This window comes from Dama dama, chromosome X (genome assembly GCF_033118175.1).
Source record: "Dama dama isolate Ldn47 chromosome X, ASM3311817v1, whole genome shotgun sequence".
Lineage (NCBI taxonomy): Eukaryota > Metazoa > Chordata > Mammalia > Artiodactyla > Cervidae > Dama > Dama dama.
The window spans coordinates 148,789,999-148,862,087 of NC_083714.1; the positions used below are offsets into that span (position 1 = coordinate 148,789,999).

At 45.6% G+C, this 72,089-nt stretch overlaps 1 pseudogene; it reads left to right on the forward strand.

Moving 5' to 3' along the window:
• Positions 1-31,790: 31,790 nt before the first annotated feature.
• LOC133052940 (melanoma-associated antigen B2-like) lies at positions 31,791-33,268 on the forward strand (annotated as a pseudogene).
• Positions 33,269-72,089: the final 38,821 nt, after the last annotated feature.

A 72,089-nucleotide genomic window follows, 5' to 3' on the forward strand; every position in this document is an offset into this window, starting at 1 on the left:
TGGCCTGCAGGCCGCAGCTAGGAAGCTGACAAATTTGTCGAACATAAGTTTAGTAAGGCAAGAGCCCACTGAGAGCCCGTCAGCCTTCCTAGACAGGCTAATGGAAGCCTTTAGGCAATATACACCAATAGACTCCCAGGCTGAGGAATCACACGCTGCAGTTCTACTAGCGTTTGTGAATCAGGCAGCCCCAGATATTAAGAGAAAATTACAAAAGATAGAGCGGTTTAGTGAACAGGAAATACAAGACTTACTGAAAGCAGCTGAAAAGGTATTTAATAATAGGGAGACCTTAGATGAAAGGGAGGAACGACTTTGTCGGGAGGAAAGGGAACTAGCTGAGAAGATCAGGAAAGAAGATAGGGAACATAGGGTGAAGGAAAACCGGAAGAACCAGAGAGAGCTAGCCAAGATTCTTTTTGCGGGGATGAAGGCTGGAACAGAATTGAGGGAGCCTCGAGGCCCCCAGATGGGAGAAAAAAAAAAAAAGAGAGACCAAAAAGGCAGGCCCTAGAGAAAGAACAGTGCCCTTACTGCAAAGAACAGGGGCACTGGAAAAATGAGTGCCCTAAGAGGGACCCGAAGAGAGGAACAACCCAGAGAGAGAGAATTTCCCGTGGAACTCGAGTTCTATATGCGGGGGAAGACAGTGACTAGGGGAGTCAAAACTCGGCACCCCTCCCCGAGTCCTGGGTAACCATACATGTGGAGGGGAAACCCGTTGGCTTCATGGTGGACACTGGCACCCAACACTCTGTTTTAAATCAAAAACTGGGACCAATGTCTAAGAAAAACAGATTGGTGCAGGGAGCCACGGGGACAGAAAGATATTGTTGGACCACGGAACGGAAAGTAAATCTGGGGACCCCATCAGGTGTCCCATTCGTTTTTGGTGATACCAGAATGCATAGCCCCTCTACTTGGACGGGACTTGTTGACTAAAGTTAATGCTAAGATCCATTTTGACCCTGGGGCAATGTCAGTCACGGATGGACTTGGAGAGCCGATACATGTCTTGTCTCTAGCTTTAAGAGATGAATACAGACTTTTTGTGCCTAAGTCCTCAGAGGTTATAGCACCAGATATACAACGGTGGGTCCACAAATACCCATTGGCAAGGGCAGAAACAGCAGGAATGGGACTGGCTAAACAGAGACATCTAGTCGTCATTGAACTAAAAGCCGAGGCGACTCCTGCGAGGGTGAGGCAATACCCTATGAGCCAGGAGGCTCGGCAGGGGATCACTCCCCACATTCGACGGCTCGTGGATGCCGGAATTCTCAAGCGGTGCCAATCCCCTTGGAACACCCCTTTACTACCAGTGAAGAAGCCAAGGATTATGGATTACAGACCTGTCCAGGACCTATGAGAAGTCAACAAGCTGGTGAGTGACATACACCCTACTGTCCCCAACCCGTACACCCTCCTGAGCAGTCTACTGCCTGAGTACACTTGGTACACTGTGTTAGACTTGAAAGATGCTTTTTTCAGCCTACCCCTGGTCGCCCAGAACCAGGAGATATTTGCCTTTGAGTGGACTGAGGGGGAAGGCCAACCGGTGGTACAACTAACTTGGACCCACCTCCCACAATTGTTCAAAAACTCCCCTACCTTGTTTAATGATGCTTTGAGTGAGGACCTCTATGAATATCAGACTCGCCACCCAGAGGTCATCCTGCTGCAATATGTGGATGACCTTATGTTGGCTGGAACCACAGAGGAGGCATGCAGCCATGCCACCGGTGACCTCTTACAGACATTAGGCACCTTGGGATATCGTGCTAGCTCAAAGTGGTGCAAATATCCTGGCAAGAGGTCACCTATTTGGGGTATAAGATCAGGCAGGGGCAAAGGTGGCTAACTCAGGCCATGAAGGAAACAATATTGCAGATACCAGAGCCCAAGACCCCGTGCCAGGTGAGAGTTTTTGGGAACTGTTGGATATTGTAGACTGTGGATCATGGGGTTTGCTGAGAAGGCCCGGCCCTTGTATGAAGGAAGTAAAGAGACCCCAAACTGGACTTGGACTGAGCCAATGAAACAGGCTTTCCAGATGCTCAGACAGGGCCTACTAGAAGCCCCAGCCCTTACCCTGCCTCACCCAAATAAGCCATTCCAGCTGTTTGTAGATGAAAAGCAAGGAATAGGAAAGGGGGTCTTGACGCAACAATGGGGGCCATGGAAGCAGCTGGTGGCAAATCTTTCAAAGCGATTGTACCCGGTAGCCGCTGGGTGGCCCCCGTGCCTCCACATCATTGCAGCCACTACCCTCCTCGTCCGTGATGCCGACAAGTTGATATATGGACAGCAACTCTGGGTTTACACCACCCCCCCCCCCCGCAAGCAATCAAAGGAGTTTTAAAGCAGCCGCTGGGTAAGTGGATCTCCAATGCCCGTTTGACAAATTACCAGGCCCTGCTGCTTGATGCCCCACGGGTGGGTTTTCAGACCCCTTGCTTCCTGAATCCAGCCACGCTTCTACCTAACCCAGAGAAGGACCGCCCTCTCCATAATTGCAGTGAGATACTGGCTGAGGCCCTGGCGGCTTGAAAAGACTTAACTGATGTGCCGCTAAACAACAGTGTGCTAGTATGGTTCACTGATGAGAGCAGCTATGTAAAAGATGGACAAAGGAAGGCAGGAGCTGCTCTAGATGATGATTCAGGACAGACAATATGGGCTGAGACACTTCTCCCAAACACGTCTGCACAAAAAGCAGAGTTGATTGCCCTAATACAGGCACTGGAGCAAGCAAAAGGGAAGAGAGTCACCATTTTTATGGACAGTTGATATGCCTTTAGCACTGCCCATATTCAAGGTCTGATATACCAGGAAAGGGGATTTAGAACAGCGGAGGGAAAAGAAGTCAAAAATTTGCCCGAGATCCTCAGGCTCCTGAAAGCTGTTCAACTGCCCCAGGCAGTAACAATTGTACATGTTCCTGGTCACCAGAAAGGAGAGGACCCTAGGGCATGGGACAATCGGGCTGCTGATGTGGACGCTCGAGAAGTGGCCAGCTGGGACTATGCCTCCCCCATATTAGCAGTGGGATTTCCACCTCCTGGTACGGGAACTCTGCCACCAGTCCCTGACTATTCCCTCCCTGACCTCGTTTGGATCAACGAGGATACCACCCTCCAGAAGGATGACAAAGATGGATGGTACTGAGATCAAAACAACAACCTGATATTGCCTGCCATCCTGGGTCGTCACCTATGTGAACACCTGCACACAACTACACACTTGGGGGAGAAAAAGACCTTGACACTTCTCCAGATGGCCTGCCTGAGGTTCCCTCGACAAAATGCAACTGTATGAGAGATAATCCAGGCTTGCAAAGCGTGCCAGCTGATGAGGACAGGGAAAAGGCAGCACACTGGAATGAGATACCGAGGGGAAGAGCCAGGGCAACACTGGGAGATAGATTTCACTGAGGTGAAACCAGGCAAGTACAGGTATCGATATCTGTTTGTTCAGATGGATACCTTCTCGGGGTGGGTAGAAGTCTTCCCCACTAAGGGAGAGACAGCAACAGTGGTTGCTAAAAAGATCTTAGAGGAGATAGTGCCTAGGTACGGGCTGCCAGTGATTATGGGCTCTGATAATGGACCTGCCTTTGTGAGCCAGATTTTACAAGGGCTGGCCCAAGCTCTGGGGACAAAATGGAAGTTACATTCTGAATATAATCCCCAAAGCTCAGGACAGGTTGAAAGAATGAATCAGACGCTAAAAAAAAACTTTGACAAAGTTGGCAATAGAGACTGGCGTGGACTGGGTGACCCTCCTTCCCTTCCGGCTCTTTTGAGCGCGTAACACCGCTTATAAGCTGAATCTTACCCCTTTTGAGATTCTGTATGGAAGACCCCCTCCTGTGTGTCCTATATTCGAGAAAAAATGCCTACTACCCCCTACCTTGGGACAATTCCAGCAAACACTGATGGCATTAAGTAAGGTGCATAGCCATGTATGAAAATTAATTCAAGAGATACACGAGGGTCCAAGCAAGGGGACCATCCCCTCACATAATATTGGCCCGGGTGATTGGGTTTGGGTAAAACGACACCAATCTAAAGCATTAGAACCTAGATGAAATGGCCCTTATGTTGTTCTCCTTGCCACTCCTACTGCTGTTAAGGTCAACGGGATTGGGCTCTGGGTTCACTGCAATCACGTGCGGCAAGCCACCCCTGAAGAACAAGAGAAGGCACAAGCAGAATGGGAGGCAAGACGTCACCCGTCAAATCCTTTGAAACAGAAACTTGTACGACGGGAGCCCTCTTAACTCTCCTGCTGATAACAGTTTTCATCAGCCCAGGAGCAACCAACCACAACCCCCATCAGCGAGCTAACATGACTTGGGTGATCTACAATCCTGAGACTGGAGAAGTGCTTAAATTGAGCTCCAAAGTGTACCCCAAAGGAACATGGTGGCCAGTACTGACCTTTGATTTGTGTGTGCTGCCGGCTAACTTTAATGGGTTTGGTCCCCACCAACTGACCAAGTTTTTTTGCCCACGGCTCTTTCAGTCTGTTCACTGAAAGCGAAAAGGCCCACAGTACTACGAACAGGTGCCAGTTTATGTTTGCCAGGGGTAAGGAAGGGATCAGAACCAAACTGAAAAATGTGGGGGAATTGACTCTTTTTATTGCGCCGCTTGGGGTTGTGAAACAACGGGAACAGTCCATTGGCTCACTAACTCCGACAAGGTCCTCATTCAGGTAAAATCACCCCCGAATTCCCAGAAATATCCAACTAATGGAGTATCATCCAAACCCGGGCAATGTTTCCCATTACAGATCAAATTCACAGACAAAGGAAAGAAATTTACCCGGTGGGATGTTGGCCGAGGTTGGGGCCTCCGTCTTTACAAGACTGGCTATGTCACAGGATTCCGGTTTGAGCTTAAATTAAAACTGGGACCACTCTATTTGGCACCCAAAGTAACCTTAGGACCAAACCAGGGAACAAGCCCGAAGCCTCCCTCCCAGAACCAAAGTGAGGCTAACAGATCAACTCCACGCACCATGGGACCCCCCAGGGTTGACATGTCCCCACTAACAGACCCCCTTATGAAAATGATCTCCTCAGCTTATCTCACCCTAAATGCCTCTCGTCCAGACTTAACAAATGGTTGCTGGCTTTGCTATAATATTAGGCCTCCGTATTATGAGTCGGTTGCCTTTTCTTCAAGATTCAATGTGACCTCTGATGTCTCGGCCTGCAGATGGCAGCAACAACCTGGGTCAGGCCGGTTAACAGTAGGCTCCATTACAGGCATAGGCACCTGTATAGGAACTATCCCTAAGACTTATCAACACCAAAGTGATAATAATTCAGTCCCTAGGACTAGCCTCCCCAATTCTACTCACCAGTGGGTACTTCCGCCAGAAAACGGGTGGTGGGCTTGCTCCGTCGGAATAAAACCGTGTGTCCATAATGCAGCACTTAATGCCTCCCGAGATTTCTGCGTCCTAGTCCACCTGATACCCTGTCTAAACTATTACTCAAAGGAAGAGCTGCAACCAAGATTAGACCCATTGGGTCCATATAGGGTAAAACGAGGACCAGTCACTGCCCTGACTTTAGCAGTCCTATTGGGTGCTATAGGAACGGGAAGTGGGATCACAGCCTTAACATTGCAAGATGAACAGTATAATCAACTAAGGGCTGCAATAGATGAAGATATTGAGCAACTCAAGAAGTCCATTTCACACCTCCAAGAATCCTTGAGCTCCTTGGCTGAAGTAGTGTTACAGAATAGGAGAGGTTTAGATTTGTTGTTTCTGCAACAAGGAGGATTATGTTCAGCATTGGGAGAAGAATGCTGTTTCTATATCGACCATTCAGGGGTGGTACAAAAATCTCTCCGGAAAGTAAGAGAGGGACTAGCCCAGCAGAAGAGAGAATGGTAAGCCCAACAAGGCTGGTTTGAATCTTGGTTTCAGCGCTCCCCCTGGTTGATCACTTTGATTTCCACCCTCCTGGGTCCACTCATAATATTAATATTGTTACTGACCTTTGGTCCATGCATTTTAAACCCTCTGGTCTAATTTATTAGAGAGCGCCTAAATACCATCCAAATTATGGTATTGAGACAATATCAGTCAATTTCACAGGGTGAAGAGAAAGATTCCTCTACAAAAAGTACAAAGACAGGGGGAAAATGTAAGTCTGTAACGCCATGACAGGCAGCCTAGATTAGGAGTAGGCCTGGTTTCCCGGGGTAACATAATTATCAGACCTCCTGGAGCTAGCCAATCAACATATGCCTAGCAAGAAAAAGGGAACCTATCAGGGGAAATGTGAAAACCCCAGGTTGGGCCAACAAAAATTTCCTTGCGCCTGTGTAACCAATCTGCTTGTGCCAACTACCCGTTGTGTAACCAACCCGCTTGCGCCAACAACCTGCTGCTTTTTTTGACCTAATACATACCCAAGAGAACTGGGGCTCAGGACCTTTCTGTCCTCACACCCTTGGTGACGGGGGGAGGCCCTGGCTGGAGTCAGTAATAAATTCCTCTATTGCAAGTTGCATTGAATCAAGGAGTCTTCTTTTCCGACTGGGGACTCAGATTGCAGGCAGAACAGAATCCATTCTAATGAGGTGGATGAAACTGGAGCCTATTATACAGAATGAATTAAGTCAGAAAGAAAAACACCAATACACTATACTAAGACATATATATTGAATTGAGGAAGATGGAGATGATAACACTATATGGGAGACAGCAAAAGAAACACAGATTTACAGAACAGCCTTTTGGACTCTGTGGGAGATGGCGAGGGTGGGATGATCTGAGAGAATAACATTGAGACATGTATATTATCATATGTGAAAGGGATAGCCAGTCCATGTTCGATGCATAAGACACGGTGCTCATTCCTTCTGCTAATTCTGGGGCTCTTCATTTCTTCCTTCTCTAATTTCTTTAGGTGTAGAGTTAGGTTATTTATTTGGCTTTTTTCTTGTTTCCTGATGTAAGCCTGTAATGCTATGAACCTTCCCCTTAGGACTGCTTTTACACTGTCCCGTAGGTTTTGGGTTATTGTGTTTTCATTTTCATTCATTTCTATACATATTTTGATTTCTTTTTTGATTTCTTCTATGACTTGTTGGTTATTCAGAAGCGTGTTATTTAGCCTCCATATGTTTGAATTTTTAACAATTTTTTCCCCTGTAATTGAGATCTAATCTTACTGCACTGTGGTTAGAAAAGATGACTGGAATGATTTCAATTTTTTTGAATTTTCCAAGACCAGATTTATGGCCCAGGATGTGATCTATTCTGGAGAAGGTTCCGTGTGCACTTGAGAAAAAGGTGAAGTTGATTGTTTTGGGGTGAAATGTCTTATAGATATCAATTAGGCCTAGCTGGTCTATTGTGTCACTTAAGGTCTGTGTTTCCTTGTTAATTTTCTGTTTAGTTGATCTGTCCATAGTTGTGAGTGGGGTATTAAAGTCTCCCACTATTATTGTGTTACTATTAATTTCCTCTTTCATACTCGTTAGCGTTTGCCGTACATACTGCAGTGCTCCTATGTTGGGTGCATATATATTTATTATTGTTATATCTTCTTCTTGGATTGATCCTTTGATCATTATGTAGTGTCCTTCTTTGTGACTTTTCACATCCTTTATTTGAAAGTCTATTTTATCTGATTATGAGTATTGCGACTCCTGCTTTCTTTTGGTCTCCGTTTGCACGAAATATTTTTTTCCAGCCCTTCACTTTAAGTCTGTATGTGTCTCTTGTTTTGAGGTGGGTGTCTTGTAGACAGCATATATAGGGGTCTTGCTTTTGTATCCATTCAGCCAAATTTGGTCTTTTGGTTGGGGCATTCAACCCTTTTACATTTAAGGTAATTACTGATAGTTGTTGTCCCGTTGCCATTTACTTTGTTGTTTTGGGTTCACGTTTATACAACCCTTCTGTGTTTCCTGTCTAGAGAAGATCCTTTAGCATTTGTTAAAGAGCTGGTTTGGTCGAGCTGAATTCTCTCAGCTTTTGCTTGTCTGTAAAGCTTTTGAATTCTCCTTCATATCTGAATGAGATCCTTGCTAGGTACAGTAATCTAGGTTGTAGGTTATTCTCTTTCATTACTTTCAGTATGTCCTGCCATTCTCTTATGGCCTGGAGGGTTTCTATTGATAGATCACCTGTTATCCTTATGGGAATCCCTTTGTGTGTTACTTGTTGTTTCTAACATCACTCATTTTCAGAGAAATGCAAATCAAAACCACAATGAGGTACCATTATACACCAGTCAGGATGGCTGCTATCCAAAAGTCTACAAGCAATAAATGCTGGAGAGGGTGTGGAGAAAAGGGAACCCTCTTACACTGTTGGTGGGGATGAAAACTAGTACAGCCGCTATGGAAAACAGTGTGGAGATTTCTTAAAAAACTGGAAATAGAACTTCCATATGACCCATCAATCCCACACCTGGGCGTACACACCAAGGAAACCAGATCTGAAAGAGACACGTGCACCCCAATGTTCATCACAGCACTGTCTATAATAGCCAGGACATGGAAGCAACCTAGATGCCCATCAGCAGATGAATGGATAAGGAAGCTGTGGTATATATACACCATGGAATATTACTCAGCCATTAAAAAAAAAATTCATTTCAGTCAGTTCTAATGAGATGGATGAAACTGCAGCCCATTATACAGAGTGAAGTAAGCCAGAAAGATAAAGACCATTACAGCATACTAACACATATATATGGAATTTAAATAGATGGTAATGGTAACCCTATATGCAAAACAGAAAAAGAGACACAGAAGTACAGAACAGACTTTTGAACTCTGTGGGAGAAAGTGAGGGTGGATGTTTTGAAAGAACAGCATGTATATTATCTGTGGTGAAACAGATCACCAGCCCAGGTGGGATGCAGGAGACAAGTACTCGGGCCTGGTGCACTGGGAAGACCCAGAGGAATCTGGTGGAGAGGGAGGTGAGAGGGGGGATCAGGATGGGGAATACGTGTAAATCTATGGCTGATTTATATCATTGTATGACAAAACTCACTGAAAAAAAGATTAAAAAAAAAAAAAAAAGACACAGTGCTCAGGGCTGGTGCACTGGGCTGACCCAGAGAGATGGGATGGGGAGGGAGGTGGGAGGGGGGATCAGGATGGGGAACACATGTACACCCATGTCTGATTCATGTCAATGTATGGCAAAAACCACCACAATGTTGTTAAGTAATTACCCACCAATTAAAATAAATAAAATACTTTCCTTTGCTTAATCAGTATTAGCTTTTTGACCTCTTTAAATGCCATTCTTTTCCTTCCTTTCTTCCCTCCTTCCTCCCCCCTCTTTCTTTCCATTTCTTTCTTATTAAAAAACTGTTAAAGCTTGCTTTCCATTTATAGTTATGACAAAATCCTGGCTCTATTCCACATGTTGCACAATGCATCCCTGAGCTCATCTTCCACCCAACTAACACTGGGTGCCTCCCATACCTCGACCTCTGTATTGCCCCGCCCTCTTCCCCTCCCTGCTGGTAAAAAGTAGATGCTTCTCTATATTTGTGCTCCTCCATTTTTATCATATTCTCTAATTGCAGTAGGTTTAGATTCTATAACTGCTATTATATAGTATTTGTCTACCTCTATCTGAGTTATTTTACTCAATATTCTACCTTCAATGTTGCTTCAAACGTCAATATTCCATTCTTTTGATGGGGCAGCTCTTTGTTTGCCTTTTGAACAAATGGCACGCCCCCCCCCCCACACACACACACGACACAACTCCCGAGCTAAGTGTCCATCTCTGCACTCACACAGAGAAACTCCAAGTCCTCTTCCTCTTCTCCCATGGAAAGTGTGTCCTTGAAGCTCAGTCTGGAACCAGTTCTTCCCCCTACTTTCTGGCAACCTGGACCTTTTGGCCCCATCTCCAACTCCACAGAAGCTATCTCCCTCCCTGCTCATACACTTATCCCTTCCCTGCCTTCTCTGCCCAGCACTATCAGAGAACTCAGAGACAAACATAATTTCACATCAGCTTGATTGTATTTTATTTTCGTTATTAATGTATGCAGTTGCGATCATATTCAGCATCTGCCCTATATGCCAGTACTCAGCGGCGAGACTCCCGAGCATTTCTGAGGTGTCTAGTCATGCCCCGAAGTCACTGACTGTCCACCAGTCCAGCTGGAATGGCAGGGGTCTCCATGGTCTCTGGGACCTCTTCTGGCTCCTTCTGATTCAGCTGTTCATTTGCCTTGAAATTCTGGCTATAGAGCTTAGAACATCTGATTTTGTTAAGCTTTTTTTTGGTGGGAATTTTCTGAGAAGATTTCTTGGGCAGCTTTGCGAGAATGGGATTATGCACGCTAAAGATTACCCTGGCCACCTGGAGAAAAGAAGACAGGGAGCAAAGAATGGCACTGGTTTAGGGAAGTGTGTGAAGACAGGTGGGAACGATGGCTTCAGGAGAAGGGGTGTGGGCAGAGAAGGGTTATGTGCAGGAAAGGACACGGGAGGGTGTCTTCTTGGGTGGGGTCGATGGGCAAAAGGAGTTTGGCTGGGTTCAGTTCACCTTTACAGTTTTTTCTGGACCTCAGTTGATAGGAGGTCTTCATCTTCTCCTGGGTAACAGGAGGTGCGTGTTTCATAACTACTCTGGAGCCTCATGGCTTCCCAGTAACCTCAGCCATTTGGAGGACTCACAGTGGTCTGCTCAGAGCCCCTGAGCACCCCTATATATACCCGTCCCCATGGAGCCTCACCCTCATGATTTATGAGTTCAGCAAGTCTCTTCCCCAGCCAATGGTGGGCTTGGGTGAGTTTTGACATCACAAAGCCCCATCCTGACATGCCTAGCGGAGGATGGGGAGAAATTCAGATGATTTGCTGTGAGAAATGAGGCATTAGTAATGCCCTAAAGAGGCCTCCAAACTCATCTGCCACCCTCAACTCTATGTCAACTCTGATGGGTCACAGAGCAGGCAGAGTGCATCACCTCCCAACCTTGCCCCACAGCCACACTCTTCGGGCATTCATTCTGTTCTCTCTCAGCTTTCACCATTATTTAGCTTTACATATCTTGCCTAAACTCCCTCCATGACTACTAGGTTGTGTTTAACTGTCTGTGGAAGTGAGAATAATTGCTCTTTCGTCCTGCAAAGTGGTCTTAATGCACCTTGAAGCCTATTGAATTCTGGGCAAGCGGACAGAAACCTTTCCATCCTGCCCCCCTTCTCTCAGTGTTCCCAGAGCTTGCCTTCGTGTTCTGGTCTCCAGTCGGAAATCCCTGTCTTCAGGCTGTGAGAATGCAGTGAATACACTTGCCCTTGCTCCACACGGAGCTGTCTCCTTTCAAGTCTAGGACTCAGGGTCACCTCACTAGGGGTACTACCCAGACTTGTGTTTGAACAGGGTGATGGGGATGGGGTAGAGAAATGCATGTTTCAGGTTGTGCTTAGGGATCCCATGCAGGAAATGCCCAACTGAGGCTGATTCATATTCCCAGCAAGGGGTGGAACTTGCACAGAACTGTGTGAGCCTTGTGTGTAAAGGTCTTCTCAACACGTGCCCTCACAAATCTCTTTTCTCATCTTGTTTTCTTGCTGGAAGCTCCCTTGGAGCTTACCTCACAGCCAAAACCAAGATCGAATTCATTTCCATGAGCAGCTGCCACAAGCTTCCAGCTTCTTGGATCAAACACTCAGTCATCCTGTCCTGTGCATCTAGTTCCCATGGTCTCTCATTGAGCTGGTTGGCTCTGGAGCAAAGTGGAATGGATAGTGTGCTCCACCTCAGTCCTCGTTTGTCCAATTGACTCGTAGGGTCAACCAGCCTGAGGTGCACCCCTGGGGACAGTTTGTTGTCTTAGTGGGTCTTCCTCGGTATCCTGGGAAGTGTTCACATCCTGTTGTCCATTTGTTGCTTACTCACCCAGGATCCATCACACTGCTGAACATTTTAAGTGGTAGAAAAAGCATGTCATAAACAAACCCAAAAGATGACTCTTAGAATTGTTAGAAGATTTTAAAACCTGATAGAAAAATGTGCAAGAGGCACGAGCCAACACTTTATAAGAAAGATGTATCACTGGCCTTTAAATTTATGAAGACATGTTTAAACACATTGGCAGCCAATTCACAAGAAGAGTATGGAACTAACCCCGAACCACGTTAAGAACATGTTAAATCTCACGAAGTTAAGAGAAATCATACTAAAATTGCGTTGAGAACTGAAACACAGGCAGAAGTGGTATAGATTGTAGTAATTGCAGACAGAGACAATAAGATATTTGGAATAACTGTGTTTTGTGTGTTCTAAAAGTAAGGAGAAACATGGAAATCCTAAAATAGACCCAATTTGATTTTACACATATGAAATATCTGTCAGATCAGAAATATCTGATAGTGTCAGATGAAGTCCACTTTAAGGGTGTCCTGATGACTCAGACAGTAAAAAGCAAACCCACCTGCAACATGGAAGACCAGGATTCAATCCCTGCGTTGGGAAGATTCCCTGGAGTGGGGAATGGCAGCCTGCACCAGTATCCTTGCCTGGAGAATCCCCATGGACAGAGGAGCCTGCATTCCATGGGGTCAAAAATAGTTGGACACAGCTGAGCAACGAAGCACACCTCAGCACAACACATTGAATATTTGTGAAAGAAAGACAGGTAGGGAGGAAAGAGGGAAAAAGGGAAACAAGGAAATGAAAGGAAGGAAAGAAAATTATCTGTTGCTGGTGAGAACAGAGCAACCAGAGATGTCCCCCACCAGGACAGCACCCCACATGTCCATCTGAGGACTCTCAGACGGTTAGAAACAACCATCTCCAACTTTGGTCCCACTCCTTCAACCAAACTCATGTGCATGGTTTACCACTAACAGGCTAATAGTCATCTGGTTTCTCCTCATTCAAATCCTGATTCACCCAGAAGTGAAAAAGACATGTGTGCCCCAATGTTCATCACAGCACTGTTTACAATAGCCAGGGCATGCTAGGCGCTTTTTGGTTATTGCTATTCATGTGTGTGTGTATATATATATAGATAGATAGATAGATAGATAGATAGATAGATAGATAGATAGATAGATAGATAGATAGATAGATGTATATTAGTTGTAGATGTGGGCCTCCCACGTGGTGCAGTCATTAACCAGAAAGATTGTACCCCAGCATGGGCAGAAAGAAAGTGAGGAAATTGATGTTTAAACATGTGTGCTCCTCAGTTGCTCTTTGAAAATTAGCTCTGCCTGAATCTAAGACAGCTTCCTCTTTCACTTTCTTCAGTGTCATGCAATCACTATCTCAGCCTCCTCCTCACTAGGTAAGTATCTCTACTTGGAGAGTGAGACAGAGCCTGAACTTCCATAGGACTCTCTTTGAGGACAAGCTTTGCCCCATCACAAGGCGGCACAGAAATTTTGGGAGCCTCTGACGAAATGGGCTCCAGTCTTGGAACTTGTGGGACAATTCCTTGGAAGCTGTGTAGCACGTGTGCCTTTCAAGATACAGTTCAATAACCACACGTAATGGAAAACTTTTCAGGGTTCTTTAAGTGAACCCTCAGATCCAAGCTGGTCACCTTGAGACTGTCCATTCTTCTCAGTGGTTTCTCCAGGGAATTCATACAGCCAATTCCTCCCAGAAACATCCTACGAGATGGAATTGGGTCCTAAAATAAGGGACCGTGCCTCTAGTTTGCCCATTTTCTTCCTAGAAAGGAACAAAGCACTCTGAGCCACAGAAAGACAAGCCCTGAAGGCCTTCCTACAGCTCCGATGAATGCAGGGGTTTTCCAGGGGAAGCCAACATTTCTGCCTCATCCAGAGACCTCAAGTTCCTGATAAGAGTGCTGGTTGATGTCGACTGCAGTCCGTGAAGGCTAGGAAGAGGCAGCAAGCATTGGTTAAATGCAGGTGGTCCAGGCTCTGTTTGCTGGCCAAAATGTAAACTAATTTTGAAAGAGTCCTACAGTAGAAGAAATTAATCATTCAACTGCAGAGCTCAGGTTGGGCTGATGAGTGTCCAGGAAAAGCCAAGACAGCTGACCCAGTAGTGATAAATTCCATGCAGCCACCAAAATGCCAAATTTAAAGCAATATCCTGTAAAGACACAGGTGAAGGAAACAAAGCCTCTGATAATCACCTTTCTTAAATACCAATTAATCCAACGTTGTCAATGCTTATATAACATTCCAGTCTTGGTACAAAATCTGTGACCTGTGATTATCATTTTCTGCACAATTTGAGATTCATTAACCAAATTGAGGATGGTTTCCCACAAGCTTGAAGAATGTACAAAGGGAAATGGGAGGACTGAAACATAAAGCACTGACCAGTTTAAACCAGTTTTTCCTCCTTAAAACAGGTTATTGATTAATCAAACCTTGAGTTATTTTTAGAGGAAGCACTATACAAGTGCAAAAAAGGAGCCCGTTTCCAGGATGAGCCCTGAACCAAGAGGGTTCAGTCTGTGCAACTCTCAGAGTAGGAATGTTGCCATGGGAGAACTGTATGAAGTCCTTCAATAGGGACAATTTGGCTTCTAGCAGCATGAATAGCTCACATGAACTAATTCTATACTAGCCAATTAGCTTCCAAGTTTGCAGTTCCACTAAACCCTTTAATTTTACCCCAAACTCTGGATTGAGGAGACAGATATGAGAGTCCGACTTCCTGTCTTCTTGCTACTCCGCCTTGCATTAAAGTTTTTCTCTCAAAAGCCCATTCCATAGTCTTCGCTTCCGTGTGCATCAGGCAGTGAGCCGTTGCTGGGGAACACTCGTGACTGATAGGCCTGGAATTCAGTTCTTCTTTGAATTACTCTAGATCCTATTCTGTTATACTCCTCTTGTCCTAAAGCAGAGCTGTGTTCCTTACCACTTAAATGTATCTTGGGATAAAAGTAAGGCCTCTGGATATATTCCAATGCACTTCTTTTTTTTTTTTTTTTTTCCAATGCAGTTCTTTAGGCACAAAGCCTTGAAGGCTACCTCAGGAAATGACAGGAAAAAGGAAGAGAAACAGATGACAGGGACAGTCAGATCGTTTCTCTGTGCAGTGTCAGATGACCTCAATCAGAATACCACAAAACCATCTTGGGTGGCTATTTCCTTTAGAATTGTACTCATATCTCAGACATGGTGAGTTGGGTTCTAGATCACTGCAATAAGGCGAAAACTGCCATAAGGAAAATCATTAGGAATTTGGGGGATTCCCAGTGTTTATAAAAGTTGTTAATCCTATTATAGGCGTACTAGAAGATGTCTTAAAAATGCACATATCTTAATTTACAAATGTAATATTGTTACAATAGTAACAAATACAACTGATCAGAGCACCATAAAAAATAATATAAGGAAAGAGTTTAAAATATTTAAAGAATTAACAATATGTGGAAAAGGGACCCTACGTGAATACATGATGCTGGGAAAATGGTGCCATAGACATGTTCAATGCATGGTTACCATAAACTTTCAGTTTGTAATGAAACACAGTATTTGTGAGCCATGATTACATGCAGTAAAATGTTTTAAAAGTATGCCTGTAAATCATTAAAACAAGTCATGAAAAGAGACTGACCCTGGCTTTCAAAAGGATGGGTCAGCATTTTTTTCTGGGAGCACACCCCATCCTGCCCCCTAACTTCTGTGTTATTTTCCCCATCTCAGGTCCAGTCTGGGACATGAAACTGTAAGGTTTGCATTAGGGACACTGCTCAAGAGTTTGCAGGGATGTGGTTTTCCCCAGAAATCTTTTAATCCAAGAGATAGACAAAATTTGGGCCCCCATAAGTGAGGACTGGAGAGACAACCACCCTAAAATACAGGTCATTCAGAGACCTGCCCAAAATTGCCCTCAGGCCTAGAATGCCCAGACAGGACATTCCCTCTTAGAAGCCTTGTAGTTCGCTGTGAGGTCAAAATCTGAGTCTAAGAAGAATGGCCTCGGTTCAGAGGAGGGAAAATCTCAGGTTGGAAGGTCAGGTCCTAGGACTGGCCAGGATCATGGTGAGACCCCTGAGTGAAGAAAGAAGTATCACTAGACCCACAAATGAGGAGGCTTTGCAGACCCCTGCCCCTATTCTTAACCCCAGAGGTTCCAGGCAGAGTTATAGGGATGAGAAGCCTCTTCATTTCTGTCTGGTCTCAGCGAGGGAAGGACTTTTTCTATCAGGATAGAAACCCCAGTTCTTAGGAGGGTGGCGTCTTGGCCATCACCACCGGGAAGATGAGGCCCATCAGTGCTAATGAGAGGGTCTCTGCCACCAAGGAGGAAGGCTCACAGAGTGGCGCTGCTCCTGTCAGGGAGAGATGTTCAGAGCAGTGCCCTGACTCCCCACTAGGGACTTGGAGAGGTGAGGGCTTGGTTTGGCGGCTGGAGGACTCAAGTCCATAGGGTAAAGGGTACCGGGCTCTGACAGACATGTTCAGGCATGTTCAGGACCCTAAAGGATGACCCAGGGACCGCTGAACACTGAACAACGGGGTCTCCACAGAGCCCTGGTCATGTCATCATCCCTAAGAGATCCTGCACAGGGCAGCCATAGCCGGAAGTGTCTCGGCAAAACTTCCAAGCTGGTGGTGAAGAGCTTGGACTGATGTTCAGTGCATTCGTGTGGCTAGTAGTGGATTCCCAGGACTGAGCTGAAGGCAAGGTGAGGACCTGAATGTAGTCTCAAGGGACCATTCCCCCGTCCTGAAACAAAGAGTATGCCCAAAGTCTCATCTCTGTGATCGGCAGGGGACGGTTCCTACAATTCTCTTAGGCTGATTTCTTCCGTATACCTTGATCTAAGGCATTCTGCAAGATAAGCGATTACTTGATTCTGTAAATGAAGGAAACCTACGCCCTAAGTCCAGTCCCGGGAGAGCGCTGAGTGCTAACGAGGCATGGGGCAGTGAAGATGGTGACACAAAGCGGCACCCATGTGCTCAATTCCTGAACTTCTCCCCTGCCAAACTGTAAGAAGTGAAACTTTGTTTGGAGGCTTGTGACACAGTCCAGTAAAGGGAGGACTGTCAGGCTCTGATAGATATGAAGATGGGGACTGTGAATGAGGACTGTAGAACACTCCATCAGGCTTCTCCCCACACCCACTCCCAGCCCACCCACCCCAGGGGACCCACCCCCACCCCAGTCCACCCAGTCCCACCCCCGCCCACCCAGCCCCACCCCCACCCCTTCTGTGAGCTATCGGAGATCCTGGGTATCACAGCTTTGAAAGATGAGGAAGAGAGGGCCCAAGCCAGTGATGTCCCAGTGTTCCTCCACCAATTCTTCCCAGGCCTAATGAAGCTTAGGCAAGTTCCTTATTTATTTGGCTATTCTTGGTCTTGTCTTTGGCATCCAAGGTCCTTGAATTTCCATGCAGCCTGAGAGTTCTTTAGTTACAGCATGAGGAATGTTATAGTTGTGGCATATAGGATCTTTTACCTGTGGTGTGGGGAGTGGGGTCTAATTCCCTGATCAGGGATGGGACCCAGGCCCACTGCATTTGGAGCACAGATTCTCAGCCACATAGCTACTGGGCCAGTAGGCAAGTCTCTTCTGCTGCTGCTGCTGCTAAGTCACTTCAGTCATGTCCGACTCTGTGCGACCCCATAGATGTCAGCCCATCTGGCTCCGCCCTCCCTGGGATTCTCCAGGAAAGAACGCTGGAGTGGGATGCAATTTCCTTATCCAAGGCAAAACAAATCTAGGAGTTGTTTAAATGAAAGAGCAGCTTGGAAGGAAGGAAGCATTAGTCTCAGAACCAAATTCTAGACTATGTGAATTTCATTCAGCTAAAAAAAAAAAAAAAACAACAACAAAAAAAAAAAACTACCACCACACTCAAAATATGATTTAGTAGTGGAAATGAAAGATTCTTTCTAAACAGCATTTTGGACTGATTTGGTGTTTGATGTCCAAGAATGCCAAAGACTCTCTGACATCTCCTGGATTTAAAACTTCTTCAGGGTAGGTGGTATCCTCTGGGAACAAAATAATCATAATCATAGTAAAAACAGATATTGTGTAAAGTCTCAGTGTGGTCCAGGCACTGTCCCAGGTGCTTTAGCTACATGCCACTAGCCCCTACAAAAGCCACTTCACCTGAGGCTCCCAGAGTTTGGGGATGGACCCAAGTCCACACAACTGATAAGAGACAGAGCTGGGACAGGAGCGCTGGTCTGAAATTGTCCAGAGCACATATGCTTCCATTTGCCCCGGCCTGAGGTGCTCATGAGGCAGTTAATTCACTGTCTTCTAGCACTCCAAAATATATCTTGAGTGATAGAAAGAAGAACACTGTGACCAAAACACTGGGTTGGGATACATAGCCAAGGCAATACAAACACCAAAATAATTAAGAGGTATGAATAAAGGAGAGAAGGAGATGATGCTCAGCAGCCACATGATCATCTTCATGTGCAAATTCAGACACCCTCAAGTGATCGAGGGCTTACAAGACTATGTGGCACTATCCTTCTATGTAGAAAGTAAACATTTTATTTTTCAATGAAAAATAGTTATTTTTTGGCTGCACTGCATTTAGTTGTGACACTCGGAATCTTTGATGACACATGCAGGCTCTTTAGCTGCAGCATGTGATGCTTTTTGTTGTGACACGTGAACTTTTAGTTCTGGCATGTGTAATCCAGTTACCTGACCAGGGATCAAACCCAGGCCCTGTGTATTGGGAGTGCAGAGTCTTAACCACTGGACCAACAGGGAGATGCTGAGACTAAATACTTCAGAACTACCCTAAATCTACTGGCTCAGAACGTAAAGAATCCATCTGCAATATGGGAGTCCTGGGTTCGATTCCTGAATTCAGTAAATCCCCTGGAGGAGGCTATGGCCAGACACTGCAGTATTCTTGCCTGGAGAATTCCCATGGACAGAAGAGCCTGGTGGGCTACAGTCCATGGGGTCACAAAGAGTCAGACACAACTGAGTGACTAAGCAGACCCCCTAAATCTGGCTGAAGAGAAAGAATATATCAGCTCTTTTTCTCTGACAGCATAACATATGTCCTGAGTTCCTAGATTTCTGCTCTGATTTCCTAATGTTACATCACTTTTGGGCCCGGGTCCCCTTTTCTCCAAGATTTTCTAGAGGGTATCTGCTCAATGTGTGTAGGAATATGCATTTCCCAGGAAGCCTTTAATCAAGGGACAGAAGCTGATATGGGAACCTCCATGAAGGAGGGCTGAGGAGACAATCACCCCTGAATACAGGGGTCACCCAAAGACTAAGAAGAGGAATCTTAGATCAGTAGAGGGAGCAGTCCCTGGCTGTGGTAGATGTAGTGAGGATGCTGAGCAGGAGGAATCTGGAAGGACTCAAGTTGCATCTGCACTGTCTGTTCTCAGAGGTCCTGATGGACTAGGATCACAAGAGGATGACCCTGACTTCCAACGTGGAATTCTCAGGAGACTAGGACCTTGATGTAAGACAAGAAGCTTCATAAAGTAGAGAGTGGAGTTACAGGATTTATCATGTGTCAATATGAGGACCTGAAAGTGGACTCATGGTAGCATACACCATAAAAGGAGGCCCTGGAAAATATCTGATGCTGGGCTCCCTGGGAAGCTCTGGGGACAGATGTCAGGTTGATTTCAGTCTGGCAAGTCTCAGTGAGGTGAGATCTCTGTCTAATAGGATCAGCCTCCGTTTCACAGAGGAATGGACCTGAGCCCAAGCAGGACCTCAGATGAAAATGCTGACTGTTAGAGGGGACCCCTGGAGAGGGAGCCAGACAGAATTCTGTAAATTCTTCGCCCTGAGAGATGAGAAGAGCTACTTCTAAGTGGTTCCCTCATTCCACCTGTGTGATCTTGGGGAGGGCAGGGCCTCCTCTAGCAGAATTAGGCCCCAGATCTGCAGAGGGGGACATCTTGACCATAACCGGACTTAAAGTGAGGACCATCAGTGCTAGTGAGAGGGTCTCCCTCAACGAGGGAGGCTCACAGAGTGGCGCCCCTCCTGACAAGCTGAGATGCTCAGAGCAGGGCCCTGACTCCTCCCACTAGGGACTCAGGGAGACGAGGGCTTTGTTTGGGTGCTGGAGGACTTGGATTCATAGCTGGAGACGTCCCCGACTCTAACACACTGCACAGGGAGGATCCGGGGACAAATGAATTTTCAGCTACTGGGGTTCCCGTAGTGCCTTGCCCCTGCCGTCATCCCCAGGAGACCCCACGTAGGACCGTACGCAGCTCCCGTCCACTTCCGCTTCAAAGGCGAGGAGATTGACCGGGAGTCGAGGCGTCTCTTTGGTGGTGTTTCAGTGTCCAGGACTTTTCCGGAACCAAGGTGAGGACCAGAATGTAACTGAAGGTACTTTGGGAACCCACTGTTAAGAAAAGTGACCCAGCCCGCATCCGAACCCTGTGATCTGGCTCTTTTGAGTCCCTCACAGCTATTGGTTCAATGCGGTCTAGCGTGTCTCAGGTGAAGGCGTTGGCCTGTGGGGGTAGGCCCGGATTCTACCCTCGAAGGAACTCTCGGTCCTAGATAACGGCCCTGAGGGCCAGTTATCAGACTTCAAAACCGCATGGGGGCCACACTGAGCGGTCCCCCTGCACTCAGCTCTAGGAGGCCCCACGTGGAGCTGGCGGACAGTGGTGCTCCCTATCGTTTGCTGGAGGTGGGATCAGGGAGGTGAGAAGCTTACTCTAAAGGAATAAACGTAATTCAACAAAGAGACCTGGTCCCCAACACATTCATGGTTGTGACGCTGAGTGAGGATGGGGGCTCCTCCTATAAAAAATTGAGTCGCATTCAGGCATTTTGACATGACACTTCCCAGATCATCTCAGGGAAGTGAGAGACCATGTCAAAGTGGGGAGCATCAGGTTGGGAAGGGAGAGTTTCGGGTTCCCTGGTGGGATGATGAGAACCTCGGGGGCTGTGGGGATGTTCCACACCACATCATTCAGACCAAATCCTCCCTGTCATCATCCCTTTGAGACCTCAAGAATACATGGTGGTTCCCACTGCAGCCTAAAGGGGAAGCAAGTCCACTCTGAGCACTCTGCCCTGGTCTGAGGGGCGTGGTCAGCACACTGAGAAATCTTAGATCCTGTCATAAATCAAATGTAGGCCTTGCTTGCTTCTATGCCCTAGCTATTGTAAAGAGTGCTGCAACGAACTTTGGAGTAGAAGTGTTTTTTAAGTTACTGTTTCCTCAGGGGACATGCCCAATATGGGATTGTTGGCTCATGTGGTAATTTATTTTTTAATTTTTTTCATTTATTTTTATTAGTTGGAGGCTAATTACTTTACAATAATGTAGTGGTTTTTGCCATACATTGAAATGAATCAGCCATGGATTTACATGTGTTCCACATCCAGATCCCCCCTCCCACCTCCCTCCCCATCCCATCCCTCTGGGTCATCCCAGTGCACCAGCCCCAAGCACTAGTCTCATGCATCCAACCTAGGCTGGTGATCTGTTTCACCACAGATAATATACATGTTTTGATGATGTTCTCTCGAAACATCCCACCCTCGCCTTCTCCCACAGAGTCCAATATTCTGTTCTGTACATCTGTGTCTCTTTTTCTGTTTTGCATTTGGGTTATCGTTACCATCTTTCTAAATTCCATATATATGCATTAGTATACTGTAATGGTCTTTATCTTTCTGGCTTACTTCACTCTGTATAATGGGCTCCAGGTTCATCCATCTCATTAGAACTGACTCAAATGAATTCTTTTTAATGGCTGAGTAATAGTCCATGGTGTATATGCACCAGAGCTTCCTTATCCATTCATCTGCTGATGGGCATCTAGGTTGCTTCCATGTCCTGGCTATTATAAACAGTGCTGCGATGAACATTGGGGTGCACGTGTCTCTTTCAGATCTGGTATCCTCGGTGTGTATGCCCAGGAGTGGGATTGCTGGGTCATATGGAAGTTCTATTTCCAGTTTTTTAAGAAATCTCCATGCTGTTCTTCATAGTGGCTGTACTAGTTTGCATTCCCACCAACAGTGTAAGAGGGTTCCCTTTTCTCCACACCCGCTCCAGCATTTATTGCTAGTAGACTTTTGAATAGCAGCCATCCTGACTGGCGTGTAATGGTACCTCATTGTGGTTTTGATTTGCATTTCTCTGATAATGAGTCATGTTGAGCATCTATTCATGTGCTTCTTATCCATCTGTGTTTTCTTTGGAGAAATGTCTGTGTAGATCTTTGGCCCATTTTTTGATTGGGTCATTTATATTTCTGGAATTGAGTTTCAGGAGTTGCTTGTATATTTTTGAAATTAATCCTTTATCTGTTGCTTCGTTTGCTATTATTTTCTCCCAATCTGAGGGCTGTCTTTTCACAATGCTTTTAGTTTCCTTTGTTGTGCAATAGCTTTTAAGTTTCATTAGGTCCCATTTGTTTATTTTTGCTTTTATTTCCAATATTCTGGTTGGTGGGTCATAGAGGATCCTTCTGTGATTTATGTCAGAAAATGTTTTGCCTATGTTCTCCTCTAGGAATTTTATAGTTTCTGGTCTTACATATAGATCTTTAATCCATTTTGATTTTTTTTGTTTGTATGGTGTTAGAAAGTGTTCTAGTTTTCTTCTTTGCCGTGAAGGTGTAGTGGTTAGTACTCTGCGTTATGTGCCACAGCTTTCTTATCCATGTCTGCTGATGGGCATCTAGGTTGCTTCCATGTGCTGGCTATTATAAACAGTGCTGCAATGAACATTGGCGTGCACGTGTCTCTTTCAGATCTGGTTTCCTCGGTGTGTATGCCCAGGAGTGGGATTGATGGGTCATATGGCAGTTCTACTTCCAGTTTTTAAGGAATCTCCACACTGTACTAGTGGCTGTAGTAGTTTGCATTCCCACCAACAGTGTAAGAGGGCTCCCTTTTCTCCACACCCTCTCTAGCATTTATTGCTAGTAGACTTTTGGATAGCAGCCATTCTGACTGGCGTGTAATGGTATCTCATGGAGGTTTTGATTTGCATTTCGCTGATAATGAGTGACGTTGAGCATCTCTTCATGTGTTTGTTAGCCATCTGTATGTCTTCTTTGGAGAAATGTCTGTTTAGATCTTTGGCCCATTTTTTGATTGGGTCATTTGTTTTTCTGGAATTGAGCTGCAGGAGTTGCTTGCATATTTTTGAGATTAATCCTTTGTTGCTTCGTTTGCTATTATTTTCTCCCATTCTGAACGCTGTCTTTTCACTTTGCTTATAGTTTCCTTTGTTGTGCAAAAGCTTTTAAGTTTCATTAGGTCCCATTTGTTTATTTTTGCTTTTTTTCCCAATATTCTGGGAGGTGGTTCATAAAGGATTTTGCAGTGACTTATGTCAGAGAGTGTTTTGCCTATGTTCTCCTCTAGGAGTTTTATAGTTTCTGGTCTTACATTTAGATCTTTATCCAGTTTGAGTTTATTTTTGTGGATGGTGTTAGAAGGTGTATTAGCTTCATTCTTTTACAAGTGGTTGACCAGTTTTCCCAGCACCACTTATTAAAGGGGTTGTCTTTTTTCCATTGTATGTTCTTGCCTTCTTTGTCAAAGATAAGGTGTCCATAGGTCCGTGGATTTATCTCTGGGCTTTCTATTTTGTTCCATTGATCTATATTTCTGTCTTTGTGCCAGTACCATACTTTCTTGATGACTGTGGCTTTGTAGTAGAACCTGAAGTCAGGCAGGTTGATTCCTCCAGTTCCATTCTTCTTTCTCAAGATTGCTTTGGCTATTCGAGGTTTTTTGTATTTCCATACAAATTGTGAAATTATTTGTTCTAGTTCTGTGAAGAATACCATTGGTAGCTTGATAGGGATTGCATTGAATCTATAGTTTGCTTTGGGTTCAGTTCAGTTCAGTTCAGTCGCTCAGTCGTGTCCGACTCTTTGTGACCCCATGAATCACAGCACGCCAGGACTCCCTGTCCATCACCAACTCCCACAGTCTACTCAAACTCATGCCCATCGAGTCAGTGATGCCATCCAGCCATCTCATCCTCTGTCATCCCCTTCTCCTCCTGCCCCCAATCCCTCCCAGCATCAGGGTCTTTTCCAATGAGTCAACTCTTCGCATGAGGTTGCCAAAGTATTGGGAGTTTCAGCTTCAGCATCAGTCCTTCCAATGAACACCCAGGACTGATCTCCTTTAGGATGGACTGGTTGGATCTCCTTGCAGTCCAAGGGACTCTCGATAGTCTTCTCCAACACCACAGTTCAAAAGCATCAATTTTTTGGTGCTCAGCTTTCTTCACAGTCCAACTCTCACATCCGTACATGACCACTGGAAAAACCATAACCTTGACCAGTCGGACTTTGTTGGAAAAGTAATGTAGTATACTCATTTTCACAATATTGATTCTTCCAATCCTTGAACATGGTATATTTCTCCATCTCTTTGTGTCCTCTTTGATTGTTTTCATCAGTGTTTTATAGTTTTCTATGTATAGGTCTTCAGTTTCTTTAGGTAGATATATTCCTAAATATTTTATTCTTTTTTTGCAATGGTGAATGGTATTGTTTCCTTAATTTCTCTTTCTGTTTTCTCATTGTTAGTGTATAGGAATGCAAGGGATTTCTGTGTGTTAATTTTATATCCTGCAACTTTACTATATGCATTGATTAGCTCTAGTTATTTTCTGGTAGAGTCTCTAGGGTTTGCTATGTAGAGGATCATGTCATCTGCAAACAGTGATAGTTTCACTTCTTTTCCTGTCTGGATTCCATTAATTTATTTTTCTTCTCTGATTGCTGTGGCCAAAAGTTCCAAAACTATGCTGAATAGTAGTGGTGAGAGTGGGCACTCTTGTCTTGTTCCTGATTTCAGGGGAAATGCTTTCAATTTTTCACCATGGAGGATAATGTTGCCTGTGGATTTGTCATATACAGCTTTTATTATGTTGAGGTATGTTCCTTCTATTCTTGCTTTCTGGAGAGTTTTAATCATAAATGGATGTTGAATTTGTCAAAGGCTTTTTCTACATCTATTGAGATAATCATATGGTTTTTATCTTTGAATTTGTTAATGTGGTGTATTACATTGATTGATTTGTGGATATTAAAGAATCCTGGCATTCCTGGGATAAAGCCCACTTGGTCATGATGTATGATCTTTTTAATATGTTGTTGGATTCTGTTTGCTAGAGTTTTGTTAAGGATTTTTGCACCTATGTTCATCAGTGGTATTGGCCTGTAGTTTTCTTTTTGTGTGGCATGTTTGGTTTTGGAATTAGGGTGATGGTGGCCTCATAGAATGAGCTTGGAAGTTTACCTTCTTCTGAGATTTTCTGGAAGTGTTGGAGTGAGATAGGTGTTAGCTCTTCTCTAAATTTTTTGTAGAATTCAGCTGTGAAGCCATCTGGTCCTGGGCTTTTGTTTGCTGGAAGATTTCTGATTACAGTTTTGATTCCATGCTTGTGATGGGTCTGTTAAGATCTTCTATTTCTTCCTGGTTTAGTTTTGATAAGTTATACTTTTCTAAGAATATGTCCATTTCTTCCATGTTGTCAATTTATTGGCATAGAGCTGCTAGTCGTAGTCTCTTATGATCCTTTGTATTTCAGTGTTGTCTGTTGTGATCTCTCCATTTTCATTTCTAATTTTGTTGATTTGGTTCTTCTCCCTTTGCTTCTTAATGGGTCTTGATAATGGCTTGTCAATTTTGTTTATCTTTTCAAAAAACCAGCTTTTAGAGTTGTTGATTTTTGCTATGGTCTCTTTAGTTTCTTTGCATTTATTTCTGCCCTGATTTTTAAGATTTCTATCCTACTAACCCTGGGGTTCTTCATTTCTTCCTTCTCTAGTTGCTTTAGGTGTAGACATAGGTTGTTTATTTAACTTTTTTCTTATTTCTTGAGGTAAGCCTGAATTGCTGTGAACCTTCCCCATATCACTCCTTTTACAGTGTCCCATAGGTTTTGGATTGTTGTGTTTTCATTTTCATTCATTTCTATGCATATTCTGATTTGCTTTTTTATTTCTTCTAAGATTTGTTGGTTATTCAAAAGCGTGTTATTTAGCCTCCATATATCTGAATTTTTAATGTTTTTTTTTTTTTTTTTCCTGTAATTGAGATCTAATCTTACTGCACGTTGGTCAGAAATGATGACTGGAATGGTTTCAATTTTTCTGAATTTACCAAGGCTAGATTTATGGCCCTTCTGGAGAAGGTTCCGTGTGCACTTGAGAAAAAGGTGAAGTTGATTGTTTTAGGGTGAAATTTCCTATAGATATCAATTAGGTCTAGCTGGTCCATTGTGTCATTTAAAGTTTGTGTTTCCTTGTTAATTTTCTGTTTAGTTGATCTATCCATAGATGTGAGTGGGTACTAAAGTCTCCCACTATTATTGTGTTATTGTTAATTTCCCCTTTCATACTCGTTCGTATTTGCCTGACATATTGCAGTGCTCCCATGTTGGGTGCATATATATTTATACTTGTAATATCTTCTTCTTGGATTGATCCTTTGATCATTATGTAGTGTCCTTCTTTGTCTCTTTTTACATCCTTTATTTGAAAGTCTATTTTATCTTATATGAGTATTGCGACTCCTGCTTTCTTTTGGTCTCCATTTGCGTGAAATATTTTTTTTCAGCCCTTCACTTTCAGTCTTCATGTGTCCCTTGTTTTGAGGTGGGTGTCTTGTAGACAGCATATATAGGGGTCTTGCTTTTGTATCCATTCAGCCAGTCTTTGTCTTTTGGTTGGGGCATTCAACCCATTTACATTTAAGGTAATTATTGATAGGTATGGTCCTGTTGCCATTTACTTTGCTGTTTTGGGTTCGTGTTTATACAAGCTTTCTGTGTTTCCTGTCTAGAGAAGATCCTTTAGCATTTGCTGAAGAGCTGGTTTGGTGGTGCTGAATTATCTCAGCTTTTGCTTGTCTCTAAAGCTTTTGCATTCTCCTTCATATCTGAATGAGATCCTTGCTGGGTACAGTAATCTGGGTTATAGATTACTCTCCTTCATTACTTTAAGTATGTCCAGCCTTTCCCCTCAGGTCTGAAGAGTTTCTATTGATACATCAGCTGTTATCCTTATGGGAATCACTTAGTGTATCATTTGTTATTTTTCCCTTGCTGCTTTTAATATTTTTTCTTTGTGTTTGATCTTTGTTAATTTGATTACTGTGTCTTGGGGTGTTTCGCCTTGGGTTTATCCTGTTTCAGACTCTGGGTTTCTTAGACTTGGGTGACTATTTCCTTCCCCATTTTAGGGAAGTTTTCAGCTATTATCTCCTCGAGTATTTTCTCATGGCCTTTCTTTTTGTCATCTTCTTCTGGGACTACTATAATTTGAATGTTGGGGCATTTCACATTGTCCCAGAGGTCCCTGAGGTTGTCCTCATTTCTTTTGATTCTTTTTTTTTTCTTTTTTCCTCTCTGCTTCACTTATTTCCACCATTTTATCTTCTGCCTCACTTACCCTATCTTCTGCCTCCGTTATTCTACTGATGGTTCCCTCCCGAGTAAGTTTTTGATATCATTTATTGCATTATTCACTTTTAATTGACTCTTTTTTATTTCTTCTAGGTCCGTGTGAAACATTTCTTGCATCTTCTCAATCCTTGTCTCCAGGCTATTTATCTGTAACTCCATTCTGTTTTCAAGATTTTGGATCATTTTTATTATCATTATTCTAAATTCTTTTTCATGTAGATTCCCTATCTCCTCCTCTTATTTGGCTTGGTGGGCATTTTTCATTTTCCTTTATCTGCTGGGTATTTCTCTGCCTTTTCAACTTGTTTAGATTGCTGTATTTGGTGTGGTCTTTCCGTATTCTGGTGGTCTGTGGTTCTTTTTTATTGTGGAGTTTTCTCCCAGTGGGTGTGGTTGGACGATTGGCTTGTCAAGGTTTCCTGTTTAGGGAAGCTTGTGTCGGTGTTCTGGTATGTGGAGCTGGATTTCTTCTCTCTGAAGTGCCATGGAGTGTCCAATAGAGAGTTTTGAGATGGGTCTAAGGGTTTGGTGTGACTTTGGGCAGCCTGTATGTCAACGCTCAGGGCTATGTTCCTGTGTTGCTGGAGAATTTGTGTGGTATGTCTTGCTCTGGAACTTATTGGCTCTTGGGTGGTGGTTTGTTTCAGTGTAGGTCTGGAGACTTTTGGATGATCTCTTATTACTTAATATTCCCTGTAGTCAGGAGTTCTCTCATGTTCTCAGGTTTTGGGTTTAAGTCTCCGGTCTCTGGATTTCAGTCTTATTTTTCAAGTAGCCACAAGACTTCTCCAACTATACAGCACTGATAATAAAACTTCTATGTTAATGGTGAAAAGACTCTCCACCGTGAGGGACACCCAGAGAGGTTCACAGAGTTACAATAAGAAGAGGAGAAGGAGGAAGGAGATAGAGATGAGCAGGAGGAGAAAAAGGGGGACTCAAGAGGAGAGAGACAGATCTACACAGTACTATGTTCCCTAAGTGTTCTCCGTAGCCCAGAAAACCCACAGAGATTCACAGAATTAGATTGAGAAGAGAAGGGGCATGGAGGAAATAGAGGTGATCTGGGGGAGAAAAAAGAGAGTCAAAAGGGGGAGAGAGTAATCATCACATTCCTGAGTAAAAATGGGTACTGAATATTGGATTCTTCAATGTCCAAAATTGATATCAAATACTGGAAAACAAAGATTAAAAATCTAGAGTAGAGGTTAGACTCTTAAAAATACAATATTAAAAACAAAAACACAAAAAATTAAGAAATATATATGAAGTTTGCTTTAAAAATAGGGTCTTTTATTTTTGCAAGTTTATAGTGGGTTATGAAAATGAAAATTAAGGAGTAATAGAGGAGTAATAGAAAGTGAAAGCGAAAGTGAAGTTGCTCAGTCGTGTCCAACTCTTTGCAACCCCATGGACTGTAGCCTATCAGGCTACTCCCCCCATGGGATTCTCCAGGCAAGAATACTGGAGTGTGTTTCCATTTCCAAAAAAAGAAAAGAAAAACATTAAATTTTTTTTTTAATTAAAAAAATAGTAAAATTACATCTAGGCTTTTCTTTGGAGCTGTTGCGGACAGTGTGGGTTTGGTTCAGTTTCAGATAGCTCTTTTTTGCAGCTTACACTTCTCGATATCTATAGACTCCTTACAGTATAGTCAGTGTTAACTATAGGGATTTTAATCTGTTGCACCTGTCACTTCTGAAGTGGTTCCTTTTGTTTATTTGGCTTCTGTTTGCAGGTCTCTTCAGTGTCTAATTTCCGCCCTGACACACAAGGGCGGAGGTGGTCTCTTGTTTAGGTTCGCTTGTTCAGTCGTGCTGTGGGAAGGGGACGGCACTGCAAACATATCACTGGCGTGTGTGGGGAGCACTCGCAGTGTTCCAGCCACACTGGGTTTGTCTCTGCTCACGGCGTGCCTGCTTTCCCCATCTACAGTGCCAAGGCTCCAGGTTGCTCTACAGGGAGCGGGCCCTGAGGTGCGTGCACTTCTGAGGCCTAAACCACTCAGGTTCCAGTTTTTGGGTCCTCCACAAAAGCGTGGACTCAGTTATGCCTGCGTTTTGTGCTTTCCCCAGCCTGAGCAGCTCAGGCAGCCAGGAGCTTGATGGGGTGCACCTTCTCCCCTCCGTGGTCCCAGCCTCAGTTTCTGCCTGTCTGGTACACCTTGTGTCTCTTCTGGGGAGCTGGTCTCTAGATGTGACCCTCCCGGCAGATGTCAGCCCTCCAGAATCTCAGAAAGTCTTTGGTTAGAGACTGGAAACCTATTTGCAGTTGTTAGAGGATGCTGTCTTTGGGGCCAGGTTTGCCCCTTTCCCCTCCCCCCTGCCTCCTGCCACCGGCGGGGGACAGGACAGTCCACAGCTGGTTAGCTCTTCTCCGGAATTGCTCAGTCCTTCCTTTGTTCTGCCAACAGCCGGCAGTGTCTTCAGTTACGGCTTTTCGCAGGTTAATTTTCTCTCTCTCTCTTGCTATCCCACAGTTTAAGTTGCCATCTCAGGTTAGCTCCTTCGGATTACCCACAGGGCATTCAGGCCCGTTTCTTACCATAAGCAATGCTTCCCGCTCCTCTCTGTTCAGCCCCAACTAGCTGGTGGTGGATGCGAGCGTCTGGGGTACTTTTCTGCTGAAAGTTGCTTTTAGGCATGTAATCCATGGGTTTTATTTATTTTTCCTCCCAGTTAGGTTGCTTTCTGAGACTCCAAAACTTCCCCCATACCTGTTAGTGAGAGGGTTTCCTGGTGCTTAGAACTTCCTCTATTAAGACTTCCTTCCCGAGATGGGTCTCCGTCCCTAACTCTTTTGTCTCTCCTTTTATCTTTTCTATTATGTCCAACCTCCTTTCGAAGACAATGGGCTGTTTTTCTGAGCGCCTGATGTCCTCTGCTGGTGATCAGAAGTTATTATGGAGTTTGCTCAGCGTTCAAATGTACTTTCGATGAATTTGTAGGTGAGAAAGTGGTCTCCCCGTCCTATTCCTCTGCCATCTTAGCTCCACTTTCCATGTGGTAATTTTAGTCCTAATTTTCTATGCAGAGTGAATTAAGGCAGAAAAAGCAAAGCCAATATTGTATATTAACACATATGCAATGGATTTCAGAAAGATGGTACTGATGAACCTATTTGCAGGGCAGCAGTGGATTTGCAGACATAGAGAACAGGCTTGTGGACACGGGGGAAAAGAGAGGGAGGGACAGACTGAGAGAGTAACATTGAAAACACACACATTACCATATGTAAAATAGATAACCAGTGAGAATTAGTCGTATGATACAGAGAGCTCCAACCCAGTGCTCTGTGATAGCTTAGAGGTGTGGGATGGGCTGGGAGGTAGGATGAAACTTCAAGAGGGAGGAGACATACAGTATACCTATGGCTGATTCATATTGATGTGTGGCTGAAACAAAAACAATACTGTAAAGCAATTATTCTCCAATTAATAGTAAATAAATTTAATTATGAAAATAGAGAGAGAAGGAAAGAGAAGCAAAAAGATATTGTAGACCTTGAATTGGGATCCTGTGTGGGAGCACAGGGACATCAACCTGCCTGTAACAGCACCTGTTCTTAGAAGACTGTGTTTGGTAAGATAAGGTCATCTTACTTCCTCCTGTTGGGACACAGGCTGATTGACATTTACTATCTCACAGGCATCAATTCAGGAGAAACAGGAGCTTCTCTACCAGGAGCCCAATTGAGGAACCTGAGTGAGTTACTCAGTTCATTTATCCCATCCCTTGGATTTGAGCCCAGGAAATCTCAGGGAAGGGCTGTGAGGTTGAGCATCTACTTCACTGCTTTATACCCAGTCTAGGGGAGGGGAAATGTCTAGTCTGAAGGTGCAGCCACCAGTCAACAAATGGAGAATGGTGTCCAGTGTTTTAAGGAGCCAAGGTAAAGACCATGAATGGTGATCCCAGTGAACTCAGGATGGAAAAAAGCCTACTGAGCCCTCAGCACTGGGTATCCCCTGGGAGAGAGATGGCCTGAAATATCCCTTCACTTGGCTTCTGGATGATGTGGAGGTCTAAAGTTGTCTGCATCAGAGTAGCAGAAGGCAGGGTGCCCAGGCTCTGCCAAGACTTGACATGGTAATAAAAGATGAGCTGAGAGGACCCCAATGCAGGTAAATCCAAAGCAGGGCTGAGAGGATGCAGAGGGAAAATCGAAGGCCTCTGTTCCTCCTCTGTGGGATTCTGTGGGGACAGCTGAGCATGAAACAGGAGCCTTGTGGGTTCCTCGGGCAGTGTCCTCAAGGACACCTGCAGAGGCAGCCTTTGATAAAGTCAAGGTGGAATTTCCCCCATTTTAAGTTGCTCTCATCGCCTCATTCTCCATCCTCCAAGTGCACCAATCTCCTGTCCTTTGGCCCAGACTCCTGCCTGTAGTTCCTGTCCATGGCCATCATGCCCCGTAGGCAGAAGAGTAAGGTCCGTGGTCACGAGAAACATCACCAGGCCCGGGCTGAGACCCAGGGTCTTCATGATCAAGCCACCACATCTAGGGGAGAAGAGACCACCTCCTCCTCCCCTCCTGATTTAGAGAGTGCTCCCTCAAGCTCCTCAGCTGCTGGCACCCAGAAGGAGCCTCAGGGAGCCCAAGGCACCACCAGTGCTGCTGCAGGTGCTATACCCAAAAGATTTGGTGTCGGTGCTGCAGCACGCTCAAGATCTGATGTCAGTGGTGCAGCACGCTCAAGAGCTGGTGTCGGTGCCACAGCACGTGCAAGAGCTGGTGTCAGTGCCACAGCACGCTCAAGGGCTGGTGTAGGTGCCAAGGGCCAAGGTCAAGGAGGTGAAAATTCCTCCCAGGCCTCAGCTGCTGCTGAGAGCTCTCACACAGATTCTCTGACCAAGAACGTTGAGGTGTTGGTGCAGAAGATGCTGTATAAGTATAAGGTGAGGAAGCTCATTAAGAGGTCAGAAATGCTGAAGATAATCAATAAAAGGTATAGGGGGCAATTCCCTGAGATCCTCAAGAGAGTCTCTGAGCACATAGAGATGGTGTTTTGCCTGGTCCTGAAGGAAGTCAGGCCCAATGGTCACTCCTATATCCTGGTGAGCAACCTAAATCTCAGCGACAGTGAGTCTATGAGAGGTGACCAGGGGCTGCCAAAGAATGGTCTTCTGATGCCTCTTCTGGGCGTCATCTACCTGAATGGCCACCGCCTTTCTGAGGAGAATATCTGGAAGATCCTGAATTTTCTGGGCATCTATGATGGAAGAAGGCACTTCATCTTTGGAGATACCAGGAAGTTCCTCACAAAAGATCTGGTGCGGGAAGAGTATGTGGAGTACCGCCAGTGGCCTGCAGTGATCCCCCTCGCTATGAGTTCCTGTGGGGTCCGAGAGCACTCATGGAATCCAACAAGAAGAAAGTCCTGGAGTTTTTGGCCAAGGTCAATGATATGGGCCCTGCTACCTTCCTGGAGCATTTTGAGGAGTCTTCCAGAGAGGAAGTAGAGAGCACCAGTGATGACTTTTTGCTCTGCATAGTGGCCCGCCTTCCAAGTTGGATGGCCTCCAGAGGGAACTTTTCAACCTTCTATTATTCGGGTGGTAAAAGAGAAAATTATGGCTCCTGATCCCTGGGGCCACCCGGGACAAGTCCCATATGTTATGGTCTGGCAAGATCTAGTAGAAAATCTGCCTGAATGGTTAAAACCTTTTGTTCACAAACTCCCTGATTCTCCTAATGTACAAGCCCTGGTTATGGAAACCCCCACTCCCCCAGAAGAAGCCGAGAAGAACAAGGGCCCAAAACCAGTCTTGAAGGAATCCTCGTACCCGAACCTGATTGACTTAGAGACGGAAATTAGGCCCCTGCCATATGCCCCTCCTCTGTTGCAGGTTCCCCCGGGGAAAGAGCCCCCCCCCCTCGATGAATCAGAAAGGATAAGGGAACCCCGACCCTGGAGAAGAAATAGAGGAAATACGGGTGAGCAAGATCATGGGGACCTAGAGTTACCTTCATCTACTCTACAGGCATTCTCCGTCCAAGTGGGACCAGCTAACATGGACAGAGAGCGAACCTATCAGTACTGGCCCTTTTCCAAGAGTGATCTGTATAATTGGAAAACCCAAAATCCTCCTTTTTTTGAGAAACCCCAAGGCCTCATTGACCTCTTAGATTCCATTTTGTTCACTCATAACCCCACCTGGGATGGTTACCAGCAGCTGTTGCAGGTGTTCTTCACCAAGGAAGAATGGCAGCGAATCCTGGCAGAGGCGCGGAAACGGGTCCTGGGGGTCGACGGGAGACCAACCGCCCAGCCTCATCTCGTGGACGAGAGGTTTCCTCTGTTGTGGGCTAATTGGGATTTTGAGCGAGTGGAAGGTAGGGAGCGTCTCCGAGTGTACAGCCCGACTCTAATGGCTGGCCTGCGGGCCGCAGCTAGGAAGCGGACAAATTTGGCGAAGGTAAATTTAGTAAGGCAAGAGCCCACTGAGAGCCCATCAGCCTTCCTAGAGAGGCTAATGGAAGCCTTTAGGCAATATATACCTATAGACCTCCAGGCTGAGGAATCACACGCTGCAGTTCTACTAGCGTTTGTGAATCAGGCAGCCCCAGATAGTAAGAGAAAATTACAAAAGAGAGAGGGCTTAACAGAACAGACAACACAAGACTTACTGAAAGCAGCTGAAAAGGTATTTAATAATAGAGAGACCCCAGACTGGACTTGGACTGAACCAATGAAACAGGCTTTCCAGATGCTCAGAAGGGCCCTACTAAAAGCCCCAGCCGATGCCCTGCCTCACCCAAAGAAGCCATTCCAGTTGCTTGTAGAAGAAAAGCAAAAAATAGGAAAGGGGCTCTTTATGCAACAATGGGGACCATGGAAGCGGCCGGTGGCATACGTTTCAATGCGATTAGACCCGGTGGCCTCTGGGTGGCCCCCATGCCTCCGCAACATTGCAGCCACTGCCCTCCTCATCCACGATGCCAAGTTGACTTATGGACAGCAACTCTGGGTTGACACCCCCAACGCTATCAAAGTGGTTTTAAAGCAGCCGCCGGGTAAGTGAATCTCTAATGCCCGTTTGACACATTACCAGGCCCTGCTGCTTGATGCCCCATGGGTGCGTTTTCAGACCTCTTGCTTCCTGAATTCAGCCATGCTTCTACCTAACCCAGAGAAGGACTGCCCTCTCCATGATTGCAGTGAGATACTGGCTGAGGCCCTGGCGGCTCGAAAAGACTTAACTTATGTGTTGCTAAACAGCAGTGAGCTAGTATGCTTCACTGATGAGAGCAGCTATGTAAACGATAGACAAAGGAAGGCGGGAGCCACTATAGTTAATGATTCAGGACAGACAAGATGGGCTGAAACACTTCCCCCAAACACGTCTGCACAAAAAGCAAAATGGATTGCCCTAATACAGGCTCTGGAACAAGCAAAAGGAAAGAGAGTCACCATTTTTACTGACAGCCGATATGCTTTTAGCACTGTCCATATTCAAGGTCCAATAAACCAGGAAAGGGGATTTAGAACAGCGGAGGGAACAAAAGTCAAGAATTTGCCCAAGATATGCAGGCTCCTGAAAGCTGTTCAACTGCCCTGGGCAGTAACAATTGTACACGTTCCTGGTCACCAGAAAGGAAAAGACCCTAGGACACGGGGCAATCGGGCTGCTGATGGGGCCACTCAAGAAGCGGCCAGCCGGGAATACACCACCCCCATATTAGCCATGTGACTTCCACATCCTGGTATGGGGACTGTGCCGCCAGTTCCCGGCTATTCCCTCCCTGACCTCGTTTGGATCAACGAGGATACCACCCTCCAGAAGGATGACAAAGATGGATGGTACTGAGATCAAAACAACAACCTGATATTGCCTGCCATCCTGGGTCGTCACCTATGTGAACACCTGCACACAACTACACACTTGGGGGAGAAAAAGACCTTGACACTTCTCCAGATGGCCTGCCTGAGGTTCTCTCAACAAAATGCAACTGTATGAGAGATAATCCAGGCTTGCAAAGCGTGCCAGCTGATGAGGACAGGGAAAAGGCAGCACACTGGAAAGAGGTACTGAGGAGAAGAGCCAGGTCAACACTGGGAGATAGATTTCACTGAGATGAGACCAGGCAAGTACAGGTATCGCTATCCGTTGGTTCTGGTAGATACCTTCTCGGGGTGGGGAGAAGTCTTCCCCACTAAGGGAGAGACAGCAATAGTGGTTGCTAAAAAGATCTTAGGAGAGATAGTGCCTAGGCATGGGCTGCCAGTGACTATGGGCTCTGATAACGGACCTGCATTAGTGAGCCAGATTGTACAACGGGGGACAAAATGGAAGTTACATTGTGAATATAATCCCCAGAGCTCAGGACAGGTTGAGAGAATGAATCAGACGCTAAAAAAAACTTTGACAAAGTTGGCAATAGAGACTGCTGGGAACTGGGTGACCCTCCTTCCCTTTGCACTCTTTCGAGCTTGGAACACCCCTTATAAGCTGAATCTTACCCCTTTTGAGATTCTGTATAGAAGACACCCTCCTGTGTGTCCTATATTCGAGGAAAAATGCCTACCACCCCCTACCTTGGGACAATTTCAGCAAACACTGATGGCATTAAGTAAGGTGCATAGCCATGTATGAAAATTAATTCAAGAGATACACAAGGGTCCAAGCAAGGGGACCATCCCCTCACGTAATATTGGCCCTGGTGATTGGGTTTGGGTAAAACGACACCAATCTAAAGCATTAGAACCTAGATGAAAAGGCCCTTATGTTGTTCTCCTTACCACTCCTACTGCTGTTAAGGTCAACGGGATTGGGCCCTGGGTTCACTGCAATCATGTGGGGCAAGCCACCCCTGAAGAACAAGAGAAGGCACAAGCAGAATGGGAGGCAAGACGTCACCCGTCAAATCCTTTGAAATAGAAACTCGTACAACGGGAGCCCTCTTAACTCACCTGCTGATAACAGTTTTCATCAGCCCAGGAGCAACCAGCCACAACCCCCATCAGCCAGCTAACCTGACTTGAGTGATCTACAATCCTGAGACTGGAGAAGTGCTTAATTCGAGCTCCAACGTGGCCCCCAAAGGAGCATGGTGGCCAGTACTGACCTTTGATTTGTGCCTGCTGGCAGCTGACGGTAATGGGTTTGGTCCCCACCAACTGACCAAGTTCTTTGCCCATGGCTCTTTCAGTCTGTTCACCCGTAAGTGTGAGCAAAAAGGCCCACAGTACTACGAACAGGTGCCTCTCTATGTCTGCCCAGGGGGAGGAAGAGATCAGATCCAAATTGAAAAATGTGGGGGAGTTGACTCTTTTTATTGCGCCGCTTGGTTTTGCGAAACCATGGGAACAGTCCATTGGCTCACTAACTCCGACAAGGACCTCATTCAGGTAAAATCACCCCCGAATTCCCAGAAATGTCCAACTAAGAGAGTCCTGGGCAATGTTTCCCATTATAGATCAAATTCACAGACAAAGGAAAAAAATTTACCATGTGGAATGTTGGCCGAGCTTCGGGCCTCCGTCTTTACAAGACTGGCTATGACACAGGATTCTGGTTTGAGCTTAAATTAAAACAGGGACCACTATTTGGCACCCAAAGTAGCCTTAGGACCAAACCAGGTGACAGAGCAACCCCAAAGACTCCCTAATAGATTGACTCCATGCACCGTGGGACCCCCTATGGTTAACATGTCCCCACCAACAGACTCCCTTATGAAAATGATCTCCTTGGCCTATCTCACCCTAAATGCCTCTCGTCCGGACTTAACAAATGGTTGCTGGCTTTGCTATAGTATGTCTCTGCCTGCAGATGGCAGCAACAACCTGGGTCAGGACAGTTGACAGTAGGCTCCATTACTGGTATAGGCACCTGTATAGGAACTATCCCTAAGACTTATCAACACCTTGGTGATAATAATTCAGTCCCTAGGACTAGCCTCCCCAATTCTACTCACCAGTGGGTACTTCCGCCAGAAAACGGGTGGTAGACTTGCTCCGCTGGACTAACCCCGTGTGTCCATTAGGCAGCACTTAATGCCTCCCAAGATTTCTGTGTCCTAGTCCACCTGATCCCCCGGCTAAATTATTACTCAAAGGAAGAGCTGCAACCTAGGTTAGACCCATCGGGTCAATATAGGGTAAAACGAGAACCAATCACTGCCCTGACTTTGGCAGTCCTATTGGGTGCTCTAAAAACGGGAAGTGATATTGCAGCCTTAACGTTTCAAGATGAACAGTATAATCAACTAAGAGCTGCAATAGATGGAGATATTGAGCTCCTTGGCTGAAGTAGTGTAACAGAATAAGAGAGGTTTCGATTTGTTGTTTCTGCAACAAAAAGGATTATGTGCAGCACTGGGAGAAGAATGCTGTTTCTATATCGACCATTCAGGGGTGGTACAAAAATCTCTCCAGAAAGTAAGAGAGGGACTAGCCCAGCGGAAGAGAGAAGGAAAAGCCCAAGAAGGCTGGTTTGAATCTTCGTTTCAGTGCGCCCCCTGATTGACCACTTTGATTTCCACCCTCCTGGGTCCACTCATAATATTAACATTGTTACTGACCTTTGGTCCATGCATTTTAAACCATCTGGTCTCATTTATTAGAGAGCACCAAAATACCATCCAAATTATGGTATTGAGACAACAATATCAGCCAATTTCACAGGGTAGAGAGAAAGATTCCTCTACAAAAAGTACAAAGATGGGGGGAAATGTGAGGCTGTCATGTCTAATGACATGACAGGCAGCCTAGATTAGTAGTAGGCCTGGCTTCCCAGAGTAACATAATTATCAGGCCACCTAGAGCCAGCCAATCAACATGTGCATAGCAAGAAAAAGGAAACCTATCAGGGGAAAGCTGAAAGCCCACAAGGATTGGGCCAAGAAAATTGCCTTGCAACTGTGTAACCAATCCGCTTCACCAACTACCTGATTGTAACCAATCAATACCCGAGAGAACTGGGACTCAGGGCCTTTTCGTCCTCACATCCGTGGTGAGGGCAGGAGGCCCTGGCTCTAGTCAGTATAAATTCCCCTTCTGCAACTTGCATTGTCTCGTGGAGTCACCTTTCCTGATCGGGGATCTGGACTACAGGAGGAACATCTATAAGTGATATCATACAGTATTTGTCTATCACTGTCTGAGTTATTTTACTCAACATTCTACCTTCCATGTTGCTGCAAATGTCAATATTCCATGCTTTTGATGGCGCAGCTCCTTTGTATGCCTTTTGAACAAATGGCATTGCCGCCCCACACATGACACAGCTCCACAGCTAATTGTCCATCTCTGCACTCGCACAGAGAAACATCAAGTCCTCTTCTCTTCTCCCATGGGAAGTGTGTCTTTGAAGCTCAGCCTGGATCTAGTTCTTCCCCCTACTTTCTGGCAACCTGGACCTTCTGGTCCCATTACCAACTCTAAAGAAGCTATCTCCCTCCTTCCTCACACACTTATCCCTTTGCTGCCCTCTCTGCCCCACACTATCAGAGAACTCAGAGACAAACAAAATTTCAAATCAGCTTGATTTTATTTTATTTTTGTTATTAGTGTAAGCTGTTGCTATAATATACAGGATGTGTACTTTTGGCCAGTACTCAGGGGTTGGACCCCCAAGCATTTCAGAGGTGTCTAGCCATACCCCGAAGTCACTGGCTGTCCACTGGTCCAGCTGGAATGGCAGGGGTCTCCATGGTCTCTGGGACCTAGCTGGTTCATTGTGATTAGCTGGAAATGCCTGGGTCTCCGTGGTCTGGGAACTCCTCTGATTCAGTCTGATTAGTTGGAAAGGCAGGGGTCTCCATGGTTTCTGGGACCTCACTGGTTCATATTGATTAGCTGGAAATACAGGGGTCTCCATGGTCTCTGGGACCTCCTACTGATTCATTCTGATTAGCTGGAAAGGCTGGGGTCTCCATGGTCTCTGGGACCTCCTCTGTTTCATTCTGATCAGCTGGAAATGCAGGGGTCTCCAAGGTCTCTGGGAACTCCTCTGATTCATTCTGATTAGCTGGAAAGGCAGGGGTCTCCATGGTCTCTGGGACCTCCTCTTGTTCATTCTGATTACCTGGAATGGCAGGGGCCTCCATGGTGTCAGGGACCTCCTCTGCTTCCTTCTTATTATCTGGAATGGCAGGGGTCTCCATTGTCTCTGGGTCCTCCTCTGGTTCCTTCTGATTCGGCTGTTCATTCACCTTGGATCTCTGGCTACAGAACTTTGAGCATCTGTTTTTCTTAAGCTTTTTTGTGGTGGGAGTTTTCAGAGAAATATTCGTGGGCAGCTTTGCTGGCATGGGATTATTCACCCTCACGGTTACCCTGGCCACCTGGAGAAAACAAGACAGTGATACAGAATGGCACTGGCTTAGGGAAGAGTGTGAAGACAGGTGGGAACAATGGCTTCAGGAGAAGGGGTGTGGGCAGAGAAGGGTTATGTGCCAGGCAAGGACAGGGGAGTGTGTCTTCTGCGGTGGAGTCAATGTGCAAGAAGAGTTTGGCTGGGTTCAGTTGACCTAGACATTTTTTTCTGGACCTCAATTGATAGGAGATACTTATCTTCTCCTGGGTAATAGGAGGTGGGTGTTCCATAACTATTCTGGAGCCTTGTGGCTTCCCAGTCACCTCAGCCATTTGGAGGACTCACAGTGGTCTGCTCAGAGCCCCTGAGAACCCCTGCATAGACCCGTCCCTATGGAGCCTCACCCTCATGCTCTATGAGGTCAGCAAGTCTCTTCCCCAGCCAATGGTGGGCCTGGGAGAGATTGACATCACAAACCCCATCCTGATACGTCTAGTGGAGGATAGGGAGTAATTCAGATGATTTGCTGGGAGAAATGAGGCATTAATAATGCCCTAAAGAGGCCTCCAAACTCACCTGCCACCCTCACCTCTATGTCAACTCTGATGGGTCACACAGCAGGTAGAGTGTATCTCCTCCAAACTTTACCCAACAGCCACACTCCTCGGGCATTCATTCTGTTCTCTCTCAGCTTTCACCATTATCTTGCTTTTCATATCTTGCCTAATCTCCCTCCATGATAACTAGGTTGTGATTAAGTCTCTGTGGAAGTGAAAATCATTGCTCGTTCGTCCTGCAATGTGGTCTTAATGCACCTTGAAGCCCATTGAATTCTGGGCCAGCTGAAAGAAACCTTTCCATCCCGACTCCTTTTCTCAGTGTTCCCTGAGCTCGCCTCCATTTTCTGGTCTCCAGTTGGAAACCCTTGTCTTCAGGCTGTGAAAATGCAGTGAATACACTTTCCCTTGCTCCACATGGAGCTTTCTCATTTGAAGTTTAGGACTCTGGGTCACCTCACTAGGAGTACTCCCCAGGCTTGGGTTTGAACAGGGTGATGTGGAAGGGGCAGAGAAATGCATGTTTCAGGTTGTGCTGGGGGATCCCATGCAGGAAATGCCCACCTGCGGCTGATTAGTATTCCCAGGAAGGGGTGGAACTTGACCAGAGCTTTGTGAGCATTGTGTGCAAAGGTCTTCTCAACACGTGCACTCACAAATCTCTTTTCTCATTGTTTTCTTGCTGGAAGCTCCCTTGGAGCTTACCTCACAGCCAAAACCAAGGTGGAATTCATTTCCATGAGCAGCTGACACAAGCTTCCAACTTCTTAGACGAAATACTGAGTCATCCTGTCCTGTGCATCTAGTTCCCATGGTCTCTCATTGAGCTGGTTGTCTCTGGAGGAAAGAGAAATGGATTGTGTGCTCCACCTCAGTCCTTGTTTGTCCAATTGACTCGTAGGGTCAACCAGCCTGAGTTGCACTCCTGGGGACAGTTGGTTGGCTTAGTGGGTCTTCCTGGGATTCCTGTGAAGTGTTCACATCCTGTTTTCAATTTGTTGCTTACTCACCAAGGGTCCATCACACTGCTGAACATTTTAAAAGGTAGAAAAAGCATGCCGTAATCAAACTCAAAGATGATTCTTAGAATTTTTACAAGATCTTAAAACCTGGAAGAAAAATGGGCAACAGGCATGAGAAAACACTTTATAAGAAAGATGTATCACTGGCCTTTAAATTTATGAAGACATGTTTAAAGACATGAGCAGCCAATCCACAAGAAGAGTATGGAACTAGCCCTGAACTATGGTAAGAACATATTACATCTCACAAAGGGAAGAAAAATCATACTAAAATTCCCTTGAGAACTGAAACTCAGGCAAAAGTGGCATAGATTTTAGAAATTGCAGACAGAGACATTAACATACTTGGAATAACTGTGTTTTGTGTGTTCTAAAAGTAAGGAGAGACATGAAATCCTAAAATAGACCCCATTTGATCTTACAGATATGAAAAACATTGTGTCAGATGAAGCCCATTTTAAGGGTTTCCTGGTGGCTCAGACAGTAAAAAGAAAACAAACAAACAAAAAAAAAAAAAAAAACCCACCTGCAACATGGGAGACCGGGATTCAATCCCTGGTTTGGGAAGATCCCCTGGAGGGGGGAATGGCAGCCTGCTCCAGTACGCCTGTCTGGAGAATCCCCATGGACAGAGGAGCATGGCGAACTACAGTCCATGGGGTCAAAAAGAGTTTGACCCAGCTGAGCAATGAAATACAGCACAGCACAGCACATTGAATGTTTGTGAAAGAAAGGCAGGTATGGAGGAAAGAGGGAGAAAGGGAAACAAGGGAAATGAAATGAAGGAAAGAAAATCCTCAATTGTTGCTGAGAACAGAGCAACCAGAAATGTCCCCCCAGGAGTTCAGCACCCCACATGTCAATCTGAGCACTCTCAGCCGGTTTGAAACAACCATCTCCAACTTTGGACCCACACCTTCAACCAAACTCATGTGCCGGGTTTACAACTAACAGGCTAATAGTCATCATGGTATCTCCTCATTCAAATCCTGATTCAACCAGAAGTGAAAAAGACACGTGTGCCTGAATGTTCATCACAGCAGTATTTACAATAACCAGGGCATGGAAGCAACCTAGATGTCCATATGCAGACAAATGGGTAAGAAAGCTGTGGTACAAAGACACAGTGGAATATTGCTCAGCCATTAAAAGAACACATGTGAATCCATTCTAATGAAGTGGATGAAACTGGAGCCTATTATACAGAGCGAAATAAATCAGAAAGAAAAACACCAATACATTATACTAAGGCATATATATTGAATTGAGGAAGATGGAGATGATAACCCTATATGAGAGACAGCAAAAGAGACACAGATTTACAGAACAGTCTTTTGGACTCTGTGGGAGACGGTGAGTGTGGGATGATCTGAGAGAATAGTGTTGAAACAAGTATATTATCATATGTGTAAGGGATAGCCAGTCCATGTTCAATGCATAAGACAGGGTGCTCAGGACTGGTTCACTGGGCTGACCAAGAGGGAGTGAATTGGGAGGAAGTTGTGAGGGGGAATCATGATGGGGAATACATGTACTCCCATTGCTGATTCATGTCAATATATGGCAAAAACCATCACAATATGGTAAAGTAAATACCCACCAATTAAAATAAATAAAATAAAATAATATAGAATCATTGATAAAAAGGGTCTTATCAGTATTGAGTTTTTGACCTCCAAAAACGTCCTTCTTTTCCTTCCTTTCTTCCCTTCTTCCCCCCCCCCCTTTTCTTTCCTTTTCTTTCTGATTATACAAATGTTAAAGCTTGCTTTCCATTTATAGTTATGACAAAGTCCTGGCTCTATTCTCCATGTTGTACAATGCATCCCTGAGCTCATCTTCCACCTAACTATCACTGTGTGCCTCCCACAGACCCAAATCTGTTTTGCCCCGGCCTGGTCCCCTCGCCACTGGCAACCAGTAGATGCTTCTCTATATTTGTGCACCTCCATTATTATCATTTTCTCTACTTTGCGGTATGTTTGCATTGTATAAGTGATATCATAAAGTATATATCAATCTCTGTCTGAGGTATGTTACTCAATATTCTACCTTCCATGTTGCTGCAAACGTAAATATTCCATTCTTTTGATGGGGCAGCTCCTTTGTATGCCTTTTGAACAAATGGCACTGCCGCCCAACACACGACACAGCTCCCCAGCTAAGTGTCCATCTCTGCATTCACACAGAGAAACTCCAAGTCCTTTTCCTCGTCTCCCATCGAAGTGTGTCTTTGAAGCTCAGTCTGGAACCAGTTCTTCCCACTACTTTCTGGTAAGCTGGACCTTCTGGCCCCATCTCCAACTCCACATTATCCATCTCCCTCCCTCCTCACACACTTATCCCTTCCCTGCCCTCTCTGCCCCCCACTATCAGAGAACTCAGAGACAAACATAGTTTCACATCAGCTTGATTTTATTTTATTTTCATTATTAGTGTAGTCAGTTGCTATAATATTCAACATCTGCATTTTTGGCCAGTACTCAGCGGCCAGACCCCGAAGCTTTTCTGAGTAGTCTAGCCATGGACCAAAGTAACTGGCTCTCCACTGGTCTAGCTGGAATAGCAGGGGTCACATGGTCTCTGGGACCTCCTCTGGTTCATTATAATTAGCTGGAATGGCAGGGGCCTCCAAGGTGGCTGGAACCTTCTCTAGTTCATTCTGATTTGCTGGAAGCCAGGGTTCTCCATGGACTCTGGGACCTCCTCTGGTTCATTCTGGTTAGCTGGAAATGCAGGGGTCTCCATGGTCTCTGGGACATCCGCTGGTTCATTCTGATTACCTGGAATGGCAGTGGTCTCCATGGTGTCTGGGACCTCTTTTGGTTCCTTCTGATTACCTGGAATGGCAGGGATCTCCATCGCCTCTGGGACGTCCTCTGGCTCCTTTTGATTCAGCTGTTCATTCGCCTCGGGCCTCTGGATACCGAACTTTGAACATCTGATTTTCTTACGCTTTTTTATGGTGGGAGTTTTCAGAGAAGTTTTCTTGGGCAGCTTTGCTGGAATGGGATTATTCACCCTCATGGTTACCCTGGCCATCTGGAGAAAACAAGACATGGAGCATGAATGGCACTGGTTTGCCAAAGAGTGTGAAGACAGGAGGGAACAATGGCTTCAGGAGAAGGAGTGTGGGAAGAGAAGGGTTATGTGCCAAGCAAGGACAGGGCAGGGGGTATTTTGGGGTGGGGTCGATGGGCAAGAGTAGTTTGGCTGGGTTCAGGTCAACTTGATGTTTTTCTCTGGACCTCAATTGATAGGAGGTCTTCATCTTCTGCTGTGTAACAGGAGGTGGGTGTTCCATAACTATTCTGGAGCCTTGTGGCTTCCCAGTCACCTCAGTCACTTAGAGGACTCACAGTGGTCTCCTGAGGGCCCCTGAGCACCCCTATATATACCTGTCCCCATGGAGCCTCACCCTCATGCTTTATGAGTTCAGCAAGCCTCTTCCCCAGCCAATGGTGGCCCTGGGTGAGCTTTGACATCACAAAGCCCCATCCTGACATGTCTAGCAGAGGATGGGGAGCAATTCAGATGATTTGCTGGGAGAAATGAGGCATTTGCAATGCCCTGAAGAGACCTCCAAACTCACCTGCCACCCTCAGCTCTATGTCAACTCTGATGGGTCACACAGCAGGCAGAGTGCATCTCCTCCCAACCTTGCCCCACAGCCACACTCCTCGGGCATTCGTTCTGTTCTCTCTCAGCTTTCACCATTATCTATCATTTTGTGTCTTGCCTCAACTCCCTCCATGACAACTAGGCTGTGTTTAAGCGTCTGTGGAAGCGAGAATCATTGCTCATTCGTCCTGCAATGTGGTCATAATGCACCTTGAAGCTCATTGTATTCTGGGCCAGCCGACAGAAACCTTTCCATCCCGCCTCCTTGTCTCGGTGTTCCTAGAGCTCGCCTCCATTTTCTGGTCTCCAGTCGGAAACCCTTTTCTTCAGGCTGTTCGAATGCAGTGAATACACTTGCCCTTGCTCCACACGGAGCTGTCTCCTTTCAAGTCTAGGACTCAGGGTCACCTCACTAGGAGTACTCCCCAGGCATGCGTTTGAACAGGGTGATGGGGAAGCGCCAGAGAAATGCATGTTTCAGGTTGTGCTTGCAGATCCAATGCAGGAAATGCCCACCTGCGGCTGTTTGGTATTCACAGCTAGGGGTGGAGCTTGCCCAGAGCTGTGTGAGCCTTGTGTGCAAAGGTCTTCTCAACACGTGCCCACACAAATCTCTTTTCTCATCTTCTTTTCTTGCTGGAAGCTCCCTTGGAGCTTTCCTCATAGTCATAACCAAGGTGGAATTCATTTCCATGAGCAGCTGCCACAAACTACCAGCTTCTTGGAGGAAACACTGAGTCATCCTGTCATGTGCCTCTAGTTCCCATGGTCTCTCAATGAGCTGGTTGGCTCTGGAGGAAGGGGAATGGATTGTGTGCTCCACCTCAGTCCTTGATTTTCCAATTGACTCATAGGGTCAACCAGCCTGCGATGCACCCCTGGGGACAGTTTGTTGCCTTAGTGGGTCTTCCTGGGTTTCGTGTGAAGTGTTCACATACTGTAGTCCATTGTTGCTTACTCACCAGGGGTCAATCACACTGCTGAACATTTTAAGAGGTAGATAAAGCACACAATAAATAAACCAAAAAATGACTCTTCAATTTTTACAAGACCTTAAAATCTGATAGGGAAATGGGCAATAGGCCTGAGCCAACAATTGATAAGAAAGATGTATCAATGGCCTTTAAATTTATGAAGACATGTTTAAAGACATGAGCAGCCAATCCACAAGAAGAGTATGGAACTAGCCCCGACCCAAGTTAAGAACATATTAAATATAACAAAGTTGTGAAAAATCATACTTAAATTCCCTTGAGAACTGAAAATCAGGCAGAAGAGGCATAGGTTTAAGTAATTGCAGACAGAGACATTAGGATACTTGGAATAAAGGTGTTTTGTGTGTTCTAAAAATAAGGAGAGTCATGGAAATCACAAAGTATACCCCGTTTGATCTTACAGATATGAAAAACATAGTGTCAGATGAAGCCCATTTTAAGAGTTTCCTGATGGCTCAGATACTGCAAAAACAAACAAACAAAAAAAAAAAAAAAAAAAAAAAAAAAACACCAGCAACATGGGAGACCAGGATTCAATCCCTTGTTTGGGCAAATCCCTTGGAGGGGGGAATGGCAGCCTGCTCCAGTATGCTTGCCTGGAGAATCCCCATCGATAGAGGAGCCTGGCGGGATAGAGTCCATGGGGTCACAAAGAGTTGGACATGGCTGAACAACGAACCACAGCACAGTGCAGCACATTGAATGTTTGTGAAAGAAATTCAGGTAGGGAGGAAAGAGGGAGAAAGGGAAACAAGGGAAATGAAAGGAAGGAAAGAAAATCCTCCGTTTCTGCTGAGAACAGAGCAACCATAGATGTCCATTAGCAGGACAGCACCCCACAGGTCCATCTGAGCACTCTCAGACGGTTTGAAACAACCATCTCCAACTTTGGTCCCACTCCTTCAACCAAACTCATGTGCCGGATTTACCAGTAACAGGCTAATGGTCATCATGGTATCTCCTCATTCAAATCGTGATTCAACCATAAGTGAAAAAGACACGTGTGCCCCAATGTTCATCACAGCACTCTTTACAATAACCAGGGCATGGAAGCAACCTAGATGTCCAACAGTGGACAAATGGATAAGAAAGCTGTTGTACATAGACATAATGGAATGTTGCTAAGCCATTAAAAAGAACACATGTGAATCCATTCTAATGAGGTGGATGAAACTGGAGCCTATTATACAGAGCGAACTAAGTCAGAAAAAAAACACCAATACACTATACTAAGGCATATATATTGAATTGAGGAAGATGGAGATGATAACCCAATATGGGAGACAGCAAAAGAGACACAGATTTACAGAACAGTCTTTTGGACTCTGTGGGAGATGATGAGAGTGGGATGATCTGAAAAAATAGCATTGGAACAAGTATATTATGTTATGTGAAAGGGATAGCCAGTCCATGTTCGATGCATAAGACAGGGTGCACAGGACTGGTTCACTGGGCTGACCCAGAGGGATTGGATTGGAAGGAATTGTGAGGGGTAATCAGGATAGGGAATACATCTACTCCCATTGCTGACTCATGTCAGTATATGGCAAAAACCACCACAATATTGTAAAGTAAATACCCACCAATTAAAATAAATGAAATAAAATAAAATAGAAGCCTTTGATAAAAAGGGCCAAATCAGTATTGACATTTTGACCTCCAAAAATGCAATTCTTTTCCTTCCTTTCTTCCCTACATCCTCCCCCCTCTTTCTTTCCTTTTCTTTCTGATTATACAACTGTTAAAGCTTGTTTTCCATTTATAGTTATGAAAAAGTCCTGGCTCTATTCCCCGTGTTGTACAATGGATCTCTGAGCTCATCTTCCACCTAACTATCACTGCGTGCCTCCCACTCCCCCACCTCTGTATTGCCCCGCCCTCTTCCCCTCCTCGCTGGTTACCAGTAAATGCTTCTCTATATTTCTGCACCTTCATTATTATCATATTCTCTACTTTGCAGTATGTTTACATTGTGTAAATGAAAACACACAGTATTTGTCAATCTCTGTCTGAGGTATTTTACTCAATATTCTACTTTCCATGTTGCTGCAAACGTAAATATTCCATTATTTTGATGGGGCAGCTCCTTTGTTTGCTTTTTAACAAATGGAACTGACCCCCCACACAGGACACAGCTCCCCAGCTAAGTATCCATCTCTGCATTCACACAGAGAAACTCCAAGTCCTGTTCCTCTTCTCCAATGGGAAGTGTGTCTATGAAGCTCAGTCGGGAACCAGTTTTTCCCACTACATTATGGCAACCTGGAATTTCTGGTCCCATTTCCAACTCCACATTATCCATCTCCCTCCCTTCTCACACACTTATCCCCTCCCTGCCCTCTCTGCCCCTACTATCAGAGAACTCAGAGACAAACATAATTTCACCTCAGCTTGATTTTACTTTATTTTCGTTATAATTGTATGCAGTTGCTATAATATTCAGCATCTGTACTTTTTGTCAGTACTCAGCGGCCAGAACCACAAGCATTTCTGAGTAATCTAGCCAAGGCCCGAAGTCACGGGGTGTCCACTGGTCCAGCTGGAATAGCAGGGGTCTCCATGGTCTCTGGGGCCTCCTCTGATTCATTATGATTAGCTGGAATGGCAGGGGTCTCCATGGAAACAGGGACCTACGGTGCTTCATTCTGATTAACTGGAATGGCAGGGGTCTCTGTGGTCTCTGGCACCTCCTCTGATTCATTCTGATTAGCTGGAATGGCCAGGGTCTCCATGGTCTCTGGGACCTCCTCTAGTTCCTTCTGATTCAGCTGTTCATTTGCCTTGGAAGTCTGGCTACAGAACTTTGAGCATTTGATTTTCTGAAGCTTTTTTGTGCTGGGAGTTTTCAGAGAAGTTTTCTGGGGAGCTGTGCCGCAATGGGATTATTCACCCTCACGGTTATCATGGCCACATGTAGAAAACAAGACAGAGAGCCAGAATGGCACTGGTTTAGGGAAGAGTGTGAAGACAGGAGGGAACAATGGCTACAGAAGGGGACTGGGCAGAGAAGGGTATTGTGCCAGGCAAGAACAGGGGAGGGGGACTTTTGGGGTGGGGCCAATGGGCAAGAGAGTGTGGCTGGGTTCAGCTCACCTAGACTTTTTTTCTGGACCTCAGTTGATAGGAGGTCTTCATCTTCTCCTGGGTAACAGGAGGTGCGTGTTCCATAAATACTCTGGAGCCTTGGGGCTTCCTAGTTACCTCAGTCATTTGGAGGATTCACAGTGTTCTCCTCAGATTCCCTGAGCACCCCTTTATATACCCGTCCCCATGGAGCCTCACACTCATGCTTTATGAGGTCAGCAAGTCTCTTCCCCAGCCAAAGGAGTCCCTGCGTGAGCTTTGACATCACAAAGCTGCGCCCTGACATGTATAGCAGAGGTTGGGGATCAATTCAGATGATTTGCTGGGAGAAATGTGGCATTTGTAATGCCCTAAAGAGACCTCCAAACTCACCTGACACCCTCACCTATATGTCAAATCTGATGGGTCACACAGCAGGCAGATTGCATCTCCGCCAAACCTTACCCCACAGCCAAACACCTTGGGCATTCATTCTGTCCTCTCTCAGCTTTCACCATTATCTAGCCTTTCATATCTTGCCTAAAATCCCTCCATGACTACTAGGTTGTGTTTCAGTGTCTGTAAAAGTGAGAATCATTGCTGGTTCGGCCTGCAATGTGGTATTCAGGCACCTTGAAGCCCATCGAATTCTGGGTGAGTCGACGGAAACCTTTCCATCCAACCTCCTTGTCTCAGTGTTCCCGGAGCTCGCCTCCGGTTTCTGGTCTCCTGTCGGAAACCCCTGTCTATAGGTTGTGAGGATGCAGTGAATACACTTGCCCTTGCTCCACATGGAGCTGTCTCGTTTCAAGTCTTGCACTCACGGTCACCTCACTAGGAGTAGTACCTAGGCTTGGATTGAACAGGGTGATGGGGATGGGGCCGAGAAATGCATTTTTCAGGTTGTGCTGGGGGATCCCATGCAGGAAATGCCCAGCTGCGGCTGATTAGTGTTCCCAGCAAGGGGTGGTGCTTGCCCGGAGCTGTGTGAGCCTTGTGTGCTAAGTTCTTCTCAACACGTGCCCTCACAAATATCTTTTCTCCTCTTGTTTTCTTGCTGAAAGCTTCCTTAGAGCTTGCCTCACAGCCAAAACCAAGGTGGAATTCATTTCCATGAGCAGCTGCCACAAGCTTCCAGCTTCATGGATGAAACATTGAGTCATCCTGTCTTTTGCATCTAGCTCCCGTGGTCTCTCATTGAGCTGGTTGGCTCTGGAGGAAAGGGGAATGGATAATGTGCTCCACCACAGTCCTCGTTTTTCCAATTGACGCGTAGGCTCAACCAGCCTGAGGTGCGCCCCTGAGGACAGTTTGTTGGCATAGTGGTTCTTCCTGGGTTTCCTGTGAAGTGTTCACATCCTGTGGTCCACTTGTTGCTTACTCACCCAGGGTCCATCACATTGCTGAACATTTCAAGAGGTAAAAAAAGCATGCCGTAAACAAACCCAAAATAAGACTCTTAGAAATTTTGGAAGATCTTAAAACCTGATAGAAAAATGTGCAAGAGGCAGGAGCCAACAGTTTATAAGAAAGATGTATCACTGGCCTTTAAATTTACGAAGACTTGTTTAAAGACATAAGCAGCCAAGTCACAAGCAGAATATGGACCTAGCCCCGAACCACGTTAGAAACATATTAAATCTAAAGAAGGTAAGGAAAATCATACTAAATTTCCCTTGAAAACTGAAACTCAGGCAGTAGTGGCATAGATAGTAGTAATTGTAGACAGAGACATTAGGATGCTTGGAATAAATGTGTTTTGTGTGTTCTAAACGTAAGGAGAGAAATGGAAATCCTAAATTAGACCCCACTTTCTCTTACAGATATAAACAAAATAGTGTCAGATAAAGCATATTTTAAGGTTTTCCTGATACCCCAAACATTAAAACGAAAAAAAAAAAAAAAAAACCTGCACCATAGGAGAGCAGCATCCTGTCCCTGGGTTGGGACGATCCCCTGGAGGGGGAAATGGCAGCCTGCTCCCGGGTGCTTGCTGCAAAATCTCCATGGACAGAGGAGCCTGGTGGGCTACAGTCCAGGGGGTCAAAAAGAATTGGACACCACTGAACAACAAAGCACAGCACAGCACAGCACATTGAATGTTTGTCAAAGAAAGGCAGGTAGGGAGGAAAGAGGGAAAAAGGGAAACAAGGGAAAGGAAAGGAACGAAAGAAAATCCTCTGTTGCTTGTGAGAACAGAGCAACCAGAGATGTCCTTCAGAAGGACAGCACCACACATGTCCATCTGAGCACTCTCAGACGGTTTGAAACAGCCGTCTCCAACTTTGGTCCCACTCCTTCAAGCAAACTCATGTGCAGGGTTTACCACTAACAAGCTAATAGCCATCTGGTTTCTCCTCATTCAAATCCTGATTCACCCAGAAGTGAAAAAGACACGTGTGCCCCAATGTTCATCACAGCACTCTTTACAATAACCAGGGCATGAAATCAACCTAGATGTCCATCAACAGACAAATGGGTAAGAAAGCTGTGGTACATAGACAGAATGGAATATTGCTTGGCCTTTAAAAAGAACACATGTGAATCCATTCTAATGAGGTGGGTGAGACTGGAGCCTATTTTACAGAGCAAAGTAACTCAGTAAGAAAAACACCAAACACTGTATAAGGCATATATATTGAATTTAGGAAGATGGAGATGATAACCCTATATGGGAGACAGCAAAGAGACACAGACTTCCAGAAGAGTCTTTTGGACTCTGCAGGAGATGGTGAGGGTGGGATGATCTGAAAGAAAGCATTGAAACATGTATATTATCATATGTGAAATGGATAGCCAGTCCATGTTCGATGCATAAGACAGGGTGCTCAGGGCTGGTACCCTGGGCTTAACCAGAGGGATGGGATGGGGAGGGAGGTGGAAGGGGGGATCAGGATGGGGAACACATGTATTTCCATGGCTGATTCATGTCAATGCATGGAAAATACAGCACCATATTGTACTGTAATTACACACCAATTAAAATAAATAAAATGAAATAAAATACATTCCTTTGCCAGAAAGGGCCTAAGCAGTATTGGCTTTTTGACCTCCAAAAACGCCATTCTTTCCTTCTTTCTTCCCTCCTTCCTCCCCCCACATTCTTTCAATTTCTTTCTCTTTGTACAGCTGTTAAAGCTTGCTTTCCATTTATAGTTATGACAAAGCCTTGGCTCTATTCCCCATGTTGTACATTGCATACCTGAGCTCATCTTCCACTTAATTAACACTGCGTGCCTCCCACTCCCCCACCTCTGTATTGCCCTTCGGTTTTCCCCTCCACGCTGATAACCAGTAGGTGCATCTCTATATCTGTGCGCCTCCATTTTTATCATATTCTCTAATTTGCGATATGTCTACATTCTATAAGTGATATCATAATGTATTCGTGTAACTCTGTCTGAGTTATTTTTCTCAATATTCTACCTTTGATATTGCTGCAAATGTCAAGATTTCATTCTTTTGATGGGCAACTCCTCTGTTTGTCTTTTAAAAAATGGCACTGACCCCCCACACAGGACACAGCTTCCCAGCTAAGTGTGCATCTCTGCACTCACACAGAGAAACACAAAGTCCTCTTCTTCTTCTCCCATGGGAAGTGTGTCTTTGAAGCTCAGTCTGGAACTAGTTCTGCCCACGACTTTCTGGCAACCTGTACCTTCTGGTCCCATCTCCAACTCCACAGAAGCCATCTCCCTCCCTCCTCACACACTTATCCCCTCCCTGCCCTTTCTGCCGCCCCACTATCATATAACTCAGAGACAAATAGAATATCACATCAGGTTGATTGTATTTTATCTTTGTTATTAATGTATGCAGTTGTTATAATGTTCAGCATGTGTCCTGTTAGCCAGTACGCATCGGGGATACCAGCGGGCATTTCTGAAGTCTCTAGCCATGCCCCGAAGTCACTGGCTGTTCACTGGTCCAGCTGGAATGGCAGGGGTCTCCATTGTCTCTGGGACCTCCTCTGGTTCGTTCTGATTAGCTGTAATGGCATGGCTCTCCATGGTCTATTGAACCTGCTCTAGTTCATTCTGATTAGCTGGAATGGCAGGGGTTTCCATGGTCTCTGGGACCTCCTCTGGTTGGTTCTGATTAGGTGGAATGGCAGGGGTCTCCATGGTCTATTGAACCTGCTCTAGTTCATTCTGATTAGCTGGAATGGCAGGGGTTTCCATGGTCTCTGGGACCTCCTCTGATTCATTCTGATTAGCTGGAATCGCAGGGGTCTCTGTGGTCTCTAGCACCTCCTCTGATTCATTCTGATTAGCTGGAATGGCAGGGGTCTCCAAGGTCTCTGGGACCTCCTCTGGTTCCTTCTGATTCAGCTGTTCATTCGCCTTGGAACTCTGGATACAGAGCTTTGAGCATCTGATTTTCTGAAGCTTTTTTGTGGTGGGAGTTCAGAGAAGTTTTCTGGGGCAGCTTTGCCAGAATGGGATTATTCACCTTCACGGCTATCATGGCCACCTAAAAAAACCAGACAGGGAGCCAGAATGGCACTGGTTTAGTGAAGAGTGTGAAGACAGGTGGGAACAATGGTTCTAGAAGGGGTGTGGGCAGAGAAGGGTTATGTGCCATGCAAGGACATGGGAGGGGGTCTTTTGGGGTGGGGCCAATGGACAAGAGAATGTGGCTGGGTTCAGCTCACCTAGACATTTTTTCTGGACCTCAGTTGATAGGAGGTCTTCATCTTCTCCTGGGTAACAGGAGGTGCGTGTTCCGTAAATACTCTGGAGCCTTGTGGCTTCCTAGTCACCTCAGTCATTTGGAGGATTCACAGTGTTCTCCTCAGATTCCCTGAGCACCCCTTTATATACCCGTCCCCATGGAGCCTCACACTCATGCTTTATGAGGTCAGCAAGTCTCTTCCTCAGCCAAAGGAGTCCCTGCGTGAGCTTTGACATCACAAAGCTGCACCCTGACATGTATAGCAGAGGTTGGGGATCAATTCAGATGATTTGCTGGGAGAAATGTGGCATTTGTAATGCCCTAAAGAGACCTCCAAACTCACCTGCCACCTTCACTTCTATGTCAAATCTGATGGGTCACACAGCAGGCAGAGTGCATCTCCTCCAAACCTTGCCCCACAGCCACACTCCTCGGGCATTCATTCTGTCCTCTCTCAGCTTTCACCATTATCTAGCCTTTCATATCTTGCCTAAACTTCCTCCATGACAACTGGGTCGTGTTTAAGTGACTGTGGAAGCGAGAATCATTGCTCGTTCGGCCTGCAATGTGGTCATAATGCACCTTGAAGCCCATCGAATTCTGGGTGAGTCGACAGAAACCTTTCCATCCAGCCTCCTTGTCTCAGTGTTCCCGGAGCTCGCCTCCGTTTTCTGGTCTCCTGTCGGAAACCCCTGTCTATAGGTTGTGAGGATGCAGTGAATACACTTGCCCTTGCTCCACATGGAGCTGTCTCGTTTCAAGTCTTGGACTCACGGTCACCTCATTAGGAGTAGTACCTAGGCTTGTGTTTGAAGAGGGTGATGGGGATAGGGCCGAGAAATGCATTTTTCAGGTTGTGCTGGGGGATCCCATGCAGGAAATGCCCAGCTGCGGCTGATTAGTGTTCCCAGCAAGGGGTGGTGCTTGCCCGGAGCTGTGTGAGCCTTGTGTGCTAAGTTCTTCTCAACACGTGCCCTCACAAATATCTTTTCTCCTCTTGTTTTCTTGCTGAAAGCTTCCTTAGAGCTTGCCTCACAGCCAAATCCAAGGTGGAATTCATTTCCATGAGCAGCTGCCACAAGCTTCCAGCTTCATGGATGAAACATTGAGTCATCCTGTCTTTTGCATCTAGCTCCCATGGTCTCTCATTGAGCTGGTTGGCTCTGGAGGAAAGGGGATTGGATAATGTGCTCCACCTCAGTCCTCGTTTTTCCAATTGATGCGTAGGGTCAACCAGCCTGAGGTGCGCCCCTGAGGACAGTTTCTTGGCATAGTGGTTCTTCCTGGGTTTCCTGTGAAGTGTTCACATCCTGTGGTCCACTTGTTGCTTACTCACCCAGGGTCCATCACACTGCTGAACATTTCAAGAGGTAGAAAAAGCATGCCGTAAACAAACCCAAAATAAGACTCTTAGAAATTTTGGAAGATCTTAAAACCTGATAGAAAAATGTGCAAGAGGCAGGAGCCAACAGTTTATAAGAAAGATGTATCACTGGCCTGTAAATTTACGAAGACTTGTTTATAGACATAAGCAGCCAATTCACAAGCAGAGTATGGACCTAGCCCCGAACCACATTAGAAACATATTAAATCTAAAGAAGGTAAGAAAAATCATACTAAATTTCCCTTGAGAACTGAAATTCAGGCAGTAGTGGCATAGATAGTAGTAATTGTAGACAGAGACATTAGGATGCTTGGAATAAATGTGTTTTGTGTGTTCTAAACGTAAGGAGAGACATGGAAATCCTAAATTAGACCCCATTTTATCTTACAGATATTAAAAAAATAGTGTCAGATGAAGCATATTTTAAGGTTTTCCTGATACCGCAAACATTAAAACGAAAAAAAAAAAAAAAAAAAAAAACTGCACCATGGGAGACCAGGATCCAGTCCCTGGGTTGGGACGATCCCCTGGAAGGGGAAATGACAGCCTGCTCCCGGGTGCTTGCTGCAAAATCTCCATGGACAGAGGAGCCTGGTGGGCTACAGTCCAGGGGGTCAAAAAGAATTGGACACCACTGTACAACAAAGCACAGCACAGCACAGCACATTGAATGTTTGTCAAAGAAAGGCAGGTAGGGAGGAAAGAGGGAAAAAGGGAAACAAGGGAAAGGAAAGGAAGGAAAGAAAATCCTCTGTTGCTTGTGAGAACAGAGCAACCAGAGATGTGCTTCAGCAGGACAGCACCACACATGTCCATCTGAGCACTCTCAGACGGTTTGAAACAACCATCTCCAACTTTGGTCCCACTCCTTCAAGCAAACTCATGTGCAGGGTTTACCACTAACAAGCTAATAGCCATCTGGTTTCTCCTCATTCAAATCCTGATTCACCCAGAAGTGAAAAAGACACGTGTGCCCCAATGTTCATCTCAGCACTCTTTACAATAACCAGGGCATGAAATCAACCTAGATGTCCATCAGCAGACAAATGGGTAAGAAAGCTGTGGTACATAGACACAATGGAATATTGCTTGGCCTTTAAAAAGAACACATGTGAATCCATTCTAATGAGGTGGGTGAGACTGGAGCCTATTTTACAGAGCGAAGTAACTCAGTAAGAAAAACACCAAACACTGTATAAGGCATATATATTGAATTTAGGAAGATGGAGATGATAACCCTATATGGGAGACAGCAAAGAGACACAGACTTCCAGAAGAGTCTTTTGGACTCTGCGGGAGATGGTGAGGGTGGGATGATCTGAAAGAAAGCATTGAAACATGTATATTATCATATGTGAAATGGAGAGCCAGTCCATGTTCGATGCATAAGACAGGGTTTTGAGGGCTGGTACCCTGGGCTTACCCAGAGGGATGGGATGGGGAGGAAGGTGGAAGGGGGGATCAGGATGGGGAACACATGTATTTCCATGGCTTCTTCATGTCAATGCATGGAAAATACAGCACCATATTGTACTGTAATTACACACCAATTAAAATAAATAAAATGAAATAAAATACATTCCTTTGCCAGAAAGGGCCTAAGCAGTATTGGCTTTTTGACCTCCAAAAACGCCATTCTTTCCTTCTTTCTTCCCTCCTTCCTCCCCCCACATTCTTTCAATTTCTTTCTCTTTATACAGCTGTTAAAGCTTGCTTTCCATTTATAGTTATGACAAAGCCTTGGCTCTATTCCCCATGTTGTACATTGCATACCTGAGCTCATCTTCCACTTAATTAACACTGCGTGCCTCCCACTCCCCCACCTCTGTATTGCCCTTCGGTTTTCCCCTCCACACTGATAACCAGTAGGTGCATCTCTATATCTGTGTGCCTCCATTTTTATCATATTCTCTAATTTGCGGTATGTCTACATTCTATAAGTGATATCATAATGTATTCGTGTAACTCTGTCTGAGTTATTTTTCTCAATATTCTACCTTTGATATTGCTGCAAATGTCAAGATTTCATTCTTTTGATGGGCAACTCCTCTGTTTGTCTTTTAAAAAATGGCACTGACCCCCCACACAGGACACAGCTTCCCAGCTAAGTGTGCATCTCTGCACTCACACAGAGAAACACAAAGTCCTCTTCTTCTTCTCCCATGGGAAGTGTGTCTTTGAAGCTCAGTCTGGAACCAGTTCTGCCCATGACTTTCTGGCAACCTGGACCTTCTGGTCCCATCTCCAACTCCACAGAAGCCATCGCCCTCCCTCCTCACACACTTATCCCCCCCCGGCCCTTTCTGCCGCCCCACTATCAGATAACTCAGAGACAAATAGAATATCACATCAGGTTGATTGTATTTTATCTTCGTTATTAATGTATGCAGTTATTATAATGTTCAGCATGTGTCCTGTTAGCCAGTATGCATCGGGGATACCAGCGGGCATTTCTGAAGTCTCTAGCCATGCCCCGAAGTCACTGGCTGTTCACTGGTCCAGCTGGAATGGCAGGGGTCTCCATTGTCTCTGGGACCTCCTCTGGTTCGTTCTGATTAGCTGTAATGGCAGGGCTCTCCATGGTCTATTGAACCTGCTCTAGTTCATTCTGATTAGCTGGAATGGCAGGGGTTTCCATGGTCTCTGGGACCTCCTCTGGTTGGTTCTGATTAGGTAGAATGGCAGGGGTCTCCATGGTCTATTGAACCTGCTCTAGTTCATTCTGATTAGCTGGAATGGCAGGGGTTTCCATGGTCTCTGGGACCTCCTCTGATTCATTCTGATTAGCTGGAATGTCAGGGGTCTGCATGGACTCTGGGACCTACTGTGGATCATTCTGATTAACTGGAATGGCAGAGGTCTCCAATGTCTCTGGGACCTCCTCTGGTTCCTTCTGATTCAGCTGTTCATTCGCCTTGAAACTCTGGCTACAGAGCTTTGAGCATCTGATTTTCTGAAGCTTTTTCGTGGTGGGAGTTTTCAGAGAAGTTTTCTGGGGCAGCTTTGCCAGAATGTGATTATTCACCTTCACGGCTATCATGGCCACCGAAAAAAAACAAGACAGGGAGCCACAATGGCACTGGTTTAGTGAAGAGTGTGAAGACAGGTGGGAACGATGGTTCTAGAAGTGGTGTGGGCAGAGAAGGGTTATGTGCCATGCAAGGACAGGGGAGGGGGTCTTTTGGGGTGGGGCCAATGGGCAAAAGAATGTGGCTGGGTTCAGCTCACCTAGACATTTTCTTGACCTCAGTTGATATGAGGTCTTCATCTTCTCCTGGGTAACAGGAGGTGCCTATTCCATAAATACTCTGGAGCCTTGTGGCTTCCTAGCCACCTCAGTCATTTGGAGGATTCACAGTGTTCTCCTCAGATTCCCTGAGCACCCCTTTATATACCCGTCCCCATGGAGCCTCACACTCATGCTTTATGAGGTCAGCAAGTCTCTTCCCCAGCCAAAGGAATCCCTGCGTGAGCTTTGACATCACAAAGCTGCACCCCGCCATGTATAGCAGAGGTTGGGGATCAATTCAGATGATTTGCTGCGAGAAATGTGGCATTTGTAATGCCCTAAATAGACTTCCAAACTCACCTGCCACCTTCACTTCTATGTCAAATCTGATGGGTCACACAGCAGGCAGAGTGCATCTCCTCCAAACCTTGCCCCACAGCCACACTCCTCGGGCATTCATTCTGTCCTCTCTCAGCTTTCACCATTATCTAGCCTTTCATATCTTGCCTAAACTTCCTCCATGACAACTGGGTCGTGTTTAAGTGACTGTGGAAGCGAGAATCATTGCTCGTTCGGCCTGCAATGTGGTCATAATGCACCTTGAAGCCCATCGAATTCTGGGTGAGTCGACGGAAACCTTTCCATCCAGCCTCCTTGTCTCAGTGTTCCCGGAGCTCGCCTCCGATTTCTGGTCTCCTGTCGGAAACCCCTGTCTATAGGTTGTGAGGATGCAGTGAATACACTTGCCCTTGCTCCACATGGAGCTGTCTCGTTTCAAGTCTTGGACTCACGGTGACCTCATTAGGAGTAGTACCTAGGCTTGGGTTTGAACAGGGTGATGGGGATGGGGCCGAGAAATGCAATTTTCAGGTTGTGCTGGGGGATCCCATGCAGGAAATGCCCAGCTGCGGCTGATTAGTGTTCCCAGCAAGGGGTGGTGCTTGCCCGGAGCTGTGTGAGCCTTGTGTGCTAAGTTCTTCTCAACACGTGCCCTCACAAATATCTTTTCTCCTCTTGTTTTCTTGCTGAAAGCTTCCTTAGAGCTTGCCTCACAGCCAAAACCAAGGTGGAATTCATTTCCATGAGCAGCTGCCACAAGCTTCCAGCTTCATGGATGAAACGTTGAGTCATCCTGTCTTTTGCATCTAGCTCCCATGGTCTCTCATTGAGCTGGTTGTCTCTGGAGGAAAGGGGAATGGATAATGTGCTCCACCTCAGTCCTCGTTTTTCCAATTGACGCGTAGGGTCAACCAGCCTGAGGTGCGCCCCTGAGGACAGTTTCTTGGCATAGTGGTTCTTCCTGGGTTTCCTGTGAAGTGTTCACATCCTGTGGTCCACTTGTTGCTTACTCACCCAGGGTGCATCACACTGCTGAACATTTCAAGAGGTAGAAAAAGCATGCCGTAAACAAACCCAAAATAAGACTCTTAGAAATTTTGGAAGATCTTAAAACCTGATAGAAAAATGTGCAAGAGGCAGGAGCCAACAGTTTATAAGAAAGTTGTATCACTGGCCTGTAAATTTACGAAGACTTGTTTATAGACATAAGCAGCCAATTCACAAGCAGAGTATGGACCTAGCCCCGAACCACGTTAGAAACATATTAAATCTAAAGAAGGTAAGAAAAATCATACTAAATTTCCCTTGAGAACTGAAACTCAGGCAGTAGTGGCATAGATAGTAGGAATTGTAGACAGAGACATTAGGATGCTTGGAATAAATGTGTTTTGTGTGTTCTAAACGTAAGGAGAGACATGGAAATCCTAAATTAGACCCCATTTTATCTTACAGATATAAACAAAATAGTGTCAGATGAAGCATATTTTAAGGTTTTCCTGATACCGCAAACATTAAAACGAAAAAAAAAAAAAAAACTGCACCATGGGAGACCAGGATCCAGTCCCTGGGTTGGGACGATCCCCTGGAGGGGGAAATGGCAGCCTGCTGCCGGGTGCTTGCTGCAAAATCTCCATGGACAGAGGAGCCTGGTGGGCTAGAGTCCAGGGGGTCAAAAAGAATTGGACACCACTGTACAACAAAGCACAGCACAGCACAGCACATTGAATGTTTGTCAAAGAAAGGCAGGTAGGGAGGAGAGAGGGAGAAAGGGAAACAAGGGAAATGAAAGGAAGGAAAGAAAATCCTCTGTTGCTTGTGAGAACAGAGCAACCAGAGATGTCCTTCAGCAGGACAGCACCACACATGTCCATCTGAGCACTCTCAGACGGTTTGAAACAACCATCTCCAACTTTGGTCCCACTCCTTCAAGCAAACTCATGTGCAGGGTTTACCACTAACAAGCTAATAGCCATCTGGTTTCTCCTCATTCAAATCCTGATTCACCCAGAAGTGAAAAAGACACGTGTGCCCCAATGTTCATCACAGCACTCTTTACAATAACCAGGGCATGAAATCAACCTAGATGTCCATCAGCAGACAAATGGGTAAGAAAGCTGTGGTACATAGACACAATGGAATATTGCTTGGCCTTTAAAAAGAACACATGTGAATCCATTCTAATGAGGTGGGTGAGACTGGAGCCTATTTTACAGAGCGAAGTAACTCAGTAAGAAAGACACCAAACACTGTATAAGGCATATATATTGAATTTAGGAAGATGGAGATGATAACCCTATATGGGAGGCAGCAAAGAGACACAGACTTCCAGAAGAGTCTTTTGGACTCTGCGGGAGATGGTGAGGGTGGGATGATCTGAAAGAAAGCATTGAAACATGTATATTATCATATGTGAAATGGAGAGCCAGTCCATGTTCGATGCATAAGACAGGGTGCTCAGGGCGGTTACCCTGGGCTTACCCAGAGGAATGCGATGGGGAGGCAAGTGGAAGGGGGGATCAGGATGGGGAACACATGTATTTCCATGGCTGATTCATGTCAATGCATGGAAAATACAGCACACTATTGTACTGTAATTACACACCAATTAAAATAAATAAAATGAAATAAAATACATTCCTTTGCCAGAAAGGGCCTAAGCAGTATTGGCTTTTTGACCTCCAAAAACGCCATTCTTTCCTTCTTTCTTCCCTCCTTCCTCCCCCCACATTCTTTCAATTTCTTTCTCTTTATACAGCTGTTAAAGCTTGCTTTCCATTTATAGTTATGACAAAGCCTTGGCTCTATTCCCCATGTTGTACATTGCATACCTGAGCTCATCTTCCACTTAATTAACACTGCGTGCCTCCCACTCCCCCACCTCTGTATTGCCCTTCGGTTTTCCCCTCCACGCTGATAACCAGTAGGTGCATCTCTATATCTGTGCGCCTCCATTTTTATCATATTCTCTAATTTGCGGTATGTCTACATTCTATAAGTGATATCATAATGTATTCGTGTAACTCTGTCTGAGTTATTTTTCTCAATATTCTACCTTTGATATTGCTGCAAATGTCAAGATTTCATTCTTTTGATGGGCAACTCCTCTGTTTGTCTTTTAAAAAATGGCACTGACCCCCCACACAGGACACAGCTTCCCAGCTAAGTGTGCATCTCTGCACTCACACAGAGAAACACAAAGTCCTCTTCTTCTTCTCCCATGGGAAGTGTGTCTTTGAAGCTCAGTCTGGAACCAGTTCTGCCCACGACTTTCTGGCAACCTGGACCTTCTGGTCCCATCTCCAACTCCACAGAAGCCATCTCCCTCCCTCCTCACACACTTATCCCCCCCTGCCCTTTCTGCCGCCCCACTATCAGATAACTCAGAGACAAATAGAATATCACATCAGGTTGATTGTATTTTATCTTCGTTATTAATGTATGCAGTTGTTCTAATGTTCAGCATGTGTCCTGTTAGCCAGTACGCATCGGGGATACCAGCGGGCATTTCTGAAGTCTCTAGCCATGCCCCGAAGTCACTGGCTGTTCACTGGTCCAGCTGGAATGGCAGGGGTCTCCATTGTCTCTGGGACCTCCTCTGGTTCGTTCTGATTAGCTGTAATGGCAGGGCTCTCCATGGTCTATTGAACCTGCTCTAGTTCATTCTGATTAGCTGGAATGGCAGGGGTTTCCATGGTCTCTGGGACCTCCTCTGGTTGGTTCTGATTAGGTAGAATGGCAGGGGTCTCCATGGTCTATTGAACCTGCTCTAGTTCATTCTGATTAGCTGGAATGGCAGGGGTTTCCATGGTCTCTGGGACCTCCTCTGATTCATTCTGATTAGCTGGAATGGCAGGGGTCTGCATGGACTCTGGGACCTACTGTGGTTCATTCTGATTAACTGGAATGGCAGGGGTCTCTGTGGTCTCTAGCACCTCCTCTGATTCATTCTGATTAGCTGGAATGGCAGGGGTCTCCAAGGTCTCTGGGTTCTCCTCTGGTTCCTTCTGATTCAGCTGTTCATTCGCCTTGGAACTCTGGCTACAGAGCTTTGAGCATCTGATTTTCTGAAGCTTTTTTGTGGTGCGAGTTTTCAGAGAAGTTTTCTGGGGCAGCTTTGCCAGAATGGGATTATTCACCTTCACGGCTATCATGGCCACCTAAAAAAAACAAGACAGGGAGCCACAATGGCACTGGTTTAGTGAAGAGTGTGAAGACAGGTGGGAACGATGGTTCTAGAAGTGGTGTGGGCAGAGAAGGGTTATGTGCCATGCAAGGACAGGGGAGGGGGTCTTTTGGGGTGGGGCCAATGGACAAGAGAATGTGGCTGGGTTCAGCTCACCTACACATTTTCTGGACCTCAGTTGATAGGAGTTCTTCATCTTCTCCTGGGTAACAGGAGGTGCGTGTTCCATAAATACTCTGGAGCCTTGTGGCTTCCTAGTCACCTCAGTCATTTGGAGGATTCACAGTGTTCTCCTCAGATTCCCTGAGCACCCCTTTATATACCCGTCCCCATGGAGCCTCACACTCATGCTTTATGAGGTCAGCAAGTCTCTTCCCCAGCCAAAGGAGTCCCTGCGTGAGCTTTGACATCACAAAGCTGCACCCTGACATGTATAGCAGAGGTTGGGGATCAATTCAGATGATTTGCTGTGAGAAATGTGGCATTTGTAATGCCCTAAAGAGACCTCCAAACTCACCTGCCACCTTCACTTCTATGTCAAATCTGATGGGTCACACAGCAGGCAGAGTGCATCTCCTCCAAACCTTGCCCCACAGCCACACTCCTCGGGCATTCATTCTGTCCTCTCTCAGCTTTCACCATTATCTAGCCTTTCATATCTTGCCTAAACTTCCTCCATGACAACTGGGTCGTGTTTAAGTGACTGTGGAAGCGAGAATCATTGCTCGTTCGGCCTGCAATGTGGTCATAATGCACCTTGAAGCCCATCGAATTCTGGGTGAGTCGACAGAAACCTTTCCATCCAGCCTCCTTGTCTCAGTGTTCCCGGAGCTCGCCTCCGATTTCTGGTCTCCTGTCGGAAACCCCTGTCTATAGGTTGTGAGGATGCAGTGAATACACTTGCCCTTGCTCCACATGGAGCTGTCTCGTTTCAAGTGTTGGACTCACGGTCACCTCATTAGGAGTAGTACCTAGGCTTGTGTTTGAACAGGGTGATGGGGATGGGGCCGAGAAATGCATTTTTCAGGTTGTGCTGGGGGATCCCATGCAGGAAATGCCCAGCTGCGGCTGATTAGTGTTCCCAGCAAGGGGTGGTGCTTGCCCGGAGCTGTGTGAGCCTTGTGTGTTAAGTTCTTCTCAACACGTGCCCTCACAAATATCTTTTCTCCTCTTGTTTTCTTGCTGAAAGCTTCCTTAGAGCTTGCCTCACAGCCAAAACCAAGGTGGAATTCATTTCCATGAGCAGCTGCCACAAGCTTCCAGCTTCATGGATGAAACATTGAGTCATCCTGTCTTTTGCATCTAGCTCCCATGGTCTCTCATTGAGCTGGTTGGCTCTGGAGGAAAGGGGAATGGATAATGTGCTCCACCTCAGTCCTCGTTTTCCAATTGACGCGTAGGCTCAACCAGCCTGAGGTGCGCCCCTGAGGACAGTTTCTTGGCATAGTGGTTCTTCCTGGGTTTCCTGTGAAGTGTTCACATCCTGTGGTCCACTTGTTGCTTACTCACCCAGGGTCCATCACACTGCTGAACATTTCAAGAGGTAGAAAAAGCATGCCGTAAACCAACCCAAAATAAGACTCTTAGAAATTTTGGAAGATCTTAAAACCTGATAGAAAAATGTGCAAGAGGCAGGAGCCAACAGTTTATAAGAAAGGTGTATCACTGGCCTTTAAATTTACGAAGACTTGTTTAAAGACATAAGCAGCCAAGTCACAAGCAGAGTATGGACCTAGCCCCGAACCACATTAGAAACATATTAAATCTAAAGAAGGTAAGAAAAATCATACTAAATTTCCCTTGAAAACTGAAACTCAGGCAGTAGTGGCATAGATAGTAGTAATTGTAGACAGAGACATTAGGATGCTTGGAATAAATGTGTTTTGTGTGTTCCAAACGTAAGGAGAGACATGGAAATCCTAAATTAGACCTCATTTTATCTTACAGATATAAACAAAATAGTGTCTGATGAAGCATATTTTAAGGTTTTCCTGATACCGCAAACATTAAAACGAAAAAAAAAAAAAAAAACCTGCACCATGGGAGAGCAGGATCCAGTCCCTGGGTTGGGACGATCCCCTGGAGGGGGAAATGGCAGCCTGCTCCCGTGTGCTTGCTGCAAAATCTCCATGGACAGAGGAGCCTGGTGGGCTACAGTCCAGGGGGTCAAAAAGAATTGGACACCACTGAGCAACGAAGCACAGCACAGCACAGCACATTGAATGTTTGTGAAAGAAAGGCAGGTAGGGAGAATAGAGGGAGAAAGGGAAACAAGGGAAAGGAAAGGAAGGAAAGAAAATCCTCTGTTGCTTGTGAGAACAGAACAACCAGAGATGTCCTTCAGCAGGACAGCACCACACATGTCCATCTGAGCACTCTCAGACGGTTTGAAACAACCATCTCCAACTTTGGTCCCACTCCTTCAAGCAAACTCATGTGCAGGGTTTACCACTAACAAGCTAATAGCCATCTGGTTTCTCCTCATTCAAATCCTGATTCACCCAGAAGTGAAAAAGACACGTGTGCCCCAATGTTCATCACAGCACTCTTTACAATAACCAGGGCATGAAATCAACCTAGATGCCCATCAGCAGACAAATGGGTAAGAAAGCTGTGGTACATAGACACAATGGAATATTGCTTGGCCTTTAAAAAGAACACATGTGAATCCATTCTAATGAGGTGGGTGAGACTGGAGCCTATATTACAGATCGAAGTAACTCAGTAAGAAAAACAACAAACACTGTACAAGGCATATATATTGAATTTAGGAAGATGGAGATGATAACCCTATATGGGAGGCAGCAAAGAGACACAGACTTCCAGAAGAGTCTTTTGGACTCTGCGGGAGATGGTGAGGGTGGGATGATCTGAAAGAAAGCATTGAAACATGTATATTATCATATGTGAAATGGATAGCCAGTCCATGTTCGATGCATAAGACAGGGTGCTGAGGGCTGGTACCCTGGGCTTACCCAGAGGGATGGAATGGGGAGGCAGGTGGAAGGGGGGATCAGGATGGGGAACACATGTATTTCCATGGCTGATTCATGTCAATGCGTGGAAAATACAGCACAATATTGTACTGTAATTACACACCAATTAAAATAAATAAAATGAAATAAAATACATTCCTTTGCCAGAAAGGGCCTAAGCAGTATTGGCTTTTTGACCTCCAAAAATGCCATTCTTTCCTTCTTTCTTCCCTCCTTCCTCCCCCCACATTCTTTCAATTTCTTTCTCTTTATACAGCTGTTAAAGCTTGCTTTCCATTTATAGTTATGACAAAGCCTTGGCTCTATTCCCCATGTTGTACATTGCATACCTGAGCTCATCTTCCACTTAATTAACACTGCGTGCCTCCCACTCCCCCACCTCTGTATTGCCCTTCGGTTTTCCCCTCCACGCTGATAACCAGTAGGTGCATCTCTATATCTGTGCGCCTCCATTTTTATCATATTCTCTAATTTGCGATATGTCTACATTCTATAAGTGATATCATAATATATTCGTGTAACTCTGTCTGAGTTATTTTTCTCAATATTCTACCTTTGATATTGCTGCAAATGTCAAGATTTCATTCTTTTGATGGGCAACTCCTCTGTTTGTCTTTTAAAAAATGGCACTGACCCCCCACACAGGACACAGCTTCCCAGCTAAGTGTGCATCTCTGCACTCACACAGAGAAACACAAAGTCCTCTTCTTCTTCTCCCATGGGAAGTGTGTCTTTGAAGCTCAGTCTGGAACCAGTTCTGCCCACGACTTTCTGGCAACCTGGACCTTCTGGTCCCATCTCCAACTCCACAGAAGCCATCTCCCTCCCTCCTCACACACTTATCCCCTCCCTGCCCTTTCTGCCGCCCCACTATCAGATAACTCAGAGACAAATAGAATATCACATCAGGTTGATTGTATTTTATCTTCGTTATTAATGTATGCAGTTGTTCTAATGTTCAGCATGTGTCCTGTTAGCCAGTACGCATCGGGGATACCAGCGGGCATTTCTGAAGTCTCTAGCCATGCCCCGAAGTCACTGGCTGTTCACTGGTCCAGCTGGAATGGCAGGGGTCTCCATTGTCTCTGGGACCTCCTCTGGTTCGTTCTGATTAGCTGTAATGGCAGGGCTCTCCATGGTCTATTGAACCTGCTCTAGTTCATTCTGATTAGCTGGAATGGCAGGGGTTTCCATGGTCTCTGGGACCTCCTCTGGTTGGTTCTGATTAGGTGGAATGGCAGGGGTCTCCATGGTCTATTGAACCTGCTCTAGTTCATTCTGATTAGCTGGAATGGCAGGGGTTTCCATGGTCTCTGGGACCTCCTCTGATTCATTCTGATTAGCTGGAATGGCAGGGGTCTGCATGGACTCTGGGACCTACTGTGGTTCATTCTGATTAACTGGAATGGCAGGGGTCTCTGTGGTCGCTAGCACCTCCTCTGATTCATTCTGATTAGCTGGAATGGCAGGGGTCTCCAAGGTCTCTGGGACCTCCTCTGGTTCCTTCTGATTCAGCTGTTCATTCGCCTTGGAACTCTGGCTACAGAGCTTTGAGCATCTGATTTTCTGAAGCTTTTTTGTGGTGGGAGTTTTCAGAGAAGTTTTCTGGGGCAGCTTTGCCAGAATGGGATTATTCACCTTCACGGCTATCATGGCCACATAAAAAAAAACAAGACAGGGAGCCAGAAAGGCACTGGTTTAGTGAAGAGTGTGAAGACAGGTGGGAACGATGGTTCTAGAAGTGGTGTGGGCAGAGAAGGGTTATGTGCCATGCAAGGACAGGGGAGGGGGTCTTTTGGGGTGGGGCCAATGGGCAAGAGAATGTGGCTGGGTTCAGCTCACCTAGACATTTTCTGGATCTCAGTTGATAGGAGGTCTTCATCTTCCCCTGGGTAACAGGAGGTGCGTGTTCCATAAATACTCTGGAGCCTTGTGGCTTCCTAGTCACCTCAGTCATTTGGAGGATTCACAGTGTTCTCCTCAGATTCCCTGAGCACCCCTTTATATACCCGTCCCCATGGAGCCTCACACTCATGCTTTATGAGGTCAGCAAGTCTCTTCCCCAGCCAAAGGAGTCCCTGCGTGAGCTTTGACATCACAAAGCTGCACCCTGACATGTATAGCAGAGGGTGGGGATCAATTCAGATGATTTTCTGCGAGAAATGTTGCATTTGTAATGCACTAAAGAGACCTCCAAACTCACCTGCCACCTTCACTTCTATGTCAAATCTGATGGGTCACACAGCAGGCAGAGTGCATCTCCTCCAAACCTTGCCCCACAGCCACACTCCTCGGGCATTCATTCTGTCCTCTCTCAGCTTTCACCATTATCTAGCCTTTCATATCTTGCCTAAACTTCCTCCATGACAACTGGGTCGTGTTTAAGTGACTGTGGAAGCGAGAATCATTGCTCGTTCGGCCTGCAATGTGGTCATAATGCACCTTGAAGACCATCGAATTCTGGGTGAGTCGACAGAAACCTTTCCATCCAGCCTCCTTGTCTCAGTGTTCCCGGAGCTCGCCTCCGATTTCTGGTCTCCTGTCGGAAACCCCTGTCTATAGGTTGTGAGGATGCAGTGAATACACTTGCCCTTGCTCCACATGGAGCTGTCTCGTTTCAAGTCTTGGACTCACGGTCACCTCATTAGGAGTAGTACCTAGGCTTGTGTTTGAACAGGGTGATGGGGATGGGGCCGAGAAATGCATTTTTCAGGTTGTGCTGGGGGATCCCATGCAGGAAATGCCCAGCTGCGGCTGATTAGTGTTCCCAGCAAGGGGTGGTGCTTGCCCGGAGCTGTGTGAGCCTTGTGTGCTAAGTTCTTCTCAACACGTGCCCTCACAAATATCTTTTCTCCTCTTGTTTTCTTGCTGAAAGCTTCCTTAGAGCTTGCCTCACAGCCAAAACCAAGGTGGAATTCATTTCCATGAGCAGCTGCCACAAGCTTCCAGCTTCATGGATGAAACATTGAGTCATCCTGTCTTTTGCATCTAGCTCCCATGGTCTCTCATTGAGCTGGTTGGCTCTGGAGGAAAGGGGAATGGATAATGTGCTCCACCTCAGTCCTCGTTTTTCCAATTGACGCGTAGGCTCAACCAGCCTGAGGTGCGCCCCTGAGGACAGTTTGTTGGCATAGTGGTTCTTCCTGGGTTTCCTGTGAAGTGTTCACATCCTGTGGTCCACTTGTTGCTTACTCACCCAGGGTCCATCACTCTGCTGAAGATTTCAAGAGGTAGAAAAAGCATGCCGTAAACAAACCCAAAATAAGACTCTTAGAAATTTTGGAAGATCTTAAAACCTGATAGAAAAATGTGCAAGAGGCAGAAGCCAACAGTTTATAAGAAAGGTGTATCACTGGCCTTTAAATTTACGAAGACTTGTTTAAAGACATAAGCAGCCAATTCACAAGCAGAGTATGGACCTAGCCCCGAACCACATTAGAAACATATTAAATCTAAAGAAGGTAAGAAAAATCATACTAAATTTCCCTTGAAAACTGAAACTCAGGCAGTAGTGGCATAGATAGTAGTAATTGTAGACAGAGACATTAGGATGCTTGGAATAAATGTGTTTTGTGTGTTCCAAACGTAAGGAGAGACATGGAAATCCTAAATTAGACCCCATTTTATCTTACAGATATAAACAAAATAGTGTCAGATGAAGCATATTTTAAGGTTTTCCTGATACCGCAAACATTAAAACGAAAAAAAAAAAAAAAAAAAAAAACCTGCACCATGGGAGAGCAGGATCCAGTCCCTGGGTTGGGACGATCCCCTGGAGGGGGAAATGGCAGCCTGCTCTTGTGTGCTTGCTGCAAATCTCCATGGACAGAGGAGCCTGGTGGGCTACAGTCCAGGGGGTCAAAAAGAATTGGACACCACTGAACAACAAAGCACCGCACAGCACAGCACATTGAATGTTTGTCAAAGAAAGGCAGGTAGGGAGAAAGAGGGAGAAAGGGAAACAAGGGAAAGGAAAGGAAGGAAAGAAAATCCTCTGTTGCTTGTGAGAACAGAACAACCAGAGATGTCCTTCAGCAGGACAGCACCACACATGTCCATCTGAGCACTCTCAGACGGTTTGAAACAACCGTCTCCAACTTTGGTCCCACTCCTTCAAGCAAACTCATGTGCAGGGTTTACCACTAACAAGCTAATAGCCATCTGGTTTCTCCTCATTCAAATCCTGATTCACCCAGAAGTGAAAAAGACACGTGTGCCCCAATGTTCATCACAGCACTCTTTACAATAACCAGGGCATGAAATCAACCTAGATGTCCATCAGCAGACAAATGGGTAAGAAAGCTGTGGTACATAGACACAATGGAATATTGCTTGGCCTTTAAAAAGAACACATGTGAATCCATTCTAATGAGGTGGGTGAGACTGGAGCCTATTTTACAGAGCGAAGTAACTCAGTAAGAAAAACTACAAACCCTGTATAAGGCATATATATTGAATTTAGGAAGATGGAGATGATAACCCTATATGGGAGACAGCAAAGAGACACAGACTTCCAGAAGAGTCTTTTGGACTCTGCGGGAGATGGTGAGGGTGGGATGATCTGAAAGAAAGCATTGAAACATGTATATTATCATATGTGAAATGGAGAGCCAATCCATGTTCGATGCATAAGACAGGGTGCTCAAGGCTGGTATCCTGGGCTTACCCAGAGGGATGGGATGGGGAGGGAGGTGGAAGGGGGGATCAGGATGGGGAACACATGTATTTCCATGGCTGATTCATGTCAATGCATGGAAAATACAGCACAATATTGTACTGTAATTACACACCAATTAAAATAAATAAAATGAAATAAAATACATTCCCTTGCCAGAAAGGGCCTAAGCAGTATTGTCTTTTTGACCTCCAAAAACGCCATTCTTTCCTTCTTTCTTCCCTCCTTCCTCCCCCCACATTCTTTCAACTTCTTTCTCTTTATACAGCTGTTAAAGCTTGCTTTCCATTTATAGTTATGACAAAGCCTTGGCTCTATTCCCCATGTTGTACATTGCATACCTGAGCTCATCTTCCACTTAATTAACACTGTGTGCCTCCCACTCCCCCAGCTCTGTATTGCCCTTCGGTTTTCCCCTCCACGCTGATAACCAGTAGGTGCGTCTCTATATCTGTGCGCCTCCATTTTTATCATATTCTCTAATTTGCGGTATGTCTACATTCTATAAGTGATATCATAATGTATTCGTGTAACTCTGTCTGAGTTATTTTTCTCAATATTCTACCTTTGATATTGCTGCGAATGCCAAGATTTCATTCTTTTGATGGGCAACTCCTCTGTTTGTCTTTTAAAAAAATGGCACTGACCCCCCACACAGGACACAGCTTCCCAGCTAAGTGTGCATCTCTGCACTCACACAGAGAAACACAAAGTCCTCTTCTTCTTCTCCCATGGGAAGTGTGTCTTTGAAGCTCAGTCTGGAACCAGTTCTGCCCACGACTTTCTGGTAACCTGGACCTTCTGGTCCCATCTCCAACTCCACAGAAGCCATCTCCCTCCCTCCTCACACACTTATCCCCTCCCTGCCCTTTCTGCCGCCCCACTATCAGATAACTCAGAGACAAATAGAATATCACATCAGGTTGATTGTATTTTATCTTCGTTATTAAGGTATGCAGTTTTTATAATGTTCAGCATGTGTCCTGTTAGCCAGTACGCAACGGGGATACCAGCGGGCATTTCTGAAGTCTCTAGCCATGCCCCGAAGTCACTGGCTGTTCACTGGTCCAGCTGGAATGGCAGGGGTCTCCATTGTCTCTGGGACCTCCTCTGGTTCGTTCTGATTAGCTGTAATGGCAGGGCTCTCCATGGTCTATTGAACCTGCTCTAGTTCATTCTGATTAGCTGGAATGGCAGGGGTTTCCATGGTCTCTGGGACCTCCTTTGGTTGGTTCTGATTAGGTGGAATGGCAGGGGTCTCCATGGTCTATTGAACCTGCTCTAGTTCATTCTGATTAGCTGGAATGGCAGGGGTTTCCATGGTCTCTGGGACCTCCTCTGGTTAGTTCTGATTAGGTAGAATGGCAGGGGTCTCCATGGTCTATTGAACCTGCTCTAGTTCATTCTGATTAGCTGGAATGGCAGGGGTTTCCATGGTCTCTGGGACCTCCTCTGATTCATTCTGATTAGCTGGAATGGCAGGGGTCTGCATGGACTCTGGGACCTACTGTGGTTCATTCTGATTAACTGGAATGGCAGGGGTCTCTGTGGTCTCTAGCACCTCCTCTGATTCATTCTGATTAGCTGGAAAGGCAGGTGTCTCCAAAGTCTCTGGGACCTCCTCAGGTTCCTTCTGATTCAGCTGTTCATTCGCCTTGGAACTCTGGCTACAGAGCTTTGAGCATCTGATTTTCTGAAGCTTTTTTG